This window comes from Pipra filicauda, unplaced genomic scaffold (assembly GCF_003945595.2).
Source record: "Pipra filicauda isolate LSUMZ 115617 unplaced genomic scaffold, ASM394559v2 scaffold104_size2351352_pilon, whole genome shotgun sequence".
Lineage (NCBI taxonomy): Eukaryota > Metazoa > Chordata > Aves > Passeriformes > Pipridae > Pipra > Pipra filicauda.
This window is the reverse complement of record NW_024103485.1, coordinates 1,897,061-1,969,149: the sequence shown is the minus strand read 5'-3', so window position 1 is coordinate 1,969,149 and position 72,089 is coordinate 1,897,061. Positions and strand designations below refer to the sequence as shown.

The following is a 72,089-nucleotide window of genomic DNA, read 5'->3' as shown; positions in this document are numbered from 1 at the left end:
GCATCTCTTTTCTGGTGTAGTCCGTACTAGCTACCAAGCCTTGCTCTACCCTTTCCACTTTTTCTCCCTGGAGGATGAATCATAGATCACAGAGGCTGATGGGGAGGAGGAAGAAGAGCTGCACAGAGATATCTGATATTCTGGTAGAAGAGCAACAGTGGTTCTCGTGGGGATCTCTGTGTACTGAACTTGGGCAAAATGTCTGTATTCCATTTTTAAACAAAAAAGCTCCAAACCAAACACAAAAAACCCCAGCAACAAAAAAAAATGCAGTTTAGCAGTTCGCTTTTGCTTTCACCCACTACCTTTACCTATGCTTTTCTCCTTCTCTTCATAATCCCAAATATCATGACCTCCTTTGTTAGATTTTCTTTTTATAATGTATTATCTGCAATCTATAGATAGAAATTAATAATGTCAAAATGTAGCCAGACTGCAAATGGGAATTGTAATCCACTATATAACACTGCTATAAGAATGTCAGCTGTGGTTTTTAAGAGCACCCTGAAATTTTCTGTAATTGTTTATTCTCAAAAGAGGAAAATTCATCTTCTGTTGTTTTTGCTATGTTTTCTTGTCCTCCACCTTTTTACATTATGCCTATGTGTGTAGAAAGCATGATTTTTTTTCTAAATATCTGTAGCACATCAGTTAGGTGAACAACAGAGTAACACTTTTCAGTGTCTTGATTTTAATGTACGTGTATATATATGTCACAAAGCAACTAATATGACTACTTAAGCTTCCATAACATCTGGATTTTGTAATTGGCAATCTTTGGCTGCCTGGCTTCGCAGCAAAGTGACAATGAAAATACATTTAAACAAAAAGAAGGAAGAGAAAAACCTGGTTTAAACATTTCTCTTTTTTTTGTTGTTATTGTCAAACAACACAAGCATGATGGTTCTACAATAACCTCACAATATAATGATCTAATCCTCTGAAGCCAAAGCTCCAAAGGCTACATGATTATTTTTAAACTCCCTGCCAAAATCCCGGAGTATGATAGTTAATGATCTTTAACATATGTGACAAAAATCCTAATTGAAGTAGGAGAGGTGCAGGGAGCATTAACGAGATGAAACTGATTTTTTGAAATATGAGTTTTGAACCTTTCAATTCTATCTTTAATTATTAGTTTTAGGGGATAGCCTTGAGAAGTTCAGTGACATTCATGGTAGAGTCGGAGGCGTGGGGAACTGTGGAGAGAGACAATATCCCCTCGAGAGAGTTTTCAATGAAGTTGCCAATCTTGCAAGTCTTCTCTGTTTTTTGCAGACTCAGGCCCTAGAAAAAAGAAATGGTGAAAAGCATGAGGAGATGAAACAGCTTGGGTGTACTTCACAAACAGAGTAGGCAGGAGAGGCAGGAACAGGATACAGCAGTTCTGATGCCTAAGCCCAAGGCACAACCCTTCAGGCCTTTCTGACTCTTACCCTTCAGCACTCCCATTCATATTTACAATGGAAATGTGATTGCAACAGTGATTAAAACCAAGTTATTTTGGGTAAGTTAGAAAAAGACTAACCCCAGAAATAAATGATAGAGCAGTTCTTGCATGAACATGGCTGGGATTTTCTACTTTTTCCCTTTCCCTTTCCCTTTCCCTTTCCCTTTCCCTTTCCCTTTCCCTTTCCCTTTCCCTTTCCCTTTCCCTTTCCCTTCCCTTCTCTTCCCTTCCCTTCCTTTCCCTTCCCTTCCCTTTTCTTCATTTATTTCCATTTAAAATAGTCCTAATGTAGAATAGAATTTTATAGAAGAAAAAAACCACTACTGATATGACAAAAGAGACCTGTTACCTTCTACAAACCTTTTTTTAATCTGCTTAAATTGTTGGTTATACTGATTTTGCACACGTATGTACTACCCAGCTGATAAAACATATACCACCCAAACAAATAATCAGTATTTCAGATTGTCTTGTGTACAGAGAGTGTTCCAGAAGGATGATGAAGGAGTGAAGTAGGGGCTAAGTGAAGCTGTGGAGTCTCCATCCTTCGAGACCTTCACAATTTGCCTGCTACCTGACTTACTGGGATGACCCTGCATTGAGTGGGAGGTGGGAGCAGAGGACATCCAGAAGTCCCCTCCAGTGTGTGCTGTTCAGTGGTCTTAGTCTGTAGAACTGGTGCTGCTGTGTTCACCCTGGGTCTGGATTCAGTTCCTCCTGAGGGAAGTGGAATCCCTTACACAGCATTTCATAGTAACGGGAGCAGAACTGGCTGTTTGTTTATGCTTGAGTCAGGAAACTGAAAGGTAAGTTTGAACAAAATTTCACAGTTTCAGAATCACCTTTCTCTTTTATCTATTTGCTTAAATAAAACCTGAAGAAAAAAATGACCTTTACTACTGTTTTTCATTTGCTTTCATTAGAAAATGCAATCCTTCTGGCTTGTAGAATTTGCTAATATTTAAAAGGATTCTAGACATAGTCCCTTAACTGAGGAAAAAATATTAGAGTTTTTAAAAGAGTCTGGAGAAGAAAATCCTTTTCTAGTACCCCATAGTATTTTAGAAAACATTAAGACCAGAAGGATGATTTCTCTCAGAATCATTGTTATATATTAAAGATGAGAACAATGCAAATATTTTGTTGTATGTCCTAGGAACTGATTCAGGCTGAAAGTTAAGAATGCTATTTGCCTCTGAAAATATATATTTTAAATTATACTTGAAATCATAACATTTTTCTTATCAAGACTAGAGATTTACAGGTTCCTTCAGATTATTTTAGAGAATCGGAAAACATGAGAATGAGAAGAAAAACAGAAATGCAGCGGTGCACTAACAGTCACATTCCCTTGGAAAAGAAGCAAATGCTGCTGTTAGAGAAATGTTGAAAAGAGAGGCAGAAAACAAGCCCAATTCTTTGTCATTCTTTGCTTGCCATCATATTTTTCTCCAGTGAGAAACTTGAATCCTCAAGGAGTGTGCAATTACTACTGGCATTTGTACTCTTCTAGTGCCTGGAGGTCTCAGCCGGGGACGGGGCCCTATTGTGTGTGCTCTGTACAAACACATGGAAGGGCTCATTGTAAAACTCCTCTAAAGCAATAGCTAAGCAGAATGTGAGAAACAACTGAAGAGCAGACGAGGGGTGGTGCGCGGTCGGAGGGAGGTGATTGTGATCACAGCTGAAGCAGCAGTCGGTGCAGCCACAGACTAATCACTGCTGAAGGGCTTTTTGGCATTTAATCTATGCAGCCAACGTTGGCTTATATAGCCGCCAGCACTGCAGTAAAGTGAACATCTTTAATATGTTTATCTTCGCTCTCCCTCCCTCTGACAGGAAAGCATTAGCCTCGTTTAAGGCAGAGTTCACATACTGAGCTCAGTTGGGACACTCTGTCCTTGCAGGAGCACCCCGGGCAGATTCCCGTCCTCTTGCCTCCGTCCTGGCCACGCTGGGGCTGTCCAGAGCTTCCAGCCTACCTGCCAGCGGGGAAACCTCTGCATGACCCCACATCCTGAAGTGTTTCAAGCCCTGACCTCAGGGTTGAGGAGGAGGGGCCCGACTGGGATCTTGGCCGTGGTGCTCAGGCTCCAGCGCTGACTTGGGGCAGCCTGAACACCAGCAGCCCTCAGCTCAAGTCGACTAACCCCATCTCCTTGCCTGCTTCCAAGATCATGTGGTATTTTAGAGAGCAAAGGCAGTGGTAAAACATTATGACTTCCTGTATTTTCCCCTTCCCTTGTCCTATCTCAGACTGCATTTGAGAAAATTTAAGTATGTATGCATTCATATCAACTGCTCCTAATGTCGCACTTTCTCGCTGTTTTGGGGTTTGTTTGGGTTTCGCATTTATTTGTGTGTGTGTGTTTTAATTTTTTTTTTTTTGCTTTGTTTGCTTGATTTTTTTAATAGGTGTCAAAACCCTACAGAGCTTGATAAACCAAGCTGGATTTGCAAGAACGGGTAGAACATGAACCCAACATCTCCTCAAGGCCTCCCAATAATTTCCAGTGCTTACTATTTCAAAACACAACTGTGTGAAATTCTTGTGAATAATATACTAGATAGGGATTCATCTGCTGAAATACTCTTCAGTTTAATTTTGCCTGCCTTCTTTCAATTTTAATAACTGATTATCTTCCTAAATATACAATGCAGATTAATTGTCTCTATGGCTTAACTACAAAAACTAGAGGCGTAATCAATACCCTTTATCCAATTTATTAGGCATGCATGACATTTAGGTGATTAGGAAGCAAAACATAAGAATCAAAAGAGCAGAATAGTATATTAGTGACAGTAAAAGGGACTCTTTTCTCTCCCAAGTGAAGTGGTATTAAAATAGCTTAAAAGAGGTAAAAATAGAAGGTTTGGCAGATGCATTTTGCCCTTTGTGTGCTGTTGAATCCCTGTGCTTTCAAGGACATTTAAAAGGTTTACTATCATAATTTAAGACTCCTATTCCACACTGAGCAGGAAAACAAACACCAAAATAATTTGGAAAACGTTATGCTAATAAATAAGACAAAGGAATTTTTGCTCTCGCAGTTTGCAGCCACGTAGTATTCCCACCGAAACTGAAATTCCAAGTGTGGCCATTTGGGGATTTCTGTCTTTCCCTTCAATTCCTAACTGTCTACTTAAAACTATTTTAACACCTGTTTTACACATGGGTGTATCGAACACCTTCTATAGCCATTGGTTCCTGATGGATAACGGTTTTCCATTATCCATTGCTAGCATTTGCCACAAGTGCAAAATCCCCAGCTATCAAGGCCTGTTGTATTGCCCTGACGGCTCCTCGTGTGACTCAACCAGCCATGCCTAATGCTGAAAACTAAAATACCACCGAGTAACAAAATAAATAAAACTGTGCCCCTTGACTGGGCCTCTTTGTTTTCTTTTTCATCTTGTCTCCGTAGCCCACTGTACAGAGGGTTATTGTGCGCGAAATAGAGCGCGTCGGTCTGATTATATAAAACCACACGTGCCTGTCACCAGCTTTGTCACTGGCATGTGGCACCTCCAAGTCTTTTAATTAGGGTTGGTGCACATGTGGAGCGCTCCTGCTCTCCAGGAAGACCAGAGGTTTCACCCAGTTGTTCATGTTTGATATTCAGGCCGGTCACGTCGACCCTCAGCGAACAGCTCTGGGAAGCTGTTGCTGCTCCATGTGGTTATGGGAGTTTCTACTCACAAACTGATCAGCAAACACAGCTGATCTCACTGCATTGCATTTCATATTCTGGAAGACTACCAAAACTTTCTGCTCTTTATATTGGCCAGAGAACTGGAGGCCAGGACACAAGTGTTGCTGTGTCCTATACTGGCTGGATTTCTAGGAGCGATGTTTGTATAAGGAAATAAAGTGAAAAATAATAAGTGTTTCGTTGGATAAGCATCAAACTGCATTTTGGTTTCACTTTCTGCACTCCATTCAACAAATTGGGAGTTTTGTTTGGACGTGCTCAAAGCATGAGGAGTAAATAACTTCTCTGCTTGTTGCTCCAGATCATGTTTGCCACAGAGGACATATCCCTAACACCCAACATCTGTGTGTGCCAGCCCTCACATTGGCCCTAAGCATCTTGGCAGAGATACTACCAGCTTATGTCTGTGATATTTCTGCAAACACAGAGCCTTCAAAAGCCTCTGCATATTTGGCTTTACTTGGATTTGCTTCCTTCGTGGAGGTGGATCAACCTGGGTTTGCCTGTTTCACCTCACTGCACTTTGCACTCAAAACACTAGGCAAAGGTAGTAGGTTAGAATAACTCCTCCCTCACAACCATGCAAACACACACATTTGCATTTATTGAGCAAGATTTGATGCCAGGATATCAGCCAGACTACTAAAAGCAGGTAAACAAGCAGAGCAAACATAGGTGCAGTCCTAGGTTCACTTGATAATTGGGTATCTTTCTAGTTGCACTCTGCCTGTTAGCTAGAACACTTAAGAGGCTCTACAGCCTTTAAAAATTGGAGGTTAAGGATCTCTGCTGACCCAGAGACTGTGCAATCTTTCTTCCTGATGCACAGGAACATCTTTGGAGTTTGAATTTCAGATGGAAGTGGGTATTCCTGACAGTTCCCTTCGGAAGGCTTACGAGCCCTTTGGGTACTGAACGGTACATAATCACTCACATAATCATTTGGGCAGATGCCAGGTGTTACTAAATGAGTCTGAGAGAGTGAAAGTTGAAAAACTTCACCTCCTTTCTTTTGAGCTTACTGAACTCATGACTGCCTCCTCTCTGCACCTGGGTAGGGTCTTTTGTCCTGATTATTGGTATGTTCAGAGCAGCAGCCCAGGCACTGGTGACACGGGATCACTGCAAAGGCTGAGGCTGAGGCTCTGCTGCAAATTTTTTTACAAAGAAAACAGACAGAAGCCTAGCATGAGCTTTAGGGGTGCAAAGCCCTGTGTAATTTAGAGCCTTTAACATTTTCGCATGATTTGAAAGACCGTGTTCTGCTTCTCTAAGTCTTTTTTTTTTTTCACTTCTGTCACTTTGCCACCAGTGGTCAAATGTAATTGTGCAACTACTGACTCATTTCTGTCAGGTTACTCTTTCATGTCTCTATTTTTCAGCTGGTACTATTCTGAAAGTAAAATGCTATCTACTGGTTCAGAAGAAAAAAATCCCCAAGATTTGCAGGTGAATGATGGATGAATTGACTTTCAAATTCTTGACTTACAAGTGCAAATGACTTCTAATTAAGTTTAAATACATTTTCCCTCTTCTGCTTTCCACTCACTCTTCCTAAAATCAAGCAGTTGGCCACATGGTGTTCCTTGTCATTTTTTGTGTCTGCTGTTTACAAAGCTACAAACTTGAGGGCTGACTGTATTACAAATATCTTAACCATTACAGAGAGCAAATCCAAAATGACTTGGTGAGCATGTTTAGTAGAGTTTAGAAGAAGTTTTGGAACCACTTCCTGTACTTAGAATCCAGAAAAAAAAAATGTGATCAATTCACTAGTCATACTGAAATCTACCTGTACTCTAGTTTTGCAGATGCAAGTCATTTGATTCAACAAAAAACTATAGATCTTTCAGTGTAGGGCCTTGTCTAATTAAGTCCTACACAGTGGCCAAATTATGGGAGTGCCAAGGCACTTCATCTAATGTAACATTAATATTAGGAGTAGGCAGAATTCTGATGATTCATTATTAAAAATATTTAATCACAATAAATACTCCAGCTTGTGAATCACAACCAAGTCTTTCTTTTCCCCTCAAAGCCTCAAATGTAAGATGGAAGTAATAATGCTAACTGATGTATCCACATGAGGTACTGGGTGACTCTTACATCTTTTTAAACACCTGTCCAAACACAGGGAAAGCTCCCTACACTACAAAGCAGTTCAAAACTCTTTTTCCTTTGAAGTTAAAGAGGCTGTCATTTTTTTGTGATCAGAAAACACGTGCCATTTAAGGCTGATGGCACTGCAAGCTAAATCATGGTTTCAGCTGCCTGAAACAGTGAATTTCCTGTAGCAGAAAGCAATAGGCTGTGTCAACACAACGAGCCTAACCAGTCTTGGCAACCTCAGCTGCTTATTGATGCAACTCTATTGCTAGTCAATGGAGGTTAAACTTCATTCAGTGTTTGTGAACACTCCTAGAGCACCACTGGACTGTAATTCAGGCACTTATCTTCTAAGAAGTACAGAACTTTAAAATAATCAAGTCTTCTCTTGTGTGAAAGAAAAACACATTTTGCTACTTAGCTGCTGGCACCATGCACTCTCCTGCTCAGCTTGGCAGCAACAATAAGTGGTTTTCTAAGACACATAGAAAATTCAATGGATATCATTTTAAGTATTCATACAATTTGCTCTTGTTCTTTCTGGATTTTGCAACAGATTCTCTAAATTGTCAGCGAAACAAAACGCTCAGGCATGTCATAACGAGACTTTTTTGTTATCTGAGAGGTAGCATGCTCTTAGTGATTCTTTCATTCAGGTATTTTATCAAGACTGAATATTTATAAGCTCTTGTATAGCTCAGCAAAAAGAAAAAGTGAAAAGGTACCAGTCGTGTGATCTCAATTTAGCCTTAATTACACAGTGATCCTTTATAATGGTTATTCCCTAAGACAGGTCTCTGCTCAACATGTACCAGAGTCGGGATGAAACATCACTTTTAACCATAAAAATGTTTATTTACATTTCAGAGCCAAAATGTCCTTTCCACACAGCAGTCATACAGGAAGTTTTTACTTTGCGTAGACATTTTGGAGGCCCGTGTTGATAACGATACTGAGAAAGGAAATGCATTAGATTAGGCTGTGGTCTGCTAAAGATCTGTGTTCCAGTTTTCAAACGTTGTTTGCAGTGTCTCTTTTAAATATGTGGCTCAAACATTCTGATACAAGTGGGTATTAAAATGCTAGATCCCAATTTCAAAATTAGAAATGCTGAACAAGATAAGCCTACTGTACAATCCAGGCACTGCCAGTGGCACATTGATGTTTAAATTTGAGATGCTTGTAGCTGTCATGATTTTTTCCATTTATTTGCTGTATTTTCTTTGGTTGTAAGAGTGTGTGTGTATGCAGAAAACAGTGATTTTTTAGATCAGATTTGCTTTTGTTTCTTAACAAATTGGTTGGGAAATACACACTGTGACTTCAGGTAGAAATCTTGTTCTTCTTTATTTTTTGTTTTGATTAAACTAAAAAGCAATTAGCATTTTCAGCTGCTCCAAAACATCCCTTTGTTTGAAGATGTATTACACAGCAGCTTTAACAGTTACAGCTATTCATTTCATAGTCTGGATGGCACTGAATTACTGAAACTGGAGAGTCTAGATTTTTTTTTTCACAGCCTGTCCTGGTTTGCTGTTGATTTTACAAAAAAAAAAGTTTTCTTTCCCTGTTTGGAAAGGAGAATTTGGTCAGTTCTCTCTTTTGGCCTTTCACAGAAGAAAGACAGTGTTCAAGTTTTGTGGAAACTTGTTTGCTTTTGCATATGCCCGTAGCTTGTTTTTCTAATAAGTAAATTTTGTTCTTTTGGTTTTGCTTAAAGGAGCACAGCTGGAAAATCCCCTTATTTTATAGAGCAAGTTCTCAGCTTTATGGGACTTCCACGTAAACTTTGTGGGAATGTGACAGAGAAAGATAGAGAATGGTCTCTGTCTTTCTAAGTTAAATGTGTTATGGAAGGTCCAAAAGAATTGGTTACATACCAACCAACAACTCCCACACACCCCTCATCCCCCAGTCTGTATTCTCCCCTCTTTGTGCAGAACTATCTCCTTTCATTTACAAATTATTAGCAAGCCAGTGTCCACAGATGGTGCCGAAGAATTTACTTTGCATATGCAATTCCTACACCCTAATGAAAGGTTCTCCTTCTTTTTCTTTTACATATATATATATATATATATATATATATTAGAATTTTTTCCTGCTTTTCTTTCCTTAATTTTATTACCAATTGCAAAACCACTTTTTCTTCTGGATGGGGAGAGATACTTGTCAGATCAGGTCTTTTAGGCAAGTGTTGTGTTGAGGGGGGAAAGCACAGTGTAAGGGTAGTGTAAAGCACAGAAAAGTCTTGCTTTTTGAAGGAAAGGTGTTAGGTCAGGCCTTGTGCTCCTTTCAAAGTCATTGAAGGCTCCTGAGCAGGGAACTGTGGCTGTGAAGTGGTGGCTGAGTGGCCACAGTCTCTGCTCCTTTCAGGGGTTACTGAGTCCTGGGAAGCAACAAGCACATCAAAGCCACAGCACTGGTGTGACCCCACTTTGCCCATTTTGCACTCCTGTCTTGTGTGATCTAACTCTGGTTTTCTAGATATTACCAGATGCTCTGTCAATTTGCAGAGAAATTAAACAGTTTCTGTTTTACATAAGCTTCTACAGGATGAAGAATTTCTCCCTAATATGAAATGATTAAAATTAATTTAGTCATCTTTGCCTTCACTTAAAATAACAATTTCTGTAACTTATTCGTCGGGAAAAAAAAAAAGCAGCTCTTAGTGACTAATGTTGATTTCACTGTGAGGTTTTCAGCAGATAATTATATTTAAATATGTGGGTTTATGGCTAAATAATTGAAGGAAATGAATGCAAACTAATAAAGTTATTTCTAGACCGAAGTAATTCTTTGAGGGAAGCACTGTGGCAGTTGTTTCTTTGATTGTTTTTACTGTTTGCCTGGGAACATATTTGAAATTGTGACACTAAGTAAAGCTAAATAATAGAAAAAAGGTGAGAAATTAATATTGATCTTATTTTTTGGAATTACAATGCAGTCTTCAACAGACTCACTTTAAACTAGTCCAAAAGAAGAATCAGGCCTTTTGTCTTCACATCAAAGCAACTTTTGAACTTGATTTTTCACTTTGCAAAGGAGGTTTCAATATGCCATGTAGGATTACAAATAGCAAAGATGAAAAGGTGTGCACCTAAGCCTCTATAATTGCTATCTATGAGCAGATGTGTATTCTGGAGCTCAAGCATTTTGGACGGTGACCATATTAAACTTCTCCCCTCAGATCAGTTCATAGAAGAATATAAAAGGCAAGTCAGCTACTGTGGAGTGATTAGGGCCGTGCAGAGCAGGCTCTGTGTATAACTTTCAATGCCCACCTCAGGACAGTAATTCTGCTGTTTGCACCAGACTTCTGTGACAGTTCAGCTGCATCTGAAAATGATGCAGAATGAATGTAATAAAGAACAAAAGAAATGGGCTGGCTCTCCTTCTTGTGCTAAAGCATAGCAGCAAGTGGTAGGAATCACTCTGCCTTGCTTTAGCTGCGAGCAAAAACAGGCTCTGGAAAACAATTGTTCAAGAAATTGAGAAAACTTTCCATGTACTGTTAGTAATTTTTATTTTGATTTGTATATTTGGTTGTTCTTTGTCCTTCATGTATACTTAAAGATACTTTCACCAAAACCTAAGAAACTAACAAAGTGTTTATGCTCTTTGGATTTGAAAGATGAGTACAACATGTGTAAGATATCAATTTAACCCACAGAAGCTCACACATTTTAAGTTGTTAAGACTAAAGATCTTTTCACAATGTCTCTGCTTCAGTTTAGACTTTCGTTGCAAAGACTTTGGTGAATCAAATAAAAACATCTATGATTCTAATAAAACACTGAAGCTGAAAAGAAAAAAGCATCCAGAAGCCAATGGAATTAAGAGCAAGTTGATGTTGGCTTTTTATTGTACAAAGAACTTGCAAATATAACTCTCTGCGGCCACACTGTAAAGACACATAAAAAAATTACGGAAAACTGTTAAAAGCAAAACAAGAGTTTACAGAATTAATGGAGTTATGCCCAGAGTTAGGTGAAATCAAGGGTTTAGGCAATCTAGGCTAACTAACACTGAAGAGTCACGGGTTGAATGTCAGTCAGTCATTACATATTAGTTCCAGTACATCTTCCTCAAGAGATGCATCCATCCAGACACCCTTCAAAAACTGAGCGAAGATTTTAAGTTTTCCCTTCTGCAAAGAGAAAAGCAAATTCACTCCCCCCCCTCTCCTCCCCTCCCCTCCCCACAAAAAAGCTTTTTAAGTTTCTAAAGCTCCGAGGACCGTTACAATCATTAACTCTCACAAGACTCAATGGAGGCCGCCAGTATTATACAGAGTGTATAGAAAAATTGTGGCATGCACTTACAGGCTAAACTGTGGAATGGTTTGAACTTGTGACACTGCCTTGTGTCTGTACTAATCCAGTCCCACTGCTTGTGGGAGGCTTGCCTTGAAATTTGCCTTTCCCAGGGCTCAGGAATCTGATCTGTCTTTGTGGCAGGTGCCGTTAGGGCTCTTTTACAAAGAAAACCAGAGTTCAGAGGGTGGATGGGACAGCTCGAGATCCCAAACCCTTTTACACTGCATGCAACTGCTTGATGTTTTGGATATTGTTGAAAAGTCCTCTATATGTCAAGGTTTTCTCTAATAATTATAGGAAATCCTCTCCAGAGCTGGCCCTGGGAGTGCTTTAGATCTCATCTCCTGTGGCCAGGTACCAATTTTGGCTTTGACAGCCTTTCTGGAGCATTACCTTCAGCAATGCAGATGTATCCATAAGGCTATATTTTCAGAGGCAGTGAGCACAAAATGTGTCAGAAACACCCAAAGAATTGGAGTGACAATATATGCTCCTGTCTGAACTGCTAGAAGACAGCAAAGATGGAAAACAGAAAGCTCTGTTTGGCACAGTTCTTAGAAAATGTGGTTATAAGAAATACATACAATAATTGTGCATTAATGGAAGGCCAACAGCTTTTTAAAATTTTAGTTACATCAAAGAGGTTTTCTGTTTTGATGCCCTTAGCAAACTTGAAGCACTGACAGGGGTGTAAAGGAAGAAGCAAAAAGTTTAGTAAAAAGAAAGTGAAGCCTAATGTTCTACTTGGAATAAAGGCTCGTAATATTTTGTATTCCTCACATTTTTTGCTTGTGTTCCTTATGGACATATAGTTAATGTTACAGGGGTTTTTTATATACCTCTTTGAATAGTTACTCTTCTCAAATGTGAGCTATGAGATTGATATCCCCTGCAGAAAAGCACAAACCTGATAGTTTTATTGCTGTATTGTAAAATATTGTAGGGTTAACCAGGTTCATTATTCACTTTGGAAGGTAAATACTCAGGTGTATCCAGTTTTCTTTTTTTTTTCTGCCAGTCTTGGTTTTTGTTTTACAAAAATTAAAAATTTTATTTTTAAATAGGTTTCCTCATGGAGCATGTTCTAGGTTGTTGACTAAATTCAGACAGCAGAAAATTTGTTTAACACACAGTAAACAGGCACTAGTTGAAATCTGAAGGGTAAGAAGGTATGGCAATTCCTGGAAAATCTTCAAGCAGGAAATCTTGCCCCTGTCTGAACAGTGTGAATGGTCAAAAGGAGAATAGATTTTTACTGTGTCTAAAATTGTATATTTAAAGCTTAAATAAATTTTTAAATTGTACTTGGTTGAGTCTAGCATAGGAAATAGCTGTTGTTTTTTTGAATGTTTGATATAGGCACTGCCTGAGAATGTAACTGAGCAATGAAGTCATTGTCTATAAGGTTTTTTTGGGTGATGCTCAGACTACTCTGAGCTTACATAAAACTCTCAATGGTGAGTGTTTTAAGATGAAAAGCTAAAACCCCCACATGTCTAGATAGTGTTTGAAAGAGGATTCCTTAAGATTTTGGACACCCAAAGAGTTTACCAGTCCATCCCCAAATCATGGCTACCTATAACCATTGGTGAAAGACTTTGAACAGCATTGCTCTCTGATCATGAAATCTAAATAATTTGCTCCACTTATTCTAACATCCAGTTAAGTAATTTATTTTCCTTTGGACCTTTCTTCCCTTCACTTGAGTTTCCAGTTTCTTTTCATAACAACAGAAGATACTGAGGCAATTATAAATGACTGAATATCTCACCACGTATTTGAGAGTTTAGAGACAAGTCATGCTGCCAGTGTGACTTGCTGGCTTACAATTTTCAGCATTAGAGCAGGATTTTTGGCAGTGAAGAAGGATTGTGTTGTGACAAGAGGAGTCTGGAGCCGTCTTGACATACAGGTGTTTCCTAATCAAACCTCTGCTGACTTCCAAGTACCTTCCAAGTACCAGGGGCAGATAAATCCCAGTGCTGCTCCCTCATGACTAAAGGGATGGAGGAGTAAGTGGTGTGGGCAAGGCAAGGTGTGAGTGAGTACAGCTTGTCCACTTCTGACTGGTCAATACCCATGTGTGGCCTTTTCTCAGGGGCAGCAAACACCTCCCAGCTTGGTTCATATTCTGTGATGCACCAGCTGTAGCAGACATCTGTGATAACAGTGTTTTCTGTCTGTCTTGGTCTTCTGTCATACAATATGTTGGCAGAGATAACTGCCTCCCTCTCTTCTCTCTTTCTTCATGAACTACAGGATTAGCAGCTGTGAGGTGAAGCCTCCCTTGAAAATCCACAGGAAGATCAGAAAAGTGGACCGAAACCACTCCCTTCCCTTCAGGCAACGCTTCAGAAAGAAACAAATAAAAAAGAAAAAAAAGTAGTTCTTGAAGGGAAAGAAAATCTGTTTCCCGGCACCTTCAAGGGGCAAGGCTGCTGTACTGTTTTCCTGCTGCTTGGAACTAACTTGTGGCTTGTTAAGTGTGCTGGTTTTCAACATACTGCTGATTTTTGCATAGTAGCAGTTCTAAATGTTATTGCAAAATACCTCATATTCTCTATGCAGCATACTGGCAACTAGTGTGTGCCAAGCACAGCCTAGGGAGGGGCAGGTGCTTAGGAGTTACAGACTTTTACTTCTGGATAACAAAGTCCTTTATTTCGTAGGGATTCTTAATCTTACTGGACCTCAGTTCCCAACTCTGTAAAGAAAGGATAAAACCAGCATGTTAATACATGCTCACTAATACGTAGAAACAATATCTTTTGCATCCTACACCAGGCAAAGCTCCCTAGAAAAATTACCACTGGTTTTGGAAAGTTAAATTACAGCCCTCACCCTAAGCATTTATTACTGAACCAGTGATTATGCTCATAGAAGTCATAGCCAGTTAGGTATGAAGGCCTGATGCCAAAATGTTGATGCTACCCTCATTGTTGTATGACCTTTCCTATGTTTCCAAGAAAGCTTTGCTGTGCTGAGAAGAATCTCCTGACCTAAGCTTTTAAAAAGATTGGCAGACTGTTCCGAGTAGGAGGCTGCATGAGAGCAAAGGATAAATATTTGCAATACAATGGAGATAAAGAGGAGGCTGGAAATGTTACTGAAGCATCAAGGCTTTACTTTACTTTTGAATTTGGGTAAGTGCCAAGAGGACTAAATCAGCACACTGGAAAATGCAAGAATGAACTCTCTTGAAAGAAAAAGATAAGCTACTAGCATCAGGAGTACAAATTTTACCCTGAATATGACTCTTGGAATATTTTCTCATCTGAACCTGAAGTAATACTATTGGAAAAAAGTATTGTGTTTTTATTTCCAGCCCATATATATATATGCCTTTATAATTTACATAAGTACTGTAGTGGAATATTAACTTCCATTATTTATGAATATATTGAACTTTGCAAGGATGTGCTGACAGTTGAAGGATTATAATTTTAAAGGCAGTTCAGTTCACATCATAAATATCCTAAAAGGTCACATACTACCTTACAGTATCATCTGAAGGAGAAGGAGCTTAAAGCCAGAGTGGTTTCTGTCAATTCAGAAAAACTTTCATCAACATTATCGTTCTAGAAGTCAACACGTGCCAATTTATCACCCTGTGGGAATAGTTTTGCACACATTTTTGTGAAATGCTGTGCTCCCATGGGTTTTGTATTACTCTGTGGAGTCCCTTCTCTTGATTCTTACAGGACCTCTTCACTCTGGGGTTAAAGAACAGAGCTGTGACCACAGCATTCAGGATACCCTTCATACAGCATGGATATTGCAATATCACAATCACAAAACATCTTTATTTCCCATGTCTACCTACACTTGAAGTAATATAAATAAAAAAGGCAATTAGGTCAGCTTTACATTTGCTAGGTGAGGAATCCAAAATATGGAAGAAATGAAACTTAGTGTTTGCCTGAAAATCTTATGCTGTGTGAATAAGGGTAAACCTGTACAGTAGGTCAGTATAACTAGTTTAGATGTGAGTTGTTTCCCCTGATTAGAGATCACCACACCAGTGATAATCACACCATTGCATCATTGGAAAAACTTTTCCTAGGCCACAGATAAAATTCACAGGTAAAATTGAAATAGTCTGTGCAAGTCCACTGACTAGAGCATCATATTTTATCATAGAATCATAGAAACATAGAATATCCTGAGTTAGAAGGGACCCACAGGGATCATCAGAGTCCAGCTCCTGCCCCTACACAGGACCATCCCCAGGGGTCACACCATGTGCCTGAGAACACTGTCCAAAATCTTCTTGAACTCTGTCAGGCTTTATGCTCTGACCACTTCCCTGAGGAGCCCATTCCAGTGCCCAGCCACCCTCTGGGTGAAGAACCTTTTCCTATTATCCAACCTAAACACCCCCAACACAGCTTCATGACATTAGTAATTGTTAACTTCTTGTTTTTGATAATCCAAATGTCAAATAGCGACTTATCATTTCCATTTACCTGTTTGCAAGAGAGAGGGAAAAAATAAATAACTTATTAAATTGCTGTATTAAGATGAATGGATGAAAAACTGAAAAAGTTGGGATATTTCATTGCATTAAAAAGGGTGCCTGTAAAATTTCTTGTTAATTCAGTTTTATACAGTTGTGTTATCTACCACATTAAAAAGTACTAAGACAGATTTACAAGGACTTTTTGTTATAAAGATGCGAAGGAGACTGACAAATCTAAAGTGATGCACTTTGGCTGGGTTATTAAATTTTCCTAAGAGAGTTTAAACAGTGTGCTACATTCCCATTTATTGTCAGCAATGAGGAATAAGGCCTGATATCTGTATGAGCTATATGCAGACATATTCTTGTTCACTACTGAGTGAAAGCCAGAAAAGACCTTGTTCTTTATTTAAGCAATTCCTAAATGTGAGTCTCTCCCGCTGCATCACTATTTCATATGGCTTAAAGGACTGGTCTGCTGGTGCAGAACAAAGCAGCAGATCAGCCTTTAGTGGCTGCTGACAGTCACTGTATGCTGCTGGGTAGTAGGTGCTAACAGAGCGGGCATCAAGTTGAGAGCCTCTTTTATACTGTCTGGCTTAATACAAACTCACCTATTCAAATATGGGGAGCTGAAGTGTCTATATTCATGAAAAAATTTGATAAATTTATTTTTAAGGAGATAAATTCCATGATTATTTTAGCATATCATGCTAAGGACAAATTATTTTTGTTTTTTAGCAGCAGAACACATGCACATCAGTTACAGATTGCAAGGTTTCCGGCTTGAGGTTAATTAAAATGCTATAAACCTTCCAAGAAATAAAAAAAAAAAAAAGAAAAAAAAAAGAAGGAAGCCTATGGCTCTCATTTTTTCACTCTCATAATTGAAAATAAGCCCAGGAAATCAGTGGTGATGGCATAAACTATTTGGGCTAAGGGAACAGCAAAGAGAAATACAGGACTGTCCAAGTGAAACTCCAAAGGAATTTAGGTAAATAAACTCAAGAAATCAAGATGGATCCACAATATCAGATTACTGTACTTCAACATTTTCTTTCCTCCAGGAAACAGCGTGATGCAAACCCAGAGTCCCTATTGAAAATGGGCACTTGCTGACTTCTCTTAACTATTTCAGAATCAGGATTACGCCCACTAATTTCAATGAGACCACTTGCTAGATAAAGGAAGACAAATCTGGTCCTAGAGTGGTAGACTCCCCTGATGAGTGTGCATCCTAATTCTCAATGACATTTAAGTGAGTGAAACATATGTACAGAGAGAATAAAATGCCAAAATGTGTTGCTTTGCCAAGTTGCCACAGTTGGAAGCTTTCAGTACATTTCCATGTGTTTGTTGATAAATCCTCCATTTTGAATAAAACATTATTTCATTTTTAGATTTAGATTTAGATTTAGATTTCACTCAGATTTAGAGTGAAGTCCTCAAGGCTAAGAAACACCTTGCCTTTTTTTTTTTTTTTTAATACCTTTGAAATAAAGTGATTTCTTTACTTTTCTTCTAGGTATCTGCAAGAAATGTGAATTTTCTGGTAGCTAACTTATTTGTTATACAGATGTACATTGTCAAAAGCTGAGAGGCAAATATCAGTTCAAAGGTCTTAAATGTTTATTGCTAGAAGTAGAAATGAACTTGGTTAATTGTTAAACAACGGACAATTTCCTGGGTGATTCAATACATCACAGGAGTTAGGTAGCCTTGATTAAGAACTCAGAAATAATTGAACAGGATAGATTACAAAAGCAAGCTTAAAATGCAAAGAACACAAGAGAGGAATTCACTTAGCATAAAGACTATTGCTTTTAAATTTCGTTATGGGGGGGGTTGTATCAATTTATAGCATTTTCAAAGCTGGAAATACTGAAAATACAGTGAGATGGCAGTTAATATCTGGAATTAAAATGTGATTCTATAATTATTTAATTTTTCAGTAGTCAAGAGAGAGCTCAATGCATTCTAATTAAAATTTAATACTGTAAAACAACAAACACTTTTAATTAGTATTAGATTGCTCCATAATACTAGTTGACATAACACCAGCTCCCTCACATCCTTAACAAGTGATTCTGTGATGCAGTTCACATAGCACAGCAAGCCCTGAACTAACAATGCTGCTGCTGTTTCATCTGTCAGAAACCTTGTGTAAGTCAGGGGGGTCTGTTATGACTATACAGGAAAGTCACAATATTTGGAAACCGACACTACATTTTTCTCAGTTAAAAAAATTCATTCTTGTGTGCATCTATTAACCTCTCACCCTCCAAATCTGAGTCCTCCATCAACTCAGTCTGCAAAATCCATCCAACAGGTACCTGGGGTGGTAAGGAGAGCCACGGCAGCTCTCAGCAGGGCCTGTGCTCTCTGACCAGCTGCCTGCAGATGTTCGGAGAAAATGTAAATATACAGTTTATACCACCAGAATATTCTCAGCCTCCTCCACTGTGAGTCAAGAGCTTCCTATTTATTAAAGTGAGCAGAAGCCAGATTCATGCCTGGATGTTGGCCCAATAATTTAGCAGTTTTTGGAAACATTCTTCACGTCTTGCCCCTTTCAAATGGTTTACCTCAGTCTCTGAGGCAAACACCACCGTCCCCAACCTTTCCTGCTGCCGCTACGTTCTTAAGGTCACTCCCTGCTTTGCTTTTATGGGCCAGTATGAATTGTTTGTGACTGTTGGCTTCTAACAGCAGGTTCCTTCCCCTTTTCACTAGCAATATTTCTAACGATGAGCAGTTGTTGTGTTTTCTGTTCAGGAGGTATCTGTATAGTCCCCCAGTTTAGACACCGCCTCTGTTACTTGATGAAAAACCTTGAAGTTGCAAGGAAAATTACTGTCAAGGAATGGAAGGTTGGAATGGTTTGATTACCAGTTGTTTTTAAAAACCTTGAAAATCTGCAGCGTCTCAGACCAAGTGAAGGCTCATTCTGACAGAAATCTGAGTATTTATCTGCAGAAGCTTATAGAAATTAATTGTAGCCAATTTAGTTACAGAAAGAAAATCAAAGTCTTTGAAGTGTCATTTTTTTTTGTTTGTTATAACATGGCTACTATAGGGTATTTAAAAATCTCTTGTAAACTAGAAAATTTCTTAAATGTAAATAGATTAATCACAGTTTCCCATTTGTCCAAATATCCCATTAAAAATGTCTTATTTTAAACATATGTGATCACTTCTGAGCTCCACATATATTTTTTTTTGATATCTTTGCCAATATCAATCTTATTAGCATTTAATTCACCAATATGACTGCAAAAAGCTGGATGTTTGCATTATCAAAGGAGATGTTAGTAAATGTAGTAGATCCAGAAGCTCCTTGTAAAATCCATGCAGTCAATGAGCAGATGAAAGACAGTTTTACCAAATGCATATTAAGTCATTAATCAAAATAAAGTTAAAATACATACCAGCTTTTAATGTACATAACGAGTGAAGAGTGATGGAGTTCTAGGAACTTATTCTTAAAAAATATTAGCTTCAATATACTGATGACATGGCAAAGAGTATTACTTCTTGCTTGCATCTTGCTTTTATTGGGTTGTCATCTAGTTTTTGCCACATACAGAGATAACCATGATACCTCACTGTTAGTGTTCATGCCACCCTTTCTGCCTGGGGGAAGGGTGACCTGTTCTCTTGGCTGACAGTCTCATGTGACCACTTGAGCCAAGAAAACAGCAGCAGTAAGGATGTTGTCTGCAGAGGAACCAGCTAATGTCCCAGGGAGGACACTGCCCTCTCTCTGTACTGACTAATCAGAGCAAACATCCCAGTGGATAAATTTCCTTCAGGAAGCCCGTCCGTGGCAAATGACACAAGACCACACATGGGATTGAGTGATTATGGATTAAATATTTAAGAATGTTTTCTGGTTTGTTCCTAACCTGAGATGAAACTATTCCAGAGCAGCCTACTCTGAATTAAAACACTTAATACTGAGTATTCTGGTTTACTCCACAGCCTTACATAAGATCATGCGAGCTTTTAAGTAATTTAAGGCTCAATTTGTAAAACATTAACACATAACGAAATATTTATATATTTATTTTTAAAATGATCCCAAGTGGCAAAAAAGTTTTGATTTCAGAGAAGGACTTTCACAAAGTTCAGGGTTGTCAGAATCAACAGTTTTGGTTCAAGCCATTCTAATAATGGCTATTTACAGAAGAGATGGAGTGACTCACAAAAAGAGCTTTCGAGTCAAACTCTGGCAATACATTTCTAGAAAGTAGCTAGTTTCTCCTCAATTGTCAGCTTTTCACTGTGATCTAAAAGGTTTCAACAGCAGTGATTTGTAGCACTCTTCATCTTCATTGAGGTTTCACGATTCATGAGTTTCAAACCTAAATAATACTGTACCCCACTGCAAATGTTCATATAATCTTTTCCTTCTCCAGCGACCTGATCTGCAGAACTACAGGAGAAAAATCCCTACTGTTCAGCACTAAATATAAATCCTGCATGAAACAGATGTCTTCCCTTTATCTTTTCCATTGCTTTGTTATTGCATTTAATGATCTGCCTATGACTTCCCTTATTTTCTTTCTTTTAATAACTAAGGAAGAGCAGGCAAATCCACTGTAATACACTCATCTCTTTGAAGTCTCCCACTTGATAATTAAAATGGTGTTAAAGAATACAAAAACCCCACAAGTTTAAGGGAGCAAACATGCAATGTATCTGTAAAATTATACTCCATTGTACCTAGCTGTTTATTATAACCCTCCTTCTCAGAATGTCATACAAGAACCCCGAGACACCAATTGGTGTCAAATTTTATTATTATCATTTTATGGTATAGCTCCTGCATATTGCTGGAGCTATTTTCAACATCGAATATTTTTGGGTTTGAAACATTATTTAAAGAAAAAAGGCATCCATCCAGGATGCATATCTCCTTTCTCTGCGCTCATCTCTTTAATAACTGGATTCATATACTTTTTCAGGTCTGATTTTCAAAAGAATTGAAAAAGCAAGGCAGGAAGCTGAATGTCCTACTTTCCTTGAAATTCCTGTTATTTCCTTAGTTTTGTTGAAATTGTCAGCATATCCTACAGAGACTTTCAAGGTGTTGGCTTCCCTATCAGTGTCAAAATTCACCACATATCAGACAATTATCTCCCACCTCTACTTGTTCTATGTGACTGTGGGTTGCACAATAGCAAATCAAACTTCATCCTTCAGAAACGTCCCCTGCTTGTATTAGTGCAGGACCCGAAAAGTTTTTATTTCCTGGACACAATTATGGCAGAATAGTGAGTTGGGTTCCTCATGTTCTATAAGCAGGGGTAAGCTGCAAGGGGACCAAATTCAGAGGAGATACAAAAAGTCTGTCTGGAATGAAATCAGTTCCTGCAGAAACCCCGTGGGATTCAGAGGGCACCTCACACCCTCCCTAATCTCTCCTCTTGGTTAGAGAACAAGGCTGCTGCAGCAGGTCCTTGAACTTGTGCAGCTTAGTATAATTCAGATAGGAATTCTATATCTATTTAAGTTACAGAAGCAAATTTTCTTAGATAAGATCCTTTAGGGATCCCATTGTGAGGCCTCAGCAGGATGAGTCTGTTCTAGTTAGTAACATCTCAGAGTCCACTGCCCGGCTCCATATCAGGGAATGTAGCAGATTTGCACTGACATGCCCAAGTTTTCCTTTGCCCAAAACAGGATGGTCAACTCCAAAGTCCTGTTCTGAACAATCTGTGGTGTATGGTATCCCCTAAAATGTGCCCAACAGTGTTGGCAATTGGCATATTCCACCCAAAAGTGAGATAGGTAGTGTAAGTTCATTCAAAAGAATTGCATTGTCTCTGCTATTTCTTTCCAGATATGGGGCAAATTATGCTTGCAAAGTGTTAAAAATAAGGATTTCTCAAATGTTATTCAAATGGGAGATACATAAGTCAAAGGATCATAATAATTCATAGAATTGGTTTGGGTTGGAAGGGTCTTTAAAGATCATCTAGTTCCTGCCATAGGCAGGGACACCTTACACAAGTCCGGGTTGCTCAAAGCACCATCCAACGGGTCCTTGAACAGTTCCAGGGATGGGACAACCACTACTTCTCTGGGCAACCTGTTCCAGTGTCTCAGCACCCCTACAGTAAAGAGTTTATTCCTAAAATTCAATCTAAATCTATTCTGTTTCAGTTTAAGTCCATTCTCCCCTGTCCTGTCACTACATGCCCTTGTAAGAAGTCCCTCTCCAGCTTTCTTGCAGGCTCCCTTTAGGTAGTGGAAGGTGCTATAAAATCTATGCTGGGGCAGGGCTCTGTCTCCAGCTCTGCTGGATGTCCCTGGGCTCCCAGTGGCCTCTTCCCTCAGCCTGTTTGGATCTCTGACCTGAGTGCACAGTATATACCCTTTGACCAATGTTTCAGCTACTTCTGTTGAAAAAATTTCCCCTCTCCCCCTACCAATCTTCCTTCTCACATCCTCCTCCTCTCTTGTAGGCCTCTGCCATTAGCGATGGAAATCCAACAGACGACCACTGTGCTCCTCCAGATACTTCCCAGCTTTCTCGGGGCTTTGCTGCCTGTGAGACTGTGTCTCCTGATGTCTCTGAGGGCATAAATTATTTTCTGTCGTTTCCAAAGGTTGTGTGAGCTATCTATTACGATACAAAGTGGAATTATTTGGCATGATGTATTAGTTATTTACATAAGATGTGAAAAACAATGAAGATTTAAAATCTGTTGAAAACGGCCATCCAACTCTCAAAGGAAATTTTAGAATGAGCAAATCTGGTCCTCCTATTTAACCTGAACATGCTTTAGCTGTGATACCAGCCCTTCCCTGCTACTGCCAGTGTCTGCTCCTTCAAGATCTGAAAGAAGCTACACCTTTCAAACTGGAAAGCTGGTAGACTGGATTGGCAGTTTGGGAAAGCACAACATACAGAAGAAGGCAAGAACTTGAAATATTTGCTGACATTTCATCTTTGTTCCTCTATTTGTTGGACTGACAAATAACTGTGGAATGCAAATGTATAAGGAAACCTTTCTAAAGAGAGCAGTGGATCAGTGTTTGAGATTGATGTTGCATATGATGACAATTTCCTGGCTCTCTACAGTATTTCTCCTGTCTGAAACACTGTTCTGTATGTCATGTCTCATAACTTGTTTCCCTTTACCTCAAGTCCCCTCTTCCCTAGTTATCCTTCGCTCTAAAATATACACCACTTACACTGCTCTGTTCTGTTTTTCCTGCAGTGTCACTAGTGCCCTCCTTCTCATATAGATGCATCTTTAGCACATAGAATTTTAAAAGTGGGAGCAATAGCTTGGAGGTCAACATCAAACCACTCACTGTGCTTCCCCACGGAGAGTCTTTGTTAGCTGCACAAATATAGTTGCATGTGAATAAAGACGCTAATGCTTCATTACCACTACATCAGAATAATTGGTGCTCTAATTTACATCCTCCCAACAATATCTATCTATCGAGACGTAATGAGATATTTAACATGTTGTTACTCTACATGTTTTATACATAACAACCTGTTATCTGTCAGCTTAAACCGGCACTGTACAATACAATTAGATTCTTTCCCCTATAATTATCCTAACATATGTCTGGGCAACCCCAGTAAAGACAAATAATATGCAGAGCATATAAACCACGACAGAATAAGGCCATGAACTCTTTTAGTTTGGTGCTTTATATTATTTCACTTTCCTGAAACTTCAGATACTTCAGACAAATAGATTTTTAAAATGAAAAATCTATTCATTTTTCTAAGCAGATGGCATAATACTTATAAATGCCTTCCTTACATTCTTATTCAAGAGGAATTATATGAGCCATCCAGCAGAGTAGAATATGGATCAATATGTGTTTTCAACGGCTCCTGGTTTTATTTCCACTGAAGTCAGTAGGTGTTTTGCCACTCATTTCCAAGAGTGCAAGATCAAGTCCAAGCTAGAATTCGTGTCAGTGCTGTCTATCATTATAGGTGCACAAACACTTCAGAAATCTTGAAATTCCATTGCCTGTGAGCAAATTGCACTCAGAAATGTGGAGCTCCTCCATAATCTAAAAGTTCTGCCATCACAGCAAAGTCTTTCCAATTCTTCCATCCAAATGGCTGCTCCTGAAAATAATCTTTCTCAGTAAAATTAAAGCACTAACTTTTTCCTTGTTCCCCTTGATATTAGCATCCGTTTTTTTCCATGGTCATATACAGTAAGAGTTTTCTGTCTTCTGTATCTCTTTTGTGCAAAGAACTGCAGTGAAATGGTACTTGTTTACTTTGTACAGATGATGCATGATAATTTCAGGGATGACTTAAACCAGGATATTCTCTCTACTTTCCCTGGAACCTCCTGCATGAGCAGAAGGTATTCATGTCTGATATCAGGTAAGCACAGTGATTTTTCAAAATGCTACGTTACTTCAAATTAAAAAAAAAACAAAACAGAAAAATGGAATTATTCAGATTAAGAGAGTGATTCATTAAAAAATAATGAAGAATGTGCACTATTTTGAAAAACATTAGGTGGACACAACCCAAACTACACTGAGACTGATGGGATTGTTCTGTTCTATAAACACACAGTATATATTGACAAAGCGATTTTAACCCTCACTTTAACTTTGTTTCTTTTCCTTGAAAAAGAATCTCTTACTGACAGAGAATTTATAATTTCACCAGCTTAGTTTAATCGGAGTGAGGGGAACCTAGTGCATCCAGTTCTTTTGGATTTCTCATAAAATCCTTGTCTGCTAGCTGCTTAAACACCAGTAAGTAGCAAACTGTTATACTATTTTATTTTCTTAAAAAAGAAAACCCTTACGTTAATAATAAATGTTACCTTTACAGAGGCATTAAATTTGAATTTTTAAGGACTTCAGAGATTAAATAATTTTTAAAATTAGACCATTCACAATTTTCAACTACTTTTGATTTGCAGACAATAGCAGTTGATACAACACTGAGTGCACTCTCAGAATGGAGCAGCATTAAGATAGGATTAGGCAAATGTTCTAGAAATTAGTGCCCATCCCTTTGGTATGCCAGATTTACATCTTAATTTCCCCTTTGTTCAGAAAATGTTCAATATATTTCCATGTGGTTTTGTCCAGTTAGCATAAAGTGTTAGGTTATATTTCATATGTACAGACATTTTTCTGAAATACAGCCATCTGTAGCTATTTGATAAATAGGTCTGGAGGCTTTCTTGTAAAAACATTTCATTTCCATTTCCAATTTCAGATCACCTCACAGGGACTCTATTTATTCTCCTACAGAGAATGTTAGAAAGATCAGTCCTTTCGTCTATACAGTAAATACTTTGGAACAGGGACTATAATTTACTCAATATTTGTATCATTCTCAAAATAATGTATTCTCAAACTGATTGACTTCTTGTCAGTGCCACAATATGAATGTTAAAACAGTGCTGCATTTCATATTAAGCCAGATATTAGCCAGTGTTCATGGAAAGCAAATTTAATACTGGCTTGCGTGAGTATCTACACTACATAGTTCAAAGTTACAGTCATCAAATGTCTGAAAAGAAGCATATCCAATACCTAACTGGGCAGTCAAAACAGCTCAAATTGCAACTATCAGACACTTACGATGAATTGCTCATGAATAAGCAGCAGGCTAAGAATTACTGACAGAAGCTATTCTGAGAGGCATTTTGAACAAATCCAGGGGAAAAAAAATCATGCTCTTTCAATGACAGTTCACAAACAGAGAGCTGACATTTGGCAAACAGATAATTCAACATGAATTACTCAGTCAAGACTAGTAATAACACCTAGCAATTATATAGTGCTTTACACATTCAGTGGATTATACAAACTCTGACAGTAATTAAGTTGAACTGCCTCTTCTCCTCTGCTCTTTGCCTTAAAATTCTCCTTAGTAAAAAACTTGGTTTGGCACACACAGATTTTCACACAGACCTGCTGTGTGACTAGCAAAATCTCCTCCACCTTTACAGGTAAAAGCAAATACATAAAAAACCCCAAGGTTAAAGTCTGAGGTAAAAACACAAGGCTGGCTTGCTGGTTTACAGTACAGCATAAATTAGGAATGATGACAGTCGTTGTGACAAGCCAAAGATGGACTTGTTATTTCTCAATTACTGTCCTTATCACTGGGAGGAGGAGGAGGAGGAGGAGGAAGGATTTGTCTGCTGAGTTGGTACCAGCTGAAACCCTGACAGCCAACTCAGTGGAGGTGGGTGGTGCAGAGCCCTACAAAACTCATCTCCATCTTTGTGTAGGAAGAAGCATCACCATTATTGCTGGAAATACTTACAGACTGTTTAGTACATGAGGTATGTGTCAAAATACTTCAGAGGGTCAGGAGATAAGGCCTTCACACAGATTTTTTTTCTCCTTCACTTCTCCCTGCTTCCTTTTCCACTGTACACGTAGAAGTCATACAGGAGAGTATGTGAAAAAACAAAAGCAGAATTGCACAACTAACACCTGAGTAAAAGCTAGTGGAAAACAGGAAGACTAAGAGGCCTGGATCAGCCTCATAACTAAAGGTAGCATTTTCTGTCATTTCTCCTAAGACTTCCACAAAATTAATTTTGTCAATTTTGTCAAATCACCTACCCTCTCTGTTCAGATAGATGATGAATGCATGAAGTTGATTAGTCTGTAACAAACACGTACTGAAATAATAAGGGCTGCTGATACTGGTATAATCCAAATTTTGGAGGATGCCTTGAAGAGATCAGAAATTAGAAATTGTTCTTAATACACACAAGAGAACTGCATATCAATTTATAGAGATGGTACATACTCTGAAGAGACAAAGAAAAATAAATTAGCCCCATCGCTTTTAGCTGATGGGGTTAGAAGGCAAACTCATTAGCACATTCATAAGACATTTGCTTATCTATACACCAGCCTTCTGTTGCTGAGCAAACCTCCAGAGTATCCCCTGGTTCATTTCTCTGCCATTGTCAGTGGTGCCATATGTATGGAGTTCAATATTGCCCCAGTTATTCAGCACTGGTGAGTAATCAATGTGCCCAGTAGCCACTCACTCGTGTAAGAAAATCAAATGGTTCAGAGTCTTTGATCTCATTGCATTTCACTGCTTGTGTAATTTATAGGGCTGATAATTGAAAGTGGTGCAGGTTCCCTGACTTAAATTCTCTGCTCATTTTCTAATGTGCTTTGATAAATGAAGTAGGTTGGTAAGCATAATTGCAGTCCTGGATTTTGATATTTTTTTTTCTCTCTCTTTAAGATTATATTTAGATATAGTGGCAGTACAATTTTAAAAACAGCTTTCCCCTAACTACCATATGCCGAGTCTCTCCCAAAGCTCAAGTCCTTAGGGTACAAACTCTTCGAGAACATATAAGTTTCTGACAGACAACCACCTGCCATGTATTTGAACGTATGCATTATAAATTGCATATCCCTTCTATGATTACAGAAAGTGAACACTCCGACTAAACTTTCAGGGTTTACTAATAATCAGTAGCTCCATCTTTTCCTGAAATTTTCCTGTTCAGATAGAAGGAAATACATTCATGATGGTGTTCAAGACAAATGCAAAGTATGTCTGGCTGCATCTACATTACCCAACTCCTCTGCCTCAGGAAGCAGTTCCTGGCTCTTTGGCCCTGAGACATAACTAGAATATTTTGTGTTTTCAAAGTGATAATGAAGTGAGATAATATGGAAAAAAAAAAAAAAAAGGTGAAATCTGTACCTCAGCCTCCTGAAGCAGCCTCCTGGAGCAGTGTCTCCAGAGCATGATGCCAAAAGCATGCACTGCTTGCCCTGCAGCCTGTCCTCAGGGTATGTGCTTGTCTGTGGGCACAGGCCCTGCTGGCATCATGTCACAAGTCTGTCCGAGGCTAAAGGAGCCTGTTTCGACACCACCTCTTTCATGTTTTCTGCCTGGAGTGAACCCTGAAGCAAATTGCTGTGCCAAGTGTCCCTCAGCTTCCTCCTGGAGGAAACGAGTTTAGTCGTTTAGAAAGGAGCCTGGAAAGGCCCTGGAATACTTGCTAGGAATAACCAACAGCCAAGGCTGGGGACCTCACTTACACAGCAACGTAGAAGCCCTTCCGGGTACCATGTGGTCTTGCTATACTGACTAAGGGCTGTAAGTGCTACCATGGTGAAATAGATAATAAAAGAACACCCACATCACTGTTTCCATGATTCTATGAGCTTGTGGAGCTTCTGATCCTCATCTGTAAGTTGTAAAGAGCAAGCTTCTTGTCACCTTCTGCGTAAGATCCTGAGTTTAATACAACAACTCTTATAGAAAGACATTGTATACTCTTTTCTTCCTATACCATGATTTTCCATTGAATATTAATAAGTCCAGGAAAAAGGGAGAGAAGTAGTGAAGAGTACTGGATGTCTGCAAAGTGAGTATCAGCATCAGAGATCTGCCTTCCAAGCACTAGCCAGACATTACATCCTTTTTTGGACAGCTCTTTCAGCCTGACACTTTCACAAATATTAAGAGTATTTACAATCGCAAAACCAAAACCATTGACTCCTACACACCTGGTTTTTTATCTACTGCTTAATATTTTCTTTATTTTCTTAATAGTATTTAGTGCATTCACTTCTTTAGATGGATCTGTAACCATAGCAACAACATCATCATCATAACACATTCTTTAAAATCACACTCTGGAAACAGTGCATTGTTCCAACTTGTATTGTTTACTCTGATATTTTGGACAAAAAAATGACTGAACCTATTCAGCTGTTGCTGTAGTTCAGTGGCCCCTTGCAACCAAAGCACTCTTCACATATCACCAAGTGTCCCTCAAAACTTTTGTTAAGGCCAGTCTGCATTGCCCCTGAGGGGAGAAAACTAAGGCACAAGTGTATTATCTAAGTTGTCCACTGTCAGAGGGAGTGCATGGCCAAAACCAGGCACCAGTACACGTTTTCTACACTTTCAGGCACAAAACTCACTGTTCATCAATTAAACAGTGAGACACTCTCTAGATGCTAATTAAAAAAAAAAAAAAAGAAGAAAAGAAAAGATAAAAATGAGAGTTTTTCCCTTAAAAATCAGGCTGAAGCAGAATAATTCCAGAGGTCTGAGTACACTGCAGTTTGGGTAAAAATTTGGTCCAACATCTAGGTCACTGGCCATAAAACACACTCAAAAAGCCAGTGTGGGATTTCTTTTGCTTACACTGCTATTTGTTTACTGTAACTGTTGAATTTCAAATTTATGCTGATTTGAGAGCAGAACTTGACCTCTTGTTTTCATGCAAACATCCACCACAAGAAAAAAAGAAAGAAGCAGTAAAAACATCTGAAAGAAGCCCGATAGTTTCTCAACAGCATGAATTTCACAGTTCCTTTTGAGGCCTCCCTGAAGGGTGCAGTTGTGCTGCTTTTTGTGTAATATGACATATTTTTTGCCCCTACCCTTTTATTGCTATTCCCATTAGAATAGAGTGGTAAACATTTTTAACAATGATACGTTTTCACCAATTATTCAACAAATATAGGCAATGTCAGGTTAGAGAAAATGAGGCATGAAGTACTGCAGGCAGAGTTCATACAAAGCACCACATAAGCATGAGAGCAGCTGCTGAAAGCCATTGTGCTAAAATTTCACTTTGAAAAATGTACACTTTGTACAGTAGGCTAAAATGTTTCTAAGGGAACCATTTGGAACCTTTTATGTAAATGATTTACGTTCTGATTGTGAAAATAATTTCATTTAAAAATATCTAGGCAGTTGAAAAGCCACAAATATTTGTATGATTGGCATTTGTGTCCGAAAACGTAGAAATACAATTCAAATATCCATTGCAAAGGCTGCAGACTGTCTGTTCTCTCTGGTTTGGACACAGAGCATGTAGGATAAGACACTCAAAGCTGTCTAGCACAATAAAATACCTATTTAATTCGACCTGGGCACTGAGACACCTGTATTGGGTTTGCATGGCAAGGTTTTGAGAGGGGCTGGGGGGCAGGTACAAGAATGGCCTCTGTGAGAAGCTGCCAGGAGCTTTCCCCATGTCTGGCAGAGCCCATGCCAGGAGGCTCTTAGATGGACCCACTGCTGGCCAAGGCAGATCCCATCAGCAATGGTGGTAGTGCTTTTGGGATAACATTTAAGAAGGGGGAAAGGACCTTCACAACGGCAATTGCAGCTTAAGAAAGGAGTGAGAATATGTGAGAGCAATAACTCTGCAGACACAGGGGTCAGTGAGGAAGGAGTGGCAGGACATGCTCCAGGTGCTGGAGCAGAGATTCCCCTGCAGTCTGTGGTGCAACCCATGGTGAGGCAGCTGTGCCCCTGCAGCCCTTGGAGGTCTGTGGTGGAGCAGAGATTTACCTGCAGCCCCTGGAGAACTCCACACTGGAGCAGGTGGATGCCTGAAAGAAGCTGTGACCCCATGGGAAGCCCATGCTGGAGCAGGACTTGTGACCCCACAAGGGACCGACCCATGCTATAGCAGTTCATGAAGAACTGCAGCCTGTGGGCAGGACCAACACTGGAGAAGTTCCTGGAGGACTGTCTCCTATGGGAGGGACCCCACGTTGGAGCAAGGGAAGAGTGTGAGAAGTTCTCCCCTTGAGGAGGAAGGAGCAGCAGCGACAACGTGTGATGAACTGAGCACAGCCCCCATTCCCTGTCCCCCTGCAGCACTGGGGGACAGGAGGTAGAGGAATCATGAGTGAAGTTAAGAAGAAGGGAGGGGTGGAAGGAAGGTGCTGTAAGATTCATTTTTTGTTTCTTAGTGCCCTACTCTAATTTGATTGGAAAAAAATTAAACTAATTTCCCAAAGTCAGGTCTGTTTTGCCCATGCATAAATATGGTAAGTGATCTCTCTCTGCCCTTTTCTCGACCTGTGGTCTTTTATTACATTTTCTCTCCCCTGCCCAGCTGAGGAGGGCAGTGACAGAGCAGCTTTGGTGGGCACCCGGCATGCAGCCAAGTCAACCCACCACACCACCTCAGTAAATCTCTTCCTTTCATATAACTAATCCTTCTTTAATGCCATTGATTTTAACGAGACACGAGGAGTTGTTTATATTTTCTTGTTACCAGATTTAGAAAGTAGCACAATGATGTCATTTTTATACTAATAAACCCTCTGGCCGTGCTGACCATGGACTGTCAAATGCCATTTCTGATGACTCATGCTCATAACTGTGGTTCTTTTACCTGCCTTTTCCTTTGATGCTCTGGCCTTTCAACTTTGTGATTTCTCTGCTCTTCTGAGCCACTCTGCGTCCCCATGTGACCCTCACTGTCTCCAACCTCTCTGCCTCTCATATTAAGCAACCTGCTTCCCATCATCTTAATTTTTTAATTTATTTCTGCTTCTACTCATATATGGAGTTTGTCAGACTCCTTTGGGGCAAGGAGGGAAATTGGTTTTCTTTACTGACAAGGAGCACAGTTTTAGAACTGTAGTATTAGAGCATGGTATTAATAAGAAATGAATAAAAAATAAGAATACAAATGTGAATGTGACATGCTACCTAAGTGAGTGTCAAGGAAGGGAAAGAAACTCTATGAAATTTACCCTCTCCCACCTTTTTTTTTTTTCAATTTAAATAAAATGTTAAAAGGTAATTCCATTTAATTGAAGACTGATATCACAGTCAACAAGTAGGAATGTACTCCAGCACTTTCCACAGAGCTACTCTGTAGAAGAGTGGGCGACTCTGGCTTTTATCTGCTGATAGCAGAAAAATGGGAGTACTCAGAAACAACCCTAACTGGGCCCAGCTCCTTCCCAGCTCTTCCCCTGGGCTCCTTGCCCAGCCAACCTTCAGACCATTGCCCCCAGATTCTTGTTTCCCTGTTGCTCCCATGCCCTGTTCCCAGCCACAGACTCTCTCTCGGGGCTGGTCAGGGAGTCTCCTCCCTTGTGCCCTGCCCTATCTTTTCTCCTATCCCTGTTAAATGTTCTCTGGAATCCAGTGCTACATCAGGTCGAGATAACCCTCTGCAGCTCCCTTTCCTTGCATCACTTTTCAGTCTCCTCACACAGTGAATCTTCCCTCATGGCAGAACTACCCTTCACCAACATTTACACTCTGTGTTTCACTTTCCCAGTGAGCAAAAGTGGAAAAAATATTTTTCATTATCCTTATTCAGTGATATAGTTGGATTATGTAGCTCAGGCTGTACTTAACATTTAGACTGAGGCAGATATCTAGTATGGCAAATTCTAGCCCTTTCAGTAGAAGACTGTCACATTAAAAAAACCCAGTATTGTAGAAAATAGTGTCTGGCAGTCTTAATAATAAGCATAAAAACTTTAATAATAATAATACCACCAGCAGCCACTCATAATATAAGTATTTTCCTTGAATGTTATGGAAGATTTCCCTGCAATATTCTTTTGAAATTCTATTATCTTTTCTCTCTATGAGTAAATCATAACTGACACTAGAATTTATCATTTGAGAATAGCACTATGACATCACATTTTTTTAAAGGCTATTTTCATTCCCATCAATGGGACAGATTTTATACAATAAAAAAAGGTAGTTTCTCTTTCTAGGTCATCCAGACTACAGTGACACAACCAGATTTGCTCTATCATTGAGAGACTTACACCATACCTCTGTTTAAAGATGTTAAAAGATGTTTGTTACATTCTTAAATGTTCTGTTTCAACCAATATCTGCTTTCTCTGTCCATTCCTTTCCAAGTCCTTTCCAAACAGGTATTTGTAGAGATAAACAGTTTCCAACTGTTATTTACCATCTCAGAGGAAAAAAAAAAGGGAAGACGGAACATAAAATTTAAAGCAAAGTATACAACATTTACTACTGACATCAAATATAGGTGGATTTTTGCTGTATGTTTTTGGGGGACCGACCAGAAAAATGTCAGTATGCAATCCAGGGTATTAATGGAGGTAACAATTTTCAATATTTCTTGTAACTTAGGAGAGAGTTTCCCAAAAGTGTGCAGGAATTCAGAGGCTGGGATTACCCCATTGCTTAGATTACTGGAAGGGAAATAAAGACAGCTTCAATACCAGCAGTATAATGGAGATAATTTTTTTTTTAATCTTCAGTTTACCCACAAGGTATATAGATGTTGGCAAAAATGTCTAAATAACAGAGGCATTATACAGCTTTGCTAACATGTGATCAAAGCCTTAGAGAATATATACCAAGTGTTATAATGACTTTCCTTTCTTTTCTTCAGACGTTTTTAGTCATAAAATCTCTTATGCAGTTTCCCAAATCAAATTAATACCCCATAGTAATACTGAGCACGACGTAGATGTTTTCCCTAAGTAAGCCTAATTTAGGATGTAATGTGCAGAAAAGTTCTGCACTCTTCCTATAGGATATTTTGCTGAAATTACTCGCAATAAATCAAAGAGGAGATACCAAAATAACTTCAATGAGTCTCCTGTTTTCTTAATGTTTCCACGTTGGGCGTAACTGATTTGCTGTCTAGTGTGCCCTGGAGTGTTATGAAATCCAAAAAAGGAAGCATTCTCTGTTGAAACAGCATAGTGTTACTCATGAAAATAAAACTGCATTGGGGGGAAAAAAGGCTACTAATTAACACAAGGCTATTGCAAGCAGATCTATTATTTTCCAATATTGAATAATTAGCATTTTTATTACCGTACCATTATATACACACACTATTTGCTTATTTATTAAAGAGATGTAGGGGTTTTTAAATTTTCATTAATAAGGTTTGATGCAGCAGAGAATTGCTTTACTGGAACAAACTCTTCCAAACCTTTTTTCTCATTTTTTTCACCCACTCTGAAAGGAATGATAGGTGATGAGCCAAATAAAGTTGAACTTACTGTATCTTTCCGTATGCACGTGTGTTATTACAGTAACATTGAAGTGTGTTGCTCCTATTTCACAGTTATAGTTAACACAATGCAAAAATAAATTAATGAGCTCTATTTCCCTACAGGAGTGTCTGGAGTTCTTGGAAGTTTCACTTGGAAATCTATCTTCCAAAGATGCTCACCAGGAATCACACATTCTGTAGTACCCACATCCATTGACACAAGCCTGTGCCCTGTGAAAATGTTCTAAAAAAGGGCACATGACAAAATATACCCATATTTCAACACAGTCTGAGAGAGACACAAAGTTCTTTATCCTCTGGTGCCAAAGAGGAATGCTGCCCCTGGGTATTCTGTTTGTTTCTTGGAAAATGTTTGATTGTTTTTAATAACTGTGCATCAGTTCTCATTGAATAAATAATGTCAGAACAATTGCATGAACCATGGTCAATGTCCAAATAGCATTTGGCAAACTTCTGTGGATTACGGTGTTTTGCCCACAATTGGGTTTTCTGATCAACCTAATTTCTATTTTTTTATTAGTAGTGGAAGTAGGATGAAATTCTATTTATAAGCTATGGAATATTCTGACTTATTGAACTGCAAAGTCACAATAGCAGCACCAACTAACAGCTACATTTCATTTTTATTTTTCTTGGCTTATCTTTGCAAGCCTAATGCAGCAAGAAAGTTGAACTATTCACTGTCTGTCTAGTTATGTCCAGGCATGCTAAAGTACTCCAAAGACTGCCCTTCAGAAGTGGATTTCTTACTCCTTTGCGAGGGGACTGAGTTGGCAAAGATTGTTATAGCTTTAGCATAATTTATTTAGACATAAATATTCCTGAGAAAGAACATTGGCTTGTAAAATGGAAGTGTAGCACACATCTCACAGACGGAGCACATGATAGTAGGATCCACCCATATGGGACAACCTGCCCTCCAATATTTAAATATTGATCTGATTGCCAAGTCTTTGTAAGGCTAAAAATCTTCATTATTTATGATCTCAAATGAAATTTACTCTTAACTGGCTGTAGATACATATTCAGGTATTTCTGAAGATCCTTGCCTAGAATAAAAGTGGTTGAGTGGTTTGCAATAACAGAATTACAATCAAACTGAAATACAGAGCTATTCATGGCTTTCATATATACTTAAAACTTATTATTAAAGACCTACAGTATAGGGCAGAATTCAGCTTGCATAGAACAGAATGTGTTTGTGATTTTGTATCTTTTGTATCTTCTTTTTTTTTCCCATGGTGTTTTTAAAAATCTCATCTGCAGTTAATGAATAACTGTACAAAAATAACAAAGCCAACTAACCTAATACAGCTATTAGGTTCTTTTGAATAGAGTGCCATGAGCTGGGAAAGATTTTAAAGAGATTATGGGCTGAAGATAAGAATTCCTCTCTGACAGATCCCTCCGGAGGTCACGCAAGGAAAACAAACAAGAAGCCATGTGGCCAAAAGATGATCCCCTAACAAACAATTAGAGGATATATGGGTCAGAAGAGGGGGAGGGAAGGAAGGCAAAATTGAAGATAATCAGTGCTACAATATGACTGAGATGCTGATGTAAACAAGTATCGTGTCCTTTCAAACTGAAAGAGAGTATGTTTAGATGAGACATTAGGGAAAAAATTCTTTACTATGAGGGTGGTGAGGCACTGGGGTTGCCCAGAGAATCTGTGGATGCCTCAACCCTGGAAGTGCTCAAGGCCAGGTTTGATGGAGCTCTGAGCAACCTGGTCTAGTGGAAGGTGTCCCTGTGCATGGTAGGGGGTTGGAGTGAGATGATCTTTAAGGTCCCTTCCAACTCAGGCCATTCTGTGATTCTATGATACTGGTGATGTCCCAGCTCCCCAGCTGTTGAAATGCCATATATTTTTTCCAAGGCATTTGTACCTGCTCTGGTTGAACATCTGTCGGTGGCTCCCTCTGTGTGGCACATGAATAGCTGTGCAGTAGCTGTTCCTGTGCTGCATCAGTGTCCAGCTCTCCAGGTCAGGCTGCTCAAGCTACTGCAGAGGTGGCAGAAGCACCACACATGCAAGCCCTCCTCCTACCTCCCTCTGGGATCTGCCTGGCCACAGGATAGTCCAGCTGCATGTGAGCAGCAGCCTGGTGTTTCCCCAAACAGAAGCCAGGCTATTTGTGTCATATGGTCCGGCTGTATGTGCGGTTCTGGTCTCCACAGAGGCACAAGCAGGTCCTGGAAAGATGGTACCTGCCAGGTGCCAGGCATGGACAGGGACCAAATTATCTTTCTGAAGGTACCATCCACTTCTGTCTGATATCTATTTCCAGAAGCCTTGGTGCTAAGTCTTCTTGTAGGGCCAGCAAATGCTCTGAATGAGTCAGTGAAAATGATCCCTCTGGTATCCATGGTGTATCACACGTGGCTGAGCTGAGAGTGCAGGGGCTGAGTGGTTTCACTCTCTACAAGATGCCAAATCACATCTGAAGTATGGAACCCTCTGGGGTAATTATCCCAGAAACCGTGACATCTCTTTTTCAAAGAGTTCCAAGCTAATGTTAGTGCCCTGACCACTCTCAAGAAGAGGGAACTGCCTCAGGAGGAAAATGTCATTGGAAGGAGAAGTATCAGCATTATAGCTTTGGGGAGAGGTTGTAGGTATGGGACAGAGTAACTAAGGACTGTTCAAACAGGAGATATTTGTATAGTACAGGAAGAAATAGCATTTACCAATGAAGTTTTGAGCTTATGGGAAAAGAAAAAAAACTTACAGTCTTCAGCTCTTGAGATTGTAACAAATGTGAATTCTGTCTGAAGACCTCAAATGCACTTAAATCATTGCTAAATTAATTCTGTGAACAACCTCAGCTGAAGTTAGGAGGCTGGAGAGAATGAAAATGTTTATGATTTTGGTTTTTTTCTTTCCACATTCTGTAAATGCATACTGGCTCAAGTAGAACACCTGAAGTAAGATACATTCCACTGAATAAATTCCCAGGTGCTGGACTGAAGGTTGGAGTATGTTTTCTGGCTGAAAGGACTCAGAAAATAGGAATGTCTATTTGCAGAAGAGTTTCCAAAGAGAAAAAGAAAACAGTGAAGAAAAGGAAAAAATACAACTGGTTTGAAGTGATATATCGGAGATGAATTTACTATTTAGGTAACCTATATGCTTTTACAATATTTATTGTTTCTCTGATTTTTTTTTTGTCACAATCTTGTTTGTTTGTTTTGTTTTAATGTAGGTTTTTCTTCCCCAGCATACAACACTTTGGTCAGCTGTCCTGTATGTAAATGATGCCTTGGCCACTCCTAGTTTTACATTACTCAGAAGTAAAGGTAACTGCAGAACTGATTTCTCTCTACACTTTCCAAGTAATCCTACACTAGTCTGTAAGAAAAAAGATACACTGAAAAGTGAGTTGGGAGTGAAGGCAGAAAAGGAAAAAGGCAGAGAAAGAAAGGCCTAAACTGCTGAGAGCATCTTAACTTTCTTAGCAATTGCACAGGAATTTTATCCAAACTAAAAGGATCACTGGTTACTCAAGATACAACAACTCATGAACTACAAATGAATATGATCAGAAACATGGAATGTCAATTGTTTATTGCTTTTTTTTTTTTTTCCACTCAGAATAACATTCAAAATCACTGAACTACTTACTAATTTGCCCTTTTCCCCCTGCACTTGGTTTCATTTTCATTTACTGTCATGCTGTCATGCTGTCATGCTATTTACGGTATTTAGATAAAGTTAAAACTGGATCCTATTTAAGGTAATCTTTTAGTGCAAATAAATCATACAGAAAAAATAAAACTTTATTATTGTTACCATGTTAAAAGGAAGAAAGATTGCTTTTAAAAATATATTTTTCTCTTACATACAAAATGTTATTCATATTGGGAAATCAGACTTTTGTAACCATAATCCCCAAATCAACCATGTAAGTACTAGTAAACTAATTGCACTAAATTTAGATTATTTCATAAGCTACTGCAGGTTTTCAGAAGTGTTATCATCATTACGGGCTAATTACATGTAATATATCACCATTTTTGCAAAACTGAATTTGTCTCTGAGTTCTTTCCCTTTCCAAAGCCTCTGCTTATGCAAGTGTTGTTAATTCACATTTCTAACTCATCCAGTAAGACTGGCTACAGCATCTCAGTGAAATTTGATGGAATAATGGATTTATGTAAAAGGGAGGTGGGTGTATAACCTGGGTGGTTGTACCTGCTCAGGATTCAGAACTCTGTTTGCATGACTGTCTTGATAACCAGTCCTGGGAAGGAAAATGGTGTGTTTACACTGCTGGCTGCAAACACCCTGTGTAGCTGTGAACAGCAAGTGGGAAATCAGTCTAAATGTGACTCCAACCTGTCACAGCTGGACTGTTTCTATGCTTGAGCTAACTTCTTGACAGCTGGCCTGGGCAAAACGTCCACGGTAGACATAATCAAAGGAAAACCAGCAATGTCTTAGTGCATCCCTGTGTGGCTAATGAAGGATCTCACTGACCTCAGAGCAGTTTTGTGCCTGAGTTTTGTGTGGAGGAGGTGAGGGTGACTCTGGAAAGTTTCACCAGTGCAACTCAGTGGAGCAGCTCCACTCAGCCCACACAGGCACATCTTGCAAAACTTTGTTAATTAGCCCAGGCTTCATAGCACAGTTCCTGGTGTGGGTTAATGAGAAGGACTGCTGGACAACAGGCATGTGATGTGAATCACTGAGTCACCTCCCCAAGCGTGGCAAAATATGAACAACATGGAAATATAACATGAAAAGAAAGAGTACTACAAGGAAAATGCATTTGTAGTCTGAAAGCACAGTCAGGATGCAGGAAGGCAGAGTAGATCAGGAAATGACCACGTAGAAGAAAAGCATCACTCAAGGAAAATGGAAGTGAGCGTATTGTCACGATGGAGCTAGAAGAGACAGCTCTCTTAGTAGCTGTATGGAATATGTTTGTGAACGAGCAAGAAGCATAAAAATGCAATGCCATGGAAAAGAACTTAGATGACAAGTGAAGAGACAGTGACAGGATTGAAAGTAGCTGTAGATTGAAAAAGAAGAAATGATAAAGAAAAAAAAAAGATATTAAAGGAAAGAGTAGAACTTGTGACTCGGCTGTTGCACAAACTCTTTGCCTAAAATCATAGGTCCTGGACATATGATGAAATATTTTATGGCAGGTCTTTTTTCTGGAATCTGAAAAAGAGTATTTGTCTCACAGAAAGGGCAGCAGGTGAAGTACTCCAGTGCTGACCCTTGGTTGCTGAAATGTCTCATTCAAGCCATAGCAGCTACACATAATTAGAGGTAATTGAGGCTACTCTAATCTGTGACCAAGGAGTGTTCAATCTATTGCTACCTCTCCACTTTCTCTTGAGCTGCTCTACATACAGCTCCTTTTTTGGCATAGTTATGTTCCTCAGTGAGCATAACATGATCTCTAAAAGACAAAAAAATTGGAACTGCTCTTTAAGGAAATTAGGTTAAGGCAGAAAAAACAGAAATGCCTTTTCTTCTCATCATTCAGACACCACAAGGTCTTCATGGTAGAAAAGGTGGAACCAATTTGCAGTTACTTACTGAGTGGTAAAATGTTACTGATGCCAGAACTCTTCAGTAGGAATTTTGAAGAACAGAGCTGTTAAAGTAATTTCACTCGTATGTTATACACACACACACATATATATGAGAATGACAAACAGTATTTTATGAGGAACAGTAAAAGGAGGGCAAAGAAAAATCCAGAAAGATCAGGACTCTCTGTAAGACCTAAAACCCCCAGAGTTTTGTGCTTACCAACTACAAGGCACTGAGGGGAGGATGTAATGTGGACTACTGTTAAACCTCACAATCTAGAAGTTTCAGTAGTTAGAGAATGGAAAAGATTAGTTGGATCATACTGCTCTTAAAGCAGCATTGATGATATATCTTTGCCTCTATCAAGATTAATTCTCTGAAGATTATGGTGGTGTGTCCATTTAAATCATGTCATGGGTGTCATCAAATAGAACAGGAACTGGGCTCTATGTTGCAGCTGGGGACAATAAGCACATACATTAAATGGAGGAGGTTCATTCCTGCCTGTCTGACAGTCGTTCATCCAGCAAGAAAATGGGGGGTAGGAGGGGAAGTGTGAAGAGAATGCAATTTCTTGATTTCTCTGTAATAAGAAATTGTCCTCATCGGATTCTGAAACACATTACAGGCATTCTCAAAGTTAAAGACTGTAATTTCCACCATCTACCTGTGAAGAAGATAGATAATTGGACTTCTTAGTGAATGAGGAAAGAGCCTTCCACTGCCATTTTGGGGTATCTGCATAACAGAAGTGTCCTTTGCCCTAACATCAGACACAGAAAAATGTATTGCTTAAATTCTTATTGAACAGAGCTGTCTGCAGATATAGGTACAAGCTCAGTGACAACTTCCCCAGTGAGAATAGTACTCTAAAAAATTATGAGAGTTGACCAGGAAAAAGCAATTCATTTTCCAATACTATTGGTCAACAGAAAGTGTCCTCACCCTTAGTAAAAGTGAGGAAATGATGGATTCTAATAGAGGAATGGCTTGTTTAGGTTTTCACGTCATCCCTGGGAACAGGGGCAGTGTGGCCTTACGGAACTGTAAACCTACAGCTGCATCTCAGACACTAAAAAAAGTGGTGCTGATAGAAAATAAAAGAATCAGCTGCCAGAACATGATTAGAATTGTGTGAAGTTCGCTTTGTTCATTTTTTTCTTTAGTACTTTAAATCACAGTACTTAGTATTAAAATGTATCAGTTCAGGCAGCTATTAATATCCTTTGAGATTTTGAAGCAATTACATTCAAAAAAGGAATTTCAGAAGATGTACAAACAGGAATGATGTTTTAAAGAAATTAAACAAAGACCTTAATTTCAAATCCAGTCATATGGCTGAGAACAGGAATAAACCTTTGCTAAATAAAGTCCTATTGACATGAAGAAGTAATAATCTGACATTTTATTGCATGAATTACACGTTTCTTTCTAAGTACTAAATACTTGTCTAATGTTCATTTGCTGTCACATTTAGAACTGTAAGTTCCACCAGAAAAATGGAGTGTGTTCAATGAGATGCATTACTTACTATGTATCTGGGACAACAGCACCAGGGACTATCATGGACTGTGGTCCTAACACAGACTGTGGCCATACCACATTAGGTTTCTTTCAGCAATTTCATTATAATAAATAATGACAATAAACATTTGTAATTCTAAATGATGCTGAGAACAGTCTTAGTCCTTTTTTTGGTCAGGTATTTTTCCATAGCAGTCCACGATGAGAAAGTGTTTCACTGTAAGTGAAACTGTGCAAGTTTTGCTTTCATACTCTAGATAAAAATTGAATCCTATTAAGTTCTGTTCCATTCTTTCCTTAGGAATTCCTAAACTATATGAAACTATCTTGGGTTCAGATCTTGTTACAACCCCAGATTTAAAACATTGTTCATATTTGTGCACTTAGCCAGAATCTTCAAGGAGGTTTGAGTGAAGCATAGAGCTTGCATTACATCCAGAGGAAAAAAAGTGGCTGAATATTTGGCTTGGCATTACAAAATGGTGGTTTTACAGCATAACAACAGGTTGGCAGATACCACAATTCTTTTCTCATCAATATTTATCTCATTTTTTTATGAGACTTCTCATCAATTGTATTTTCCCAGTGATTATCTCTATGCTTGAGAATCCTGTAGTCTTACTTAATTTGATATTAAGGTCTGCAGCAGAACACAAATGTAAAGATCTGATGAAGCAAATGAGGCAAATGATGAGGATCAAGACACTAAGAACACAAACATTTATATCCCATGCACATATACTTTCCTGACCTTAATCCTTAAAGAATGGTTTCACTTTTTGAAATGTTACAGCAATTCTTTAGTTTATATTTCAGGAAGCTCATACAAAATCGAGGAGAAGCAGATGGAGGATCATTCTAGGTAACCTTTGTGTACAGTCAGGACCAAAATAGCTCCAATATTAAAAACTACTCAGAATAAATAGTTGAAACCAGTGCTGTGAAATGACTGACTTTCAAGAAAAGAGTTACCCAGCCATATACAATTTGTAATGTGAAAAACATGGAATTAGACAAAGAAGTTAATCTGATTTGTTTTCTCAGCTCAAACTGTAATGCAGTATCAAAAGAACAGTGTGGCAACCATTTAACTTTGTGGATGAGTTGTATACCTTGGATTCCACTGTTTAAAGTTTAAGTCTGAGTGAAAAATATTTTTCTGAATTTATTGAGCAAGGAACTGGATTTTTAAAAAGTAATCTTTGTGGTTATCAAAGTTTTCACTTGTTTGAAAGCAAATCCCTTGAAAATCGTCTAGACTATTTCTTGCTCTTTTGGTAGGAGAACATCCTAGGTTTTAAATTTCACCTTTTATTAGAGGACATTTTCAAAATTTTTGAGGCTACTGAAAAAATGCTTTCTCAGCCAGAGCTATGAATTACCATAGTGTTTCACTTCTGACTATAGAGGAACAGAAATAAGAACCTCCAAGTTTTCTGCCTGAGTGGTCTGATTCTTCTCTCAGTTACCGGTGTATATGTGCTGAATTTTCCATTTTAGAACCCGATCTTGCATAACTGAATTCAGTGATAGACTTGCTGTTGACTTCTGAGAGATGTGTTGATGTCTTTAATGAAAAGTAAACCGCAAATTGTTCTCTTTCTGAGCTGAGCTAGGCAGGAGTGCAAGCTGAAATTACAGCTTCGGTGGAGTCATATTGCCAGTCCTGTAAGAAGAGAAAAAGGTGACCAGGAACGTGAGAGCAGCTGTAATCACCAACCTCTATATTTAAAGACATCAGAGGTGGACAAAAAAAAAAAAAAGGAATTTTTAAAATGAATGAGTTACCTTTGTCTGTAATAATAATAATGCATGTGAACAAAAACCTTTTTCCGTGCTCTGCATTTCACTTCTGAGCAGGTAGAACTGAGTATCCTGCAGCACTACCCCAGGATAAATGTACATATTCTTGTGATACTATGACAATACTTGGGGTATTTTTGAACATTTATTGTCAGGGCTGTTTGTTGAATTTACACGATGTAGTATCAGCTCTTACACTATGCGGTATCACCTACTTTGTCCCAGCAGCCTCTGAAGACAAGTGTTGACGTCGCTTTTGCACGGGCTTAAGCAGCAGGATCCGAGCTCTTGGAAATGCGAGGCAGCAGAAAATTACCCTAGAACGAGGTGTAAAATGAGAGTTAATGACAATTGCCCTGTGAAACACCCCTTGGATATTTGCTTGTTGCTCTGGGGTATTTCACAATGCAATTTCCGCAAACAAAAGCCTGCTAGAAGATAAGGAAAATGTACTAATTATTGATACTAATATAGGTACAGACTGTGCGTGCTTGTTTTTTTCTCTGCAAAGGCATATTCACGACCACTTTCTCAGAGGTATGATCTATCTGTTGCAGTATATCCTAGGAAAATCAAGGTCTAAGTGGTATTTACAGAAAGCTTGAATTGTACTCTTGTATCATTAATAAAGTTTTGAACTTGAATAGAACTTTCAGAAGGGAGTTTATATAAATTATATTTATTATAACTAATAATAAATCTAATAAAAATAAATATAAAAGTTTACTTTTATATATAGATTTTAAAAGATTTATTATATAATAATAAATCTAAAAGTTTATCCTTTAGTCCACTCACAACACAACTAACTTCTAGCACTCTACAGGTTTTAATTCTTTACAAACCAAGTGAAGGTGAAGTAGTGTTGTAAGGCAATCACCTAACATCACTGGGTTTGCAATAGAGACGTGTCCTTCCTGGTGAACTAGAAATAATTCATGACTTCTGCACACAGAGCTAGGAATTTCAAAGTTCAAGCATATACTTAAGAGCGTTAGAAGCCTGGCAGATAAGGTGAAAGATTTGGACTTTGTTTTTTGGATTAAAGGACCAAGAAGTTTTTCTTGCTTGAAAGAAGGTCGAACTGTTGTAGAAGAGTAAATGAGCAATTGCATTCTTTGTTGCAGATTTCATATTAACATTTAATAAAGGGGCAAAAAATCAGCTAGTAGTCCTGCACTTCTGCTTTCCTTTATACATTATATCACATCGAGAAAAACTACAGTGAATGAAAATAAAGGCTGCAATATTAACTACTGGGGAAAAAATGGAATTAAGATTACCTGTATTTGAAGTTATCCTTCCCCTGTGTATGTTAATTATTCTACAGTCTAATTACATGATCATATATTAATTTTTTTTCTAGACTCCAGAGTCAGTCATGCACAGAATGGATGGTGCTTGCTGCCTAAGGATTTTTCTACATTTGGTTCAGTGTGCAGCCTCAGGCCTCTCATAGATTCAAACCACATTCTGAAAACAAAATTTTTTCATTCCCGCATGGACTTTTCTACCTACATTACAATATCTCAGTGCCTAACTGATATTAATTATTAGTTCCTACCACTTCTGTGAGTTGAATGGCCTCATGGTTTCCTATTTACAAAGGGAAATTGAGTCACAGCAAATTCTGCCTGTGGCAAGTAGTGTAGAAAATGTCAGCCAACATGGTTAAAGTCAGGTGATGTCATGAGTTGCTAATTAGAGGATCTAGTGATAGAAAACATCAACATATTTGTAAGTGAAATTGTGTTCTGTACTTTCTAATACTTTTTCAGGGTTTTTTATAGTTACTTCCAGCACTCTAGGTTATATCAGTAGTAAGAACACTTTAGCCTAGAATTTCAAGAGCAATTATATAGTGCCTTCTTATAAAGTACTGGAGTAATAGGATCAATGCCTAAAGCTGCTATAGCTTGTTTATTTGTGAGCTGTGATCTCGCAAACAGAACAGGGTCATTTTAGGCAAATACTTCAGAGTAACTTCAGGAGACGTTTCCAAGGAAATTTTAAATGCCACAGGGGATTGTGGGAGCATGCTCATTCTTCAGTGAGTACTGCATAAAGCTATACTTTCAATATACTGAGTACCTCCACCTTGCTGTGAATTTTCTGAGAGATAAAATGATCATAACGTGACTTTCGTGTTGGGCTTGTGGTGACATCTCCATAGAGATCACCAAGACCCCAAATTATTGTGTCACAAACTGTGTCATGTGACAACAACCAAAATAAATAAAAAATGTACTCAGCTATCTGGCACATTTTGCCAAATAGGAAGCCATTTTTCTGTATTATTATTATTATTATCATTATTATTTTAAGAGTGTGTTATTGCAGGTGTGAAGGGACACTGACAGCAGTGATCATAGTTGGTGATCATAGATTTGTTTTCAGAAGCAGAATATGTTGAAAACAATTCAGAATAAAGATCACTAGCCCCTATGTTTGAATAGACACTTCCAGAAGTGTGTGTGTGTACAAGAGCTGGTGCAACAGGGTAGGAGCTGGTTGTATTCCACGTGTGCCACTCACTCTTCATGTGTCTGTTACTGTTACTTCTGCACTTCCATCACCTAGATGAGGATAATATTACTACATGAGGCTTCTGTGAAACTTAATATAAAGAAAATGCTTTGAAATGGCAGAGGAAAAGGTATTATATAAATATCATAAATACTGAAAGCTGTGAGATGCTGCTGATGGTTGCATACTTACTCCTGGGTAAGAATTAAGAGCCTGTTCCTTTTCCTTGTATTGTTTATATTTCTCACAGTATGTATGAGACACACGTTTTACCCATGGAGGATCTTGGGTTTTTATTTATTGCAAGTCATTAAATTTCTTTGTTTTAAAGGAATGTTGGGTGTATTTACCTGCATGGAAATTTATTATTCTACTCAGGTGCCTAAAGCCTTTGGTAATTGAAGCTGTAGTATAAAATTTATGGTGTTATTTGTAAAGAAGCTTACTGGTAAGTAAACTATAAAAATCAAGTATTCTCTGCCTTGAATCTAGAGCAAACAAAATTTAGTTTTCCTGGATTCTAAACTTAAATCTACCTCCTAGGGTCTTAGTGTAAATCTCACTTACCTTATTAATAACACTGGCCTGAATTAGTAGGATAAAGGCAGCTGTAAAGCTTATCTCCTGCTCCTCAATTGTTAAGTTGTAAAATCAGGATGCTTAGGTTAAGATTAATGTTACTAAAATGCCCACTCCAGTTAATTGCCAGAAGCATTCTGGGACATGTCAGGACAACAGGACAAACACTGTAAATAGTTGTAGCAAAATATGATTTTAAGGCAAGAAATATATACTGCTTAGTTTATGGCTGGTTTTATTTGTACTAGGATAGAAGAGCAAGAAATTCATGCCCTGGACACCTGTGACCAATGTCTGGGTGTTGCAGTTGCATAATATAGAGCATATATACCCTCACAGCCTGCAGGAGTCATGATTAACTCCCTACATTGGGAAAAATTACAATTCCTATAACATCCTAATGATACAGATGGTCTTGTGGATGGATGATGAGTTAAAACAAAAGGATCTGAAAATTATAAGATGAAATTAAAAATATATAAACTGCCCCTGAAGTTCTCCTCTTCCAGGAGAGATTAACCTCTACTTCTGATTTTTTTGACTAAAATTACTTCTGAGGCAAATTCTTTGGTATCAAAGATAACTTGAGAAGTTTATGGCCTCCCGTACCTTTGTTTCCTTTTTGGACAGGTATATTTAACTCCAAAAACTTAAGTGGGTGGCTTTGAACTGCCCTTATCAAGAAACATACGAAAATCATACCAAGATGAGATGTAAACAAAGGTTGGAGCGTATAATTAGGGAAGCTGTTTTCTGGCAACTGCTGTAATACAGCTACTGTGCATGATTTAGCTACTTAAAGAGCATTAAGGGCTGAGCAGGACCAGCTCTACCTACACTTAAGTCTCTGGATCAGTCTGAACGTGAGTCAAAGCTTTGTGCTTAGAACATTAAAGCAATCCACTACACAGCATGTACCAAACTAGGGAGCTGTGTGCTCTTTCAATGTTATTCCAGTCCTATGTTAACCCAGGAATTCCTAGACATGTGTGTTTTTGCTGATTATTTCATTACCACATGAGAGACTAATAGCATGATCTAGGTGCTGAATATCTAATCCCATAGGGGGATTTGGTAATGCAGATGTCAATGACCTGGCGGAGTATTTATGTTAATGGTTTCCAATAATGGATCAGGGCTCAAGTTTCCTGTGTGTGCCAAAGGCTCTCCGTGTTTTAGGGCACAGCAAACAAGTCTGCTGCTTTCCTGATCTGTACACGTCTGATCCCAAGTGTGCAGGTCTTATCTGAAAACCAAACAGTTCTAATTGCCGTGACAAATACAATATTTCAAGAATGGCTTTTTAAAAAAAAAAAAAAAGAAAGCAATAACGTAAAACCCCCATAACTGCCCCCCAAATTGATCAGAAGAGAAGATGTTCCCCATCCAGAAAAGCCCAGGTGACACATTTTAAGTGACCAACAGATAAGCATTTTTGATTCACATGCTCTTTTATATGCTACAATTCATGACTACTGAGTTTGAATCAATTATATCTACTAAAACAACAGAGGGGCATCAAAAGCATATCTGTTTCAAAATACACCCTTTTGGGGCAGCTCCTGTATTTTGTTCAAGGATTATAAAATATGTATAAATGCAGCTGGGTTTTGGTCTTCCAAGCAATTATATTTTGCGTGACTTGTTGTACCTGAACTGATTTATCACAGGTTCACTTACCTGCAGTTTTTCAAAGAAGCTTTTGGACTACTAAATCCTATTTTTCTAGTACACCAAGCGAGCAGACTTTTGAAGGTGTTCTTGAATTTAATTTTTCTGTTACCATACAAAGGTATTGCAGAAGAAAAATTGGTATATAACAGAAAAATCTAGAAACAGTGACCTTTCCTTTCTTATGAAAACTGAAGTCCATGATTGAACTCATCAGCTGAACAGAAAAAGATGAGATACGAACAAGTGGAAAATAGGAAAGACCAAAATGGATTTCAAAAAGCAGGGATATGCACCCAGAAGGCATTGCTGCAAACACAACTGAGTGCAGAACTAATGTAGGCTGTTAGCAGATTTGCAAAACGTGTGTGCAAATCCTATTTTTGGATTAAATGAGTCATGTTAACTATACACAGTCCAAGTAACTCTCCGAGTACAACAGAAATAACTTAAAGGCAAGCATGTCCTTCAAAGAATGTTTGGGGGTAGGCATTATAATTTCTTATTTTTTTAAATGGGCAAACGACCTGTTGGTAGAACTGGCACAAGACATAAGCAGTTGCCTGGGGAGGCTGTTGACAGGAGGTTATAGACCCATATTTGCCTATGCCCATATGTAGCTGGGCCAAGCTTGCTACCAACCAGCTCAGTGAGTGCCACAGCAACTCAGAATTTAAACTGCTGTCATCTTCCTCCCCCAGAAAGGAAACAATGAGGCCACATTGCCCAAATAATATTAGTCAGGAGAACACAACTCCCTCCCAGCAGGGAGGTTCAGTGCACTCTGTCAGGAACCAGCCTCCTGTCCTTCACATAAGGAGCTGCTCCCTCTGTCAGCCCTTTTCCCTTTCTATACTGAACTTGAAGCTACATAAGAGGTGAAAGAAGTTACAACTGGAGGTTATGTGTCTTCCTCAAAGTTCCTCTCCAGCAGACCCAAAAACTTACATAACTGGCTGGAGATTAGTAGTTAAGGTGCTTACAACAGATCTATAATTACTTTCTGATTCAGACATCCCCACTTGTCTCTTGGGCATAACAATAATTCATCAGGTTTCAAATGCTTTGATGTTCTACATTAACAAATGTATCCTCAGACATTGTCCTGCTATAGCGAAAAACTGGAGGCAAAATAAGCAGGGCCGTACTGGGATGGTCAGTGTGGGATTCTGTGGCTAAACTGATGGAGGATAAGGTAGAAACCATCGGCTTGTCTTCTCAGAAAGACAGATCTATTGAAATCTGGATCTGTTTTCTTAAGCATCTAACTGGCCCGGTTTTAAACTCTTTATTTCAGACATAGCTGACTAACAGGATTGACTTAGATTTGTGTTAACAGTCCAACATAAACCAACATGAACCCCGCCAGAATTAACTTTAAGACTTCCTGGCAACAAGAAGTTGCAGTTTCTTTACTGCAGGAGATGTTGGACTTAGTTGCATTCAGAAGTGATCACAAGTCCTCAATCTCTCAATTTCCTAAACTTACCCCTAATTCCAGTCTTATTCATATCACAGTGAACAATTCTCATTCCACAACTAACACAGCCCTGAAGGGTTGCAGAGGAGGAGTTACTGAAGTGGTGCAGAATTTGAAGAAGGTGAGGCAAGTGTAAGAATTGGTGCAAGTAAGGGCAAGTGGCTTCTTTGTAGTTATAGTGGGGAATAGATGACTATAGGGCTCTAATAATCACAACATAATGGAGTGTTCCTGGAGTGTTTGGGCAGGTCCTGGTATGGAGCTGTAGCTTGAGGTAGGATTTCTAAGAGTACCATTTGAGAAGGTACAGCACAGAATGGGCTGTGAAGTATGACAAGGGGCAAAACTGGTGTTAGGGGTTGGACTGTAACATTTAGAAGCTATGTTTAGTGTTAAACATCAGATAAACAGTAAGATTAGGGAGGAAGCCATTGCTGGCAGATATTGTCTTATACTTTGCTGTGGGAGAGGATCATTTTCTCTGATAGGGTATTAGGAATAAAGATAAGGATGAGGTACAGGCTAAAGAAACTCAGATTTACAGAACCTGCTCCAAAGCATCTATGAGCCAGACTCCTAACATTAGCAGCTCTCTTTATTGTGTATGCTTTATGGTAGCTCATCATTCTGTCTGCAGGCATAATCCTGGATTGCACCCTGCTCTTTTCATTATAACTCAGTCCTTCTGAGGATTGTGTTGGATCACCATATACAGAACCCAGTACACTTCCAGAAGCCACAACAGCACACTAGTTTTTTTCTGTGAATTAGAGTTGAACAATTAAATAGTATCCTTAGTCAGCTATTTGCCAGGATATCTTGCCAATGCTGCCACCTCCACATCCCTAACCATGTTTTTAGGTTGAAGAGGAAGCTGTTTGTTTGTTCCTTCAACAGGATTCACGGGTTATTTTAATAGAAGTACAGGTGATGTGTTGTAGGCAAAATTTTAGTAATTACAGTCTGTCTGATATCCCCTGCTGAAGCTGTTCACTTTCCAGCAGAGCATTTTAGAATCTTTTCTTCAGAAACCACAAGGGTGTTATATTTTACAGAGAATGATACAATTCTGAATTACTATTGTGATTTGTGGTAAAATACACCCTGTGTATTGGAGATTTATATGAGTGAACTGTACCATTCCAAAGCTGTTGGCTTTGTGGTATAAGTTTAAAGCTCCAGCAGCTTGACCAGCAAGATGGTTTATCCTCTCACTATTGCTTTGTGATTGAATCTCAGTTATATAATCAATCAAGTCTCTCATTTGTTAAAGCATTTTCTAGCCTGTGATAGAATGTGAGAGTGAAAACAAGAAATATATGAAAGCTGCCATTATATTTTCAGGCTGAAGCTATAGAAGATGGAAGCATGAATTACTGGAAAATACATTTTTTTCATGAAATGGAAAAATCAGGCAAAAAAAAAAAGGGAATATGATTAGACAGCTTTGTATGTTTCACATACAAAAGATACAATTTTCAGATAGAGTTTTCTCTGCCCAAACTCTATTTGGGCAAATTACATGGTTGGTAATTTTGTGTTTTGCGAAGTATTACAACCAGCAGAATTCATAAGCAGAACTTAGCATTGGTTCTAAAACCCCTACTCTGGTTAAGAAAATCACCTGTACACATTTGCTAACTGGAGGCTGGAAGTTGAAGTCCCCTAAGTAATACCAAGACACAGTAGTCTACATTACACATCATTAAAAAGCACTTTTACATTTCTGAAAACCGAGAAATCAACTATGCAAACATGGGAAGAATTAAAGCATTTAGAGATATTTGAACACTTGTGAGAAAACACCTGCAAGACAGTCGTGTGCATTTATTATCACTGATGTGGCCTGCAATCAGAACATCAGTCAAGGACTCATTCTGTCACAACATTTACTGTCAAAAAGATAATGCTCACCTATAGCTAACAGCTAGAGAGACAGCAATGGAATATATAAATGTCTTATATGAGAACTGAGTGCAGTAGCTTAACTTTACTTTGCACACAGCAAAGGATTGCAACAGATCAGCAGTTTAAATGGGGTTCAAAATGTATGCTAAAAATACCAGCCAGGTGCTGCAAAACAAAGCAGCAATTTTGTTGATTGTCTTGCCCCTGCTAGTCCTTGGCTCAGCTGTTTAGCCTATACAAACAAATTCTTTGCATTTAGTTCCATAGTTTCAGAATCTTCTGAAAAGAAACAAAAAAAAGTGCTTCCCTGATATGTCTTTTTAGTTCTTTATAGGTGACACCTGATCACTTCCCAACGGGATCCAATAAGAGCATGTGCAGTGATCCTGCTTCGAGACCTCACCTTTAGAGGACTTCTGTAACAAATACAGAACAGTCTTATTTAAAGACATAAGACTTTTATTTTTAGCCATAGAAACTTATTACTTAGGCACATGCTGAATCATATTATTCCAACATGATTCACAATAGGAACACATTTACACACCCACAACTTGAGAGTTTTGAAAAGGAAAAGGGAAAAATTTGTATTTTCTATGTAATTCCTCTCACCCTTCCACGAGGTTTGAAGAAACATTGTTTGTTCTCCACTGACATGACCTCCCACCTCTACACTTACATCACAGCTGCCAAAAATTCAAGGGCTACAGGGATGGGCAGAGGAAAGGGAAATTATTAGTTATTGACTGCTAGCGAAGAACTAGAGACCAGACTGCAGTAAAATCTGTGTGTGGAGAGAAAACATACATTATATCACGTTTCTGGCCAGCTAAATAATGGTCTGAAGGCAATAGCCACATTGCACACTTGTTGTAGTCACTAACTTCTCAATACTTAATCTATGGTTTGCAATTAGACTGTTGAAATAAATATGTTCTGATTTTTATTGTAACGACAAACATCAGGTATAAGGGAAGCATCAGGGCTGTGGGTAGTGTGTGTTGTGTGTCAGTAACTGCTCTCTCATAGCCCTGAAAGGGTCTTACACTCTCTTGCTCCTGAAGAATTTATGAATTTGACCTCAGCAAGACAGAGCACACACTCTTCATCCTGTATGACTGAAAGCAGGAGGGCATTCAGGAAGACAAAGTACTGCCACAGCAATACCGCAGTCCTTGTGCCAGGCTGCCAGCAGCACCTGGGTTGTCAGCAGAGCTATCAGTGGAACTGAACAGAGACATCAGAAAGGATGCATAAGAAACCTTTAAAGAGCTGACATCTGGATACAGTTACTTGAAAAAACTCACCGCTGTGACCGACATCTGCACTGACGACCTGCCAAAGGCTACCTATTAAGCAGCCAGGCTGAGCAGGTCTCTGCTGCTCCACTGGACACCCGGGGATGTCAGACAATCACAGGGGCCCATCTGGCAGTGGAGGAGCCCACGGCACTGGCTCCGCTGCGAGGGGCCCACTGGAGTTGGTGCCCTGGCACAGCACATGCCAGCCTGCTTCCCACTGGGCCAGGGCAGGATGGGGGGCACAGTTGTGGCCGGGGCTGGAGGTGGCCCCAAGCTGGCAGCAGCAGGGCACCCAACGCCCAAAGCTGCTCCTCATCTCAGTTTTATGCTTTCCCCTCACCTCGTTTTCCCTCTCCTGACAGCCGCAGTTCCCGGGCCTTGCGGTGAAGCAAAATTCCAGAAGCCTGAAGCTCTCTCTGGGAAGATTGCAAAGTGCTCAGAGACGGTGATAATGGCTGCAATAGAGATCTACAGGAGAAAAATAAAGCAGGTTCCGTCATCCAAGGCTTTATTTATTGTACACTTGTATGGCAGTTTGCTTCACGGTTTGCTGACACTTGTCCTGTTTGAGTACACAGATTTTGGGCTGCTCACATAGCTCACTAGGCATGGCAAAACTAGAGGCTGGTTTAAAAATGCCCCTTAGAAAATGTAGTTGAATATATTTTTTACTATCTTTCTGTACTATTAAAGTTTTTAAGAGGCAGTGGTACTAATTCTTCAGCATCAATATGATTTTTTTGCCTATCACTAGAAGCAAGATGATAGAGTCAGATATTTTCAGAGAGAGGATAAGAATATATTTTCAGAGAGAAAATAAGAATATATTTTCAGAGTAGAAATAAGCACATATTTTCAGAGAAGAAATAAGCATTTTTTTTTCAGAATTCTATAGTAAATTGATTAATACTGCTGATTTAGACCTGAAAAAATATGTTTAGTTTACTGTGGTTAACAAACAAAGCAAGAAGCTTCTGCTGTCACATGAAATAATTGCATGAACAAAAAAAAAGTGCTTTATATGAATTTTGTTTTGAATGGTGAATGTAAAAGATGAGTTGATTATATGAGGGTCATTATATTGGCTTGTGGAGACCAACTTGATCCATGTCCTGATGGGTGCACAAGGGACTAAAATTTATGTTTGGAGAAAAATTATATAACTATGGGGAAAGGTAATACATATAACAGTACATGGCAGATTTATTACCTTATATTACCTTATATTCCCTTGTATTCCCCAACTTTGAAAGTTAAAAGTCTAGAAGTTACTTGAACATAGGACTAAATGATCCATGAAGAAATTGCACTTGTATCAGAATGTATGGTTCCCCATATACAAAGCTGAAAGTCAAAGCTGTGCAGCAAACAGGAGGGATGCTTCCTGTTGGCATTTATTACAGTGCTATCGAGCCCCATTAATCCTAGGAAGCACTTTGGCATCCTTACCAAACATGTCACCAAGAAATGAGGTGATAGAGAGACAGCAGAAACTGTTAACATTGAGATATGCCCAGAACAAGAGGCAGACAACAGAGGGGTGTGACACACTTTGTAGTTTGAATGTACATCAGTTCAGAATTTGTCAGGTTTTTTTATGAAAGGGTCTCAAAGTACTTCAAGCCCTAGAACAGTCCTGCAGGTACCCCTCTTCCCTTCTGCTCAAAATAACTAAAACAATGTTCTCTTCTGGCATAATTCATTTTTACTTCTGTAAATCAGTTTCCTTGCATTCATAACCCTTCTTGAGACTAATCTGTTTCTCTCTTTTTCTAATGTTTTTTTTGTGGGCTTGCACTTTCTATTTTTTCTTGCCCTCTGTAGCCAGTAAGTTTCTCATTCCCTGGAAAGCCATTTTCTCTACAGCTGTGTTTTCCAGCCTTGTCTTCCACAGCTTGATGGTTCCTGGCATTAACTTTCTTAATTTTCTACTCTTGGCTTTGAGAACTCTGTAAAAAGCCCAGCTCTGAGCAGGGCTTGAGACTTCACTGTGCAATATTTGCCCAACTGTTTATTCTCTTCTCCCAGGCTTTTTTTTTTTTGTTAGCTAAGAGAAACACTTTGGCTCTAGGATGAGAAATGACCACGATTTTATCAACTTTTCTCATCCCATAATCTTTCTTGCTATGCTTTACGTCTTCAAACAATATTTCTCCCCTGTTTCCAGAATGGTGTATGTGATTTTGTTTACCCAAAAGAACTCTTCACCATCCCCACTTTTTCCTACCCCTAAATGCTTAGGATTCATTACAGGAGTATTGACCAAATCTCCTTGAAGCCAACAGGAATTTCTGTCACCTCAAATAGAAGTCAAATCTTGAAATAAATCCTGAATATTCTAGTACATATTCTTCAGAGAAATGTGACAATTAGGTCACCTTACCTACCCACCCCCCAAATAAGGACAAGAAATGTGGTCATTAACTTCTTCTTTGGAAACCTAAAACACGACCTGAACTGCAAAGTATTTATTATCCAGGTAGTTTCACTGCACACAAAATTGAAAAAAACCTCAAAACCACAGAAGCAAGAGTATGAAAACTGCAAGGGCATGTTTTGAACCTTTTTAACTGCTACTAAAACAAAACAGTTAAAAAACACAACAAAATTGGGAAAAGTAGAGGAGCAGAGATGACAAAATTTTGTCTCTGTTATTCCACTGGCAAAGGAGTTTTGTCTGGTAGAACCAAGAGTAGACAATTCTGAGGATTGCAGAGATGTGCTGTAGTGATAGTGAATTAAACTGGATGTGTAGTTATGCATCCAGTAGAGATTTAAAACAAAGAACAAACTAATACACTTTACAGATATTTCAGAAGATAGAACCATTAAAAAGTTCAATTCAGTCTCTGAGCTGGTGTGACAGGGATGGTGAAGTATGCTCACCATGAATAAAAATAGAACATTTATAAGTACATAAATGAATCAAGAGCCTCTTAAAACACGTGCCCTACAGCATTTGCTTCCAGCAGTTTTGACACATTTGTCCATCAGTATATGAATCAAAGAGACTAGCTTGAGAATATTTGCCTTGGAGAGAAGGAAAACATAAAACAAAACAAAAAAAAAGAGAGAAAATTTTTCTTCGGAGCAACTTCCATTTCTTGCTATCAGAACACTGTAAACACTGTTTTATGTACAAGTTGCCAGGCTTAACAATATTGTTCCCATGTTGAAGTTTCTTCAATTGTCTGCCACGTTTGACTGCATGCAAGTAATAATGCTCTCATGATGAGAAAGAACAGGAAAAAAAAAGCAACTAGCATTTTGTATGCCAGGAATAAAAATCTTCAACGCTTGAGAAGAAACACGATAAACAACTGCTAAAGAAACTTCTTCCTGTAAAGAAAATGTTACCAGAATATTATTTAGGTTTCCTAGAGAGAAAATAGACTTATTTCACAGGACACCTAACCACATGAGCAGGGAGGTTGGACTAGATGACCCACTATGGGTCCCTTCCAACCTGACCCATTCTGTGACATTAATAAATTAACATGATTTTTTTCACCATATCTCATTGACCCCATATCTTATATTCGTAGATACAATAAAACTAATGTACACTATTCTTTTCATGCCTTCCATATAGCAGATGTTTTGGATGCAACAAAAAGTAATAACTCATGTAATACACTACAAAACTCAAACCAAAATACGACTCCCTTAAAGCATTGTCAAAAAGGTAATTCCCTCAAAATAAACTTAAAATTCAGAAATTCATTATAAATGTATTAATCATGTTACAGTATTTAGAGTGTCCTGCATTTCTAATCTTTCTGGCTCAGTTCAGCTGTGCTTCCATCACACTTCACGTGCTCCATTTGGACTTTCACAGGGCAGGAAGCACAGGACCTCTCATCTGTAGGACATGGACTATATAAAGAAATTGAAGGCAAGGAGCAAGAGACACAGATGGACAGTCACTGCAAATCTATAACAATGATCCAGCACTGGCTGTGTGAACTGTAAAAGCTTTTCCAAAAAACCCCACAAACTAATTTATCATACTTTTATACATTAAAGTGTACATATTGACACATGCAATAAAATATGTTATTCTCTGATATTTTATTTGTTTATTATGCTGCAATGAGTTGTCAGAAATATCTTTCCGCAGATCAGGCAAAACATCCCACAATCTAATGAAAACAATGACAAAGACATTTGGTCACAGAGCCGAAGTGTTTGTCATCTGTGCTTGCCAACAGCAAATCCCACACCAGCTAAAGGCAGACAAACTGCTTTCTCTTCCACTGTGCTCTGGCAGCTGCCAAAAATCAAAATTGGACAGATCGTACGTAGAAAAAATTTGAGGAGTTCAGGACAAATTTGAGGCATATGGTCACTGTACTACATATAGTTATCTATCACTGGTTGTTTGACAGGAAATTATTATTTTTCTATCTTTTATGTTCTAGCTTTGCCCTATCAATGCCTCTTATTGAAATTTCGAGGTCAAATGTGACCACTGCTCGCTGCGGGGTGAAGATTTTTTTTAATGATTAGGCCCTAATCCAGCTCCAATTAAAGTCAATGAAAAGACTCTAATAGCTACATTGAACTAGGCACAGTGCTAACGCTCCCAAACTTTGCAAAAGCCCTAAACAAAGGTGCTTATTGTACAGCAGATCCCACATTCAGTAACCCAGCTATCTACATCCAGGGAAGTGGTAGCCAGGTTTTTGCAAACTGCTGTAACCTTTCTGTCAAGGCACTGACTAGCAAAAACAATGACCAGGTTCACTGGAAAACTACTGAAAATAATAGGAAAGAAAAGACAAAACCACATTTCAGCCCTTCCTGGATATGAATTATATTGTTTGGATTCTTGGTAAGGAGTGCTTGTGAATCTCCATTTGCAACCACTGCGGTAAAGTGATTTAGAGAGGCAGAACACTATTGAGGAGCAGAGATGAAAGGGGAACTCAGTAACTGACCAACAACTTGGAAAACTAAATAACCAAACAACCCAAAATGTGCAAGACCATCCTATCTCAGGATACAACGGGCAAGAGCAAAAGTAACCAGCCATCAGCTACCCTCAGCAGTACTTTACATGCTCACTCGTGCCTAGACGTGGATGAAACCAACTCATGAACAGGAGGGTCTGTTCTCCCAAGGGCAGGGAGTAACAGGGATCCAGGGTTGGGAATGCTGCTGTCCCCTGTGAATTGGCCAAATGGAAAAGGTCTTTGCCAGCAGTCTTGGCCTACGGTGCTGTCAGTGCTCTCTACTTTGTTGTGCTGTGCACAGGTGGGTGTTCTCTGGGAGAACACAGTGCTTTAGGACCAAAGAAATTTGGAGACTAATTCCTGATTTGGCATCAGGTCAAATGCTTGCTGGATGGATATAAGCTAGCAGTCATGTCATTTTGTCTTTTTGAAGTGGTTAATTATAAGGCAGAGGTTGTATCCTGCTGGGTTGGTACAGATCAGTAGAACAGGAACCTGCTCTTACTCAGCTAGGACTTCACTACTCTAACTTTATAAAGGAACAAATATCACCTACACTTTTTTGTCTAAGTGCTAGAGTTCTTAAATAACTGCAGGACCCAAAAGGCTCTTCTGGTTTCTAATAGTTAATCGAGGTTATATGCAGGGTGATCTCTCCAGAACAGATTGTTCCTACACATTGTATTTTTTAACAGACTGAAAGGGGTTTAAAGAACTTTAGTTTGAGTTTTAAGTTTTGGTTTCATTGGGTTTTCTTTCTTTTTTTTTTTTTTTTTTTTTTTTTTTTTTACTTTTTTACCCCAGAAAAAAAACCCCAACAATGAATTTCTTTGTGAATCTCTAGAATAAATTACTGCAGCACTTTAAATGTAGAGAGCAGAACTTTTTGTATGCCATGCCAACTGCTCTACAAAGTTTTAGAAGAGTAGGTGCTATATTAACTCCACAGCACAGTGTTTGTTGTGCGTTTGCCAGGTCCAATTAAGCAAAATTTATCAAGGCTGGCAACAATCAGCTTGTTTCATCTGCTCCTTGAAAGGCCTGATCCATATTTTCTGTGAGAGAATTAATGGTTGGTCTGACTTAGAATACTGATCACCACTCCAAGAAAACAGTAAAAGATAAAGAAAGCTGAAGAGACCAGAACTGTCTGGAGAGTTTATTATCCTATATGCAAAGTATTTCAGTTAAGACTCTATTTTTGTCTTTTTTTTTTTTTTTTAGTTTAGTACAGGCAGAACATGATTAATTAACAGGCACCAAAAAGGCCTGGGTTTAACCATCATGCATGACATGAAATTGGCAAAATATCCCTCTTTTCTGTTAGCTGGAATCTGAGATACTGTCTATCATCTTACTGGCAATCTATAACTAAATCACCATAACATCAGTTCTGCAGCACAGAGCCGGTCTGATGGATATTTTATTTGCTCTCAGTCCAGCCTTTCTACCTCTCCACTGGCTTTTGTTGATGGCTGTAAAAGAGTGATGTTAGAGCCCATTGAGAGTCATGATGCTAGACCAGTAGAGGAAAGATTGGTACAGCAGTGTCAGGAAGGATCACAGAGTAAGTTACACTGCACGCTGACAATTTTAGTGTAGCCCACTGTGCAGGAAACATCACATACCAGAGTGTGGAGCAATGGAAAGATATTGTGCTACAAAAAAATTTGTGAAAATCTCTTATTGTTGCAAAAAAAAAAAAAAAAAAAAAAACCACAAAACTTGTGCTGCATTATTCAAGACACACAGTCTCCCAAAAATACTGACAGATACTTTTTACGTATCTCCCTGCCCCTGGATTATATTCTCTGCCACTAATACGGCTCAGTCCTTTAAATGGGAAACTGTAGGTCATTCCTCTGACAGCCTGGAGAGGTTGGTTTCTTCTGCCACTGCTTATGCAGAGGCCATCTGGGGACACTTCACTTGCTGTTCTGCCTTTAGGGAGAGCTCAGTGATCATATGAAAGCAGATGGAAGTTTGTTGTCTCTTCTAAAAGAGAATATTTGTGTTTTTAAGCTGCTTGCTAGCCAACTCGATTTCTATCACTACTACTGTTCCAAAATAAAGACTACAAATGGTGTGACATAGCTAACATTCCCTTAAATCAATGCTGTCTGTACTGAGAGAATTTACTAAGCTTTATTGTCTAGAAATCTATTTAAGCATTTTGGGGCTTGGAGGGGAATTAACAGTGATTTACATACTGTACATTCTGTATACATGTATACATGCTAGACATACTGTATCAGCAGTGATATACAGTATGACAACTTTGTTTAACTCTCTAAAAACAATCTCTGGAAGAAAACAAAGTCCAGTGGAGAAAAAGAAAGTTGTACCTATTTGTTCCTTTGAACTCCACTGAAGAAGTTATTTTTGGACTATCATGCCACAGCTCACAGAAAGACTATACTAAAATTGCTTGGTGAGTTACCTGGAAGAACACAGCAGAGAACAATGCACCACAAGTGAAATAAATTTAATTAATTTGGTATTTTTTTCTCCTCATGACTCAAAGAAACAGCTCAAGATCATTTCCAATACCAGCCTGTGGCCTCTCTTCTGCACAAATTATGACAGTAAATAGTGTACTGTTCCCTTTTCCATTAGTCCTCCTTCCCAGCTGGAGACCTAATTTTGGAATTTCTATTCAATAGACATATTTGAGGTAATGAATTTCCAACAACCCTAGAAAGGCCCAGGTCTATTATTCACTTTCAACTAAATTTGACAGGGGAGAACCACTGTATGATTGTTCCTCAGTACCCTTGCTCTAGTGCAGTCACTGAAATCTTCAAAATTAATCTGAAGTCAGACTCTGATGTCACCAAATTTTGGATGCCTGAAATTAGAGATTGCTTAACTAGGCTGCTATGTATGACCCACATCCTTTGGATGCCATTAATAAAGCAAAAAATGGACTTGCCAGGAGCAAGATGGGATTTCTTTCTCAGGAACGTTTATTTATTAATTTCTCATGGGTTTTCTACTCAGCCATACCCATTTCTGACAGAGGTGTTGCTATAGTTTCTCTCTTTCTCCTTTGTTTTTAACTTAATAACATTTCTGATCTATGTAGTGATAATTTTTCTGGTTTTGCTTTGCTTTGGCCTCTGAAATTACTAGCAAAAAACCAGCATTTGTTTACAGGCACCTCCATTTCCTATTCACTGTGCCTATTTAACCAGCATACAGTTTGTACTCAGTGGCAAACTGTAGTAATTGCATAATATTCACTGGCAAATACGGAGGTAACAGCAAAAATGTCATTTTATTAATAAAGCAAATAATAACGGAGGTCATTTAGTTAGGATGTGCTGTATCTCTGCCAAGTAAGCATTTTTCTTGCTTCTTCTTCAAATGAACTGCATGTGAAACAAGAGAGCCTCAATTTTTAAGCAGTAGACTACATTAGAGTTGGGAATTCTCCTGCTTCCCCTAATCAGGCGGTGGACAGGGCACTCTTGGGTACTACTCTGAAAATACACATTGAAGTTATTAGGCACGTTCCTTGTGGCTATGAGTGTCCATTTGTTATAAACAAAGATAATACATGCTTTGTCAGGGCATAAAATCTGTGTGAAGAATACACAGCAGCCAGTACTTTCCTACTAGTTGAAAACAGAGAGCAAGTTATTTGTGTTGTTGGACTCTCCAGAAGTGCGTTATAGTGTTCTGTGAGCAGAAAGAAATGGCAGTATGAATGACACATTCACTATTATACACTCACCATATAATAAACTCCTCTATTCCTATTTTCCAGGACAGCTGGAAGGTATCCTATCACCATTGCACTGTAGCCTGTTACACAGCCAAAAGAATAAAGACCCAACATCACATCATTTAAGTTCTTCCTCTTTCTGCTGAGCCTGGTCTGTTCTGTGTACTTTGTGTTTTGTGCCATAGGCAAACACAGTATTGGATGACTCTACCTGCTTATTTTGAATTTCATGCTTAATCTTTCTATCATATTCATCTATCAAAACCTAAAAATACTTCAATTGAGTTACAAATGTAATGAATGGAAAATGGGATTCTCACAACCTACCAGTCACAGTTGCTCGGTTGCTTCAGCTGTGTGATATGTATTTATTGCAGTCACATGCCTGTTAAAAGCAAGAGGCTGGTTTTGTGTAAATCTGACTCAGGGCTGTGAAAGTTTGGTTTCATTGTCAACCTCAGCAAACCACTGAGGGATGTGTTATGCTGTCCTGAGCACTCAGAGTTCAGTGTTTAAGTACTACACTGGAACTGACCTCAGGCAAAGTGGTTACAGATTCCCTGGCACCAGAGGGAAAGGAAGGTGTATTTTTTATAATATTGGTCACTTGTCTCCATGCCTAGATTTGTGTATAGCTTTATATACGCAACACAGACACACAGCATGTGGCACCATACATTTTTTTTTTTTGGAGAATTTACTGAGGAAACCAAACACCAAACAACAAATATCAAACAGAACATTTCTGTGTGGCTATTCTATATGAGTGGTTGGGTTTTGTCTGTTAGGTTTTTTTCCCTCAACAAAAACCCAGTAATCACCTCCTTTAGCCTCTCACAGGTTATTTAAAGACCTGCTAAGATCAAAGCAGTTGTCATGAAGGACAAAATGTGTTCCTGGAGAAAAAAACTATCAAGATTTAGTTGCAAGACAGACCTCTCTTGGGTTCTTGGTTTTAGATAATCTAATGGACACACTGGATAGTGTAAGATTAGGGTTTCAGTGTTTCAGTTTTGCCATCCTTAAAACAAGAACAGCAAGCACTGTGGGTGGTACTATAGCTGAGAGGCCTTAACACTAATTCAAGTATTCCTCAAGGCAGGGATGCCCCTAATACAGCCAGAGGGACACTGTCTACTGAACACTTGCATTAAATATTGCATTGCCCTTCCTCAAACCCTGAATTTTAAATGACTGGCTTTGAACTTTATCTGCTGCTTATAGAAAGGGAAAAGAACTGTACATGTATATTGTGTAAGGAAGTTCACTGCAATTATTATTTACACAGCACTTTCGAGACGCCAATGGTTACACACTATTATTTTCATCTTCTTTTATACTCTGCTCAAAAAAATATTGTACTATGCCAGCACAGATAATTGTAAGTCTTTGAATTTATATCCTTACAAGATAAGCTAGGGTAGAACAGTAGAAAAAACAGGACCTACAATTAGTGCAGGTTAAGAGTGTTTTACTGTGCTTTTTCAAACCCCTTAAGTTGTCAATGTAGTTATAGCACTTAATTTTACAATACCCAAATCTCTAATAAAAAAATTTAATCTACAGCTTTATCTTCCTTTTAAAAAGATGTTTTTGTGAGTCTTAGAAGCAAAGCATTTATGTCGTCAAATGGCACAGTTAATGGCTAAAAAACTTCAGCATATCTAATGCATTAGTTTTTCATAAAAGTTCTTCTGAAATATGGTAGAAGTAATATTTTCCTTGCTGGAAAAAGTCAGTAAATATTGAATGCTATTTTTGTTTGTAACTTTTGTCTGCCCTACGAAAACAAGTTTTTGAAAGCAAACTTGTGGTCAAGGGATAATTTTTAAGATCACTTAAAATTTTGAATTTGAAAGCTTTTAGATATGGCAGAGCTACCTTTTCTACTTGTGTTTACAAGACAGGATACAATGCACAAGACACTGCATAAAATTGGGACTTTAGGTAGCCAAAACAACAATGAACCAGATTAAAATTTGTCATTCCACAGAACCAATTATTTATTCTCTTTATGATTTTGGCTTCTTTCATCCTTCATATTTTCATCACCTTTCTTCCTACTGGATTATTATTTTCTTTACCTATTTAGTGTCTTCTTTTCCCTTCCTCTCCCAAACTGAATACTGAAATTATTTTAGTCTTTTTTAAAAATAAGCACCTCCTCAATTAATAAATTTCCGGGGTCTTCCACTCTGTCTGTCTCTACAAAGGACCTTATTTCCTATTCCAGAATAAGACACTTTAATTTCTGGATACTATTGTTTGAGGGCAGCTGGGCACAACAGAACAAGAAAAAAAATAAGCAAAACCAAACCTTGAGTTTTATTGCACATTTTTATCTTCTATTACAGGAAATCATGCCCTTAACTGGGCTTGGGGTTTTTATATGTCTTCATAAAATATCAAGAAGTGTTTGTTAGGGTTTTTTGGGGGGGTTGGTTGGGGTTTTTTTTCATCTTTCGTGGAGAATTAGGACACAGACTTTGCATGATGGTGAAAGCAAAGGCATTTATTAATTATTTCATCAGTCTTTTTATACCTTTTACACAACAGGCTGCAATTGTTCATTTAGGCCGTGAGTCCATGCTGCTAGCTACAATATTATAACATTTTTACCTATTAGCAACATTAGTTCCTTTTGTCCTTTGTTCAAGGCCCTCTTCCTACCCCAGGGAACTGCTCCTCCTCACTTTTCCCACGGCTTCCATCCCACCAGTGTAACAATGTCCATTTCTTGCTGTTTTCCCATATTAGAAATCCCTACAATCTTTCTATTTTCAAGCAAAACTGCATGTTCCAGGCAATTCAAAAAATAAACAGTTAAGGAAACTTTTCCATCTGATCAACCAGGAATTCCTCCGGGTGTCCCATTTGACTTTCTACACAGCCACTCACACAGTCAGACCAGGTTTCCTCACCAGCCCCACCCCAGGTTTCCCATAGGAGAGTCTCAGAACTCTGGATCCTTAAAGCAATTTATTCTCAGTGCAGTAACACAGAAACATGAAACAACATCTCAGCCTTGGCCATATTGATCATCACAACTGGTCTACCGTGGCCTCCAATCGGGAGGCCTGGAGACACACCATCTATAACGCTGCTGATGCTTTTGAGAACACACGCAGGATCACTCTCGAGGAGAAAAGACAGTGCAGAAAGAACCGTGTCTTGCAGAATATTCCACCTAAGGAGTCTTTCTGCTGTGCCTTTTGCAACCAGATGTGTCTATCTCATATTGGCCTTTTTAGTCACCAGAGCTCTTGTAACAAACGTGGGTAGTGCCCTTCCCAAATCTCCGTTCGCGAAGCCCGGCCATGAACACGGAAACAGTTTGAGATGGTGACTCCAAGGAGGGACCCTGAACAAAGAACCCCATGGTTTTATTCCCTCACAGTCTATGTGTGTGATAGTCTGGGGTCTGTCTACCTGATGAGCCGCCGGCTCCTGCCGTGCCCATGAGTGTCCAGTCACCTGGCTGGGCCACAGGTCCCTGTGCCCTTTGTTGTGCAAAGGGGTTGTGCCCGTTCACAGACTCTTGATTGGTGCTGATGCCACTTCCCGCCTCCCAGAGCTCAACCTCCAGCTTGGACTGCACTAAATGTGTTCCTCAACAACACACTCGTGATCCACCCACTCCAGCATTAGAGCACAAAACAAAGTAGTGGCACAAATTTAATGACCTTAGTGCATGAAGGCCGCAGAAAGATGCAAAAATTAACCTATTTTAGGATTATTGTTACAGTGAGCTTTAAAAATAAGCTGGGGGAAGAGGAGTGAGTCTTGATAATGGCTGTAGTCTCAGCTAAATAAAATCCAGGTCTGAAATGCATGGAGTTCACTAGCCAAAGCTGTGATTATTACTGGGTTAATGAGTAGGTATGATTGCACAGGAATATGCTCTTCTGCCTGTTTTTTCAGTGAAAATTGCCTATTACAAATCTTTCACCCTTTCAGTGACTGATGCTTCTGCAATGTTTAATCAGCTTAATATCCGTCCCTCCTCTTCCTGACCCTTGTAATGAATTCACTCCTAAAGTTTCTCCAACTGAAATGAGGACCTATGCTTTTCAAAGCAGGTGACAAAAGGTTAAAAGAAGGAGACTATTTCATCCTCACTCAACAGACAGAGCTCTGTGGCCCAGAATAAGTGGGTCATTTTCTCAAATCTCTGGTGAGGTAGTTATTAATTCACATCTCATACATCTCACTTCAAGAACTCTTGGTCACAACTATTTCTTTGCTGACGATTCCTACTAAATAGGGAAAAAAATAATTTTGTAAGGAAATTGTTCATAATAGTCAAGGAAATCTAAGTCTCCAGAACATGACAAACTCAAATAACTCATAGCTTTGACACTGGGCTTTCTGGAAGGCTATATAAAACCATTGCAAACACCATTTTTTTGTCTCTAATATAAGGAATATACTGGCTAGAATACCTCAGTGTTAAGATAAAACCATGTCTGCTCTTGGGCAGGTTGATGGTTTGGCAGGAGTCAAAAGTTAAGGTAGCAGCAGAACTCTAAGGACTGAGGAGAAAAAATACACCTACAAATACATCTGCTTTGATTTGCTAATGATAGCTCTCAGCCAGACTACAGTATTTGAATGCCTGGTAGCCACTGAAAAGTGACAGGAGTTATAAAGCAAATCACAAAGACGCAGCTATTTGGAGTGACAATAATTACATAACTGAAAATTATTTACTTTTATGCATTTAAATGGAAACAACTTAAATAGGCCTCAGATTTGGCACTATCTTCAGAAACACAGCCCAGAGCAATAAAAGGCAAAATGTAAAAAAAACAATGCATAAGGCAGGAAAACCAGAGAAGGGAGAGAGAAAACTTATAAAAACCCATCTTTATTTACACTTGATAAACTATGCCTAAATATCTACTCATCATGACAGTATTTGTAAAATGCTCTGCAAATCCAGCATGCAAGTTTTATAACACATGATCGAGTTGATTAGTTTTATATATTGTGATTGTGTTGATTAAATGAGAATTTTTTTATATCTTTCAAAAAAATAAAGTTATAATAATGCTTTACACAGCATTAAATACTACATCAATATATTTTAGCTAATCTTAATCTTCATATAAATGATTAAACAATTTTTTTGTATGAAAGACATTGTTGGTTGCTCCCACTCTAACCTTCTGCTTTCTGCCCTGAGATTCCAGGGACCCAAATTTGTGATCTCGTTATGTATTATAAGGGAGTGTGGTGGGGAAGAAAAGGGAAAATGCTGTTTGATGGGAGTAGATTTATCTCTATTGTTTGGAACAAACTGAATATTAATGTCTTTTTAATAGTAGGTTAATTAAGAGGTAATAATTTCTAATTTAATATCAGCACATGACCTTTTTGCAAATTATGTAAACATCAAACTTGTGGAGCAGAATACAACAAAAAGAAATCAGGAACTAATTTAGGAAATGCTTGTAAATCCAGTTCTTTTATTTATTGTGCTGCCCATGGAGTCCACTTTAAAGTACAAACTTGTGTGCTTAATGTCCATTAATTCACTGACATAAAAATAATGGGAGACTAATTAAAAAAAAAAATTCAGTACATTCTGTGCCAAATTTGGAAGTCAGCGGGATTTTTTTTATGAGTACCTGAGAGCAAACTATGTACATCATAAATCAAATTCAAGGACTGACAGGATGCAGTATTCTGCAGAGGAGTCATGTAGGTTCCCCACCACACAAATACTATTGGACAGCATGTGATTTAAAATCAAGATTTAAATCATTCTTCATGAGTACCTTTCAGAAAAGATGGAATTGATAGATATTACCATAACCTTGACAGTCAGCTATTCTGAAAAGGAATGATTTGTGTCAGAGCTGAAATTTAAGGAGTTCTTTTTTTGATTTCATTGGCTGCCACAGGGCCGAAGCTTCTCCCATCTATGAAAAGCTTCAGGACTCCAAAAGCTGAATGCAGATATACCAACCAATAAATAATCCAAGGTGAAACACCATGTATACCAATGGCTAGCAAAGTTTTATGATCATTCTGACAATTATTGTGGATTTATACTGAGGCAAATTGCTATGGAAAATGTTGTCCCTTTGTTAAAAGGAAAACAGAAAAGTGGGGAGATTTTTTTTCTCCCCCCCGATTTCAAAGCACCCATTTCCTAATATAATATAGTAGACTTATGGTCACTGGTTTAAATTAGTGTAGTAGACAAAAATTTTGTGCTGTCTTATGTCAATGAGATCATTGTAATTAATCTGATCTGCTGTTTGTTATATTGCTGCATATTTTGTCCTTTTACCCTTGCAACTCAACCTCAAGTGAACAACAGCTATTGCTCTTAAAACTTTGATATCTAAAAATTTCTTAGAAACTTTTGGTGGATATAAACTATAACTCCTTAATTTTTACCTTTTTTGCATATATGAAGACAAGCCTAGATACTGTCTTTTAAAAAATCCTAAACTGTACTGGCAATAATACCTGCATAAAGCATATTTTAGTATACATATATGCATTATTCAGGTAACTATTACCAAGCATTTTCTAACAAATTTGAGGCAAACTATTTAGCAAACCAGCTTTTTTTTTTTTTTGGCCAGCCACCTTCAAAAAAGAATCAGATTATCTAATTTTAGGTGTCAATTTAACTGTGCTTTGCTGCTCTATCAAATAGTTGTACCCAGAATAATTCTGTAAGGAATGGCACAGCAGAATTGTTCAGGATACATATAATATGCCTGCCCACACATCTGTGTTTGCAAATTGGCTTGTCAGCACTCTTCAATCCCAAATCAGACCCAGTTATACCTATTACAAAACCCATAACATTTGTTTCACAGTTCCTGATATAGTGCTGTGTTGTAGCTGTCTATCCAAAGACAATTTTCAGTATATTTATAGTAATTTCATCAGTGAAGTATTACTAGCAACCCTACAGACAGGAGTCATGAGGCAAAATACATAATGTTCCTCATCCCATCTTATCCATCAGCTTACATTAATTTTCTTTGTATCTCAGAACGTTATCACTGTAAATTTAGTTCCAAGAAAATAGTCGTTCTTAGAGTATCTCCCTTAAAAAATGTAAAGTATTTATGTATAAAGTTGCTGAGGTAACAAGGAAAAACAGAAGAGCTTTTCATCCCTCAATGTTATATTGATTTTGTCTATGAGAGAGAGCAATCAGATACCTCTTCATCTATGTTAAAGTTTCAAAAGTATGACAAAATGGCTTAAAATAGGAAATATTGAAATATGTGTTACCCTTAATACCCTGTCAAACAGCTATTCAATTTTCTGACAAAAACATGCCTAGCAACAGCCAATTTTGAGACGGTTTTAAGAACAGAAACTCGAAGGCTGTGGAAGACTTTTGTATCAATCCAATCACAGCACACAGTTTCTGTAAAGGATAGCAGAACTTATTAGAAAAAGCTTATTAAGAGAACTTAATAAAAAAAAGTTGCTTCACCTGGAGAGGTGGATGTTGTACAGTTGCAGAAGAGCTATTGGGATGTGGGAGACCCTCTCAGGAGGGTTGCAGCAAAGCAGCTATTGGATGCTGAACTGTTTGTGGGTTTTTGATGAATGTTTGTCCAAATGCCAATGATGTCTGAGGATATTTTGGGTTAGACATGTTATTCTTGCTTGGGGAAATCAGCCAGCAGTGCATTCCTGTCCTGTCTGTTCTGTCTCATGTCACAAGGGAATAGATAGACCATTCCTTATGTAAAAATGAGTGAATAATATTATTAATTATAAATTTTAGGATAATGTGACCTATTAATTAGGGGAGTGAAAGGGAGGATGCAGTACAGCAATGGCATCTAGTACAGTGTAATGTATCATGGGATGAGGGTTGATGATACGAGAGAATCAATGTCATATTTCCTTGAAAAATTGAGAGATTCTCATATTAAATAAATATGAGATGCCATAAAGAAATTAGACAAGACAATAAATTTACCAGGATACAATCTGACTGTGTCAGAAAGACACAGGGAAGAGAACTAGAATGCTTTTAAGATGTCTGAGTTTGACATAAATGTGATTTACATCAGAAAAAATGGAGCTAGCTTCTTTCAAGCAGAAATGATCCTTCTGATCCTATGAATTATGATCATCTAGGCAGGGACATAAGGGAAACAGAGTATGTTTATCAACAAGCGAGTTCTTGATGACTGATCACAACAAACAAGACTTCAAACAGGTAAATATATCACCACACTACAACACGTCTGGGGATCTCTCAAAAAAGTCTGGGGTAAAGGCAAGCAAGAAAACCAAATGTGAGCAAACAATTGCTGGATAAGAAATATAATTTGATCTCAAAGGGGTTTACTCATATAACTAATTTTGATTTTCAATTAATTTTTTTTGGATTTCCTCTGTGTTTAGATCTCAAAGTGAAATTACATTTTGAATTATTGTTGGTGAGCAAAGATCTGCAAACTAAAGTTGCTGTGATTCACAACACAGAGGTGCTGTAAAAGGAGCCAGGAAGACAAAAACAAGGAAGATTAGAGTTCTGCTTCAACCTTCTGTTCAGTGTTCAGAACAGCATGATGTCACCTGCCTTGTGAATAGTGGAGACTCGTTCACCACTTTGACAGCAGTGTTAGATAAAATACTCTGGATAGGAACCCCTAGGAACTGACAAATTGAAAAGCTGATGAAAGACATTCATATATTTTATATGGCCTTTGGTAACCTTAAGGACAGGAAATCAATTATTCTTGTTATTATTTGATACGTGACTGTCCATAATAAGTGAGTATAGAACATTTGGAAGGCTGTAGTTCCAAAAACTTGGAGACTGGCTGAAATTCAATAACAAAGGATTGATTGACTTCTGGGATATCATCTGCTGGAATGATTACATTTCTTCCTTCCCCCAAAAAAGTGTGTCTAGGAACTTTTCAGCCTTTAGTTTAAAATCATGACTTAATTATTTGAATCCTGTTAAAGATGAAAATTCCTGTCTCTCAGGTATCTACAAGCAAAAATAATTGAGATGACATTCTGGATATCTAAGGATTTTCCCACATCCCCTTGCACTTTCTGGCTCACAAGGCCAAAGTAAGTCAAATTGCAATATTCTAACCCCAAGGGAGAATGAGAATTAATTATGTCAGTTAGTCAACTTCTTAGGAGGAGTTGTTTGATATTTTAAGGGAAGGTGGCTTCCTGCTTGCACAAAGAACGAAAGCAGAAGCAATCCTTCATCTCAAAAGAGCAGATGAGACAACGGTCACATGTTTTCAGCTCGTGAGGTTAACCAACAATTACAGTAATTGCCTTTAATATATTCTTACCTCAAAACATCTGAGCCTTGATTACTACTGGCCTTTCCTCAAACACAAATGGAGGCTTTTCAGCTGTACATCCTGTATGGAACCAAATCACACTGACAGGTTCTGTGAGCACTCTCTATTCCTTGCTTGCTTTCTCAGCAGATCGATAGCAGCAGAAAGAAATGGTGAGGTTGGAGTTCATGCATTTCCTTCCCCCTCTAGGAGCTGGCAAAGCAGGAGGGGTATGCCAGGGTGTACATGTCCAGCTTACTGAACAGCTCAGAGAGAGTTTCACAGCAATGCAGAGTATGGCCTGTGGCAAGTGACTGTACCCCAGGTTTCTCTGTGATAGCTTTTGCCCCCGAGGGCGCTATGCTGTGTAAGGAGTGAAACTTAATATCCTTCACTCCTTATTCCTAAATGGATATATTTGGAAGTAATAACAAGGCACATTGTGGTGATAAAACTCCTTTTACTTAGCTCACCTGTTTAAAAGAGAAGAAGAGGTAATTTATTTCTCCTCTGCTTGTACATGACCTAATAACCTGTGAAGTTTGTGTGTGTTTTTAACATTATGTAGAATAGATGTTTCAGTCTTAACAGGTTTTAGATTTTAATCTCTAGAGGGAATACAGATTTTCTTGGTTTAGCCAAAGCAGCAGTCAGTACAGCAGAAGATTCCTCTGTGTGGTTAGGCCACAGTCCTGTGTGCCCCAATACAGACCCTGCTAAAACAGTGGAGATCCGCAGCAACATTTAGGGATTTGTGTGATAAGACACCACTGCAAGAGGGAGGCTACACACTGCAGAGTTTGCCTTCAGGGAATCTAAATTTTCAGGGAACCTCATTAGAATTTCTACATCATTTGTAATAAATCTTTTTGAAGAAAGAGCAGGATATGCAGCAAAAGCAAGGTCCTTTGGCTTAAATGAGAACAGAATCGATTTCCTGAAACATAGTCCATCTTCCTGAGACTTGGAACAAACATCCAGTAACTTAAAAGCTGAGAGTGTGTGTTGCTGTAAGTTTAATGGTTTAACTGCCTTTCTTTTCCATCCACAATCTTCCAGTTAATTGATGACAGAAATGAGAATCTGCAATGGCCATCCAGGTACTTTTGCAAAGATATAAGATAAACAGTTACGTACAGTGAATTGGGGCTGAGAGTCTGCTGATGAAATCAGGGATACTAAATTGTGCCATTCTGTTGTGCATCCTATACAGCAATAGCATTCTGTTTAATCCATTTTTAAAACAGCCCACCTCAAAATAATGTTCTTTCTTCTTTTTCTTGAAATTTTTCATGTTAACAAAAAAAAAAAAAAAAAGAGAGAAAATGTAAATTCTATCCCAAATTTATCCAAGGGATGAAACAAGGTAATGATCAAACAGAACTCTTATGCAAACCAAACTAACCAACACACCATCCAAGCAAGCTAAAAATAACTAAGGCATGATTGTTAAAGAATGTATTAGAAAGTACAAATATGTAAAGGTAAACATCTTAGTTCTTTACTTTCAACATATTGTTCTTTTAATAGAAAATTGAGACAGAATTTCCGAGAGCAAACTGATCAAAACAACAGTTCTGAAACCTTAAACAACATCAATATTTCTTAATGCATAAGAGTGGATCATTTAGCTGCATTTTGGTTAACGAAGGAAAAGGTCATGGCAAATTGATATATGGAGAACTATCCACAAGCTGAGAAGTTATAGTTTGGCACTGAATTTTAGAATTATATGGAATCAGTAGAATAAATTCAGAGCTGAGCTATATGCAAAAAGCAGAATACTATTCAGGAGCTATGGGCAAGTCTGCTGCTACAAAATCCATTTGCCTCCAGCCCTGATCCAACTCCCATTTTTTTAACTTCCTGTCCCTAGTCATCCCCCTTTTATCCTTCACAAGCTTTTTA

General features: G+C 38.5%; 1 long non-coding RNA gene across 1 annotated transcript; it reads right to left on the bottom strand.

The window, feature by feature from the left end:
* Positions 1–42,337: 42,337 nt before the first annotated feature.
* On the bottom strand, positions 42,338–70,320 carry LOC120322872. Its single transcript, XR_005562810.1, has 3 exons — positions 70,191–70,320; positions 42,945–43,046; positions 42,338–42,592 (listed from the first exon to the last, which is right to left on the bottom strand). It is a non-coding gene; the product is annotated as an uncharacterized LOC120322872 (long non-coding RNA).
* Positions 70,321–72,089: the final 1,769 nt, after the last annotated feature.